The 60,948-nt window shown below is 32.4% G+C and overlaps 5 protein-coding genes, 2 long non-coding RNA genes and 1 other non-coding gene across 8 annotated transcripts in view; 5 read left to right on the top strand and 3 right to left on the bottom strand.

Moving 5' to 3' along the window:
* Nucleotides 1-6,264, bottom strand: part of LOC148612652 (uncharacterized) — a 7,965-nt gene extending 1,701 nt beyond the window's left edge. Inside the window, exons 1-2 of the long non-coding RNA XR_015923942.1 lie at nt 3,656-6,264; nt 3,089-3,164 (exon numbers count right to left, since the gene is read on the bottom strand). This is a non-coding gene — a long non-coding RNA (uncharacterized LOC148612652). The remainder of the gene's footprint in view (nt 1-3,088; nt 3,165-3,655) is intronic.
* An 11,634-nt stretch (nt 6,265-17,898) lies between these two features.
* On the top strand, nt 17,899-21,692 carry LOC148612653 (uncharacterized). Its single transcript, XM_088590539.1, has 3 exons — nt 17,899-18,137; nt 20,077-20,333; nt 21,507-21,692. The coding sequence occupies exons 1-3, from the start codon at nt 17,981-17,983 to the stop codon at nt 21,648-21,650; spliced, it is 558 nt and encodes a 185-aa protein (XP_088446665.1). The 5' UTR covers nt 17,899-17,980; the 3' UTR covers nt 21,651-21,692.
* Nucleotides 21,693-28,423: 6,731 nt separating this feature from the next.
* LOC148612654 (LIM/homeobox protein Lhx3-like) lies at nt 28,424-31,428 on the bottom strand. The gene is made up of 4 exons (XM_088590540.1): nt 31,355-31,428; nt 30,736-30,938; nt 29,942-30,217; nt 28,424-29,359 (listed from the first exon to the last, which is right to left on the bottom strand). Exons 1-4 carry the CDS (start codon nt 31,426-31,428, stop codon nt 29,112-29,114), a joined length of 801 nt encoding a protein of 266 aa, XP_088446666.1. The 3' UTR covers nt 28,424-29,111.
* A 2,140-nt stretch (nt 31,429-33,568) lies between these two features.
* On the top strand, nt 33,569-49,763 carry LOC148612655 (ATP-dependent DNA helicase DDX31-like). Its single transcript, XM_088594300.1, has 17 exons — nt 33,569-33,761; nt 36,459-36,712; nt 37,270-37,345; nt 38,048-38,162; nt 38,868-38,977; nt 39,651-39,692; nt 40,471-40,535; nt 41,698-41,817; nt 42,681-42,787; nt 43,339-43,550; nt 43,946-44,134; nt 44,560-44,619; nt 45,412-45,602; nt 46,482-46,563; nt 47,950-48,052; nt 48,876-49,050; nt 49,631-49,763. The coding sequence occupies exons 1-17, from the start codon at nt 33,684-33,686 to the stop codon at nt 49,755-49,757; spliced, it is 2,106 nt and encodes a 701-aa protein (XP_088450426.1). The 5' UTR covers nt 33,569-33,683; the 3' UTR covers nt 49,758-49,763.
* On the top strand, nt 46,116-46,246 carry LOC148612656 (U4atac minor spliceosomal RNA). Its single transcript, XR_015924640.1, has one exon. It is a non-coding gene; the product is annotated as a U4atac minor spliceosomal RNA (small nuclear RNA).
* Nucleotides 49,764-50,852: 1,089 nt separating the features above from the next.
* LOC148612657 (uncharacterized) lies at nt 50,853-51,972 on the bottom strand. Its single transcript, XM_088594302.1, has one exon. It carries the CDS (start codon nt 51,884-51,886, stop codon nt 51,005-51,007), a length of 882 nt encoding a protein of 293 aa, XP_088450428.1. The 5' UTR covers nt 51,887-51,972; the 3' UTR covers nt 50,853-51,004.
* A 215-nt stretch (nt 51,973-52,187) lies between these two features.
* LOC148612658 (uncharacterized) lies at nt 52,188-54,173 on the top strand. Its single transcript, XM_088594301.1, has one exon. The coding sequence runs from the start codon at nt 52,364-52,366 to the stop codon at nt 53,624-53,626; it is 1,263 nt and encodes a 420-aa protein (XP_088450427.1). The 5' UTR covers nt 52,188-52,363; the 3' UTR covers nt 53,627-54,173.
* Nucleotides 54,174-55,521: 1,348 nt separating this feature from the next.
* LOC148612659 (uncharacterized) lies at nt 55,522-57,267 on the top strand. The gene is made up of 2 exons (XR_015924451.1): nt 55,522-55,656; nt 57,162-57,267. It is a non-coding gene; the product is annotated as an uncharacterized LOC148612659 (long non-coding RNA).
* Nucleotides 57,268-60,948: the final 3,681 nt, after the last annotated feature.

The following is a 60,948-nucleotide window of genomic DNA, read 5'->3' on the forward strand; positions in this document are numbered from 1 at the left end:
GTCAGTGATCTGTTCGTATCATATTCAATTTCACCAAAGCTTATCAAGCTTTCATTTGATACAAAATGGAATCAGTCTAAGTTACTTTGATGCTTACATGACATTGTTGCAAAATGCAGAATACAAACGTTCCAATTAATTTTAAGAGTTGTGTCCATTACCCTAGGTCTACCTCCTTACAATGTATAATAAGTTCCTTATGAGACATCAAAGTTGGGAACCAAGTATTTTAATGTTTTCTTAATTAAATTGCCAAAATGCTATACAACTTATAAACATTGAACAGTAATGAGATTAATTAGCAACACTTATAACTTCCTCAACCATTTTACTCGTTTAATGGGGGTGATCACACATCATTCAATAAGCTTTGGATTCAAACGACTCACTCATAGTTGAAACGGTAGCGTTGAAGTCTCTTAATAATAACCAACATGGTCAAGACATCATTCTTAAAGCCATATATAGATGTCTCCATCATTGATAGTCATGATATCTTATTGATCTACAAGCCAAACCTTGGAATGTCTTGTAAAAATGCTTACATTATATCACTTTACAAGCTGCAGTATCAAAATATTTCTATCATAGTAGAATGGTCACATAGTATCATTCAACAAGCTGGAGAGCTTTTATGATATACAGTCCTGGAACCAATCCGCGCAACGATTTGACGGAACGATGACCGTTGACGGATCGATTACCGATGACCGGTGACCGATCTGGTCGCAGTTTTGTTATGTAAAATGACGTAAGATCTGTTTTCAATCACATAAATGTAAAATAAAAGTATAAATTGATGTTTAAATCTATCACATTATGTAAATGTGTAAAATTGACAAAGAAAACAACAAAACCGGAAAATACATTGACCGGTCACGTGATGCGGTCACCAATAAAACGGATCGGCTTGACGGATCGATGCCTGACCGGAAACAGATCGGTGATAGATGACCCATCGGAATTTTTGTTGCACGGATCGGGTCAGATACTGTATGCCTAACCAAAATGACTATGCTATATTTCTTATGGACATGATCATGCCTTTATTCATAGTTAATAGGGTCACGACATATCATTTGTCATATGCCGAAGCCGAACCGTCGGAATAACTGCAAATTTAATGTATAGATTGTCACATCATTTCATTAAGACTAGACACAGCGTCGGAATGACTCCATTATAGTGAATATGGTGATCATATTAATTTCCAGCCATGCAATGAATGGGATGAACGACTTGACTGGATAGGTTCATAAAATTCGAAGTCAAAGAGCAAATTTAAGACAAAATAATGGATACTGATATAATGTGTGCAAATGGCAAATTTGTAAAAGTTGCAACATGCTCAATTATTTCTGTACATATTGCAACATGTACAACCTTAATCATGAAACTGGTTGTAACTTCTACAAAACTTTTATCTAGACAATATGCCAAATTTGGGAACTTGATTTACTTAACAAATACAAACAAAATATAATTAACTGATGAAAAATAAAATTCACAAAAATCAACAATGGTTGTTCTACTAATTACTACACCTTGAGGTTGCATGGCACTTGGAATTACATAGTACTTTATTCTTACCACATTTACGCACCTCCTCCCTCCCCGTCTTACAACTGCCGCTCTAACAATACGAAATAGAAAAACCCATCTTGTACCCCCTAATCTGTCCTACTCTAGTTCGTACTTTTCTAACGGTAATCAAGGGAACCAAGGTTATAGCGGTAATCAAAAGAATTTAATCCAGGGACAAAGACCAGACATGGAAAACAGACATACATGTACACATGTGGAAATGAGCAGTTGTAACAATTGTGTTAAAAAAGTTCGGAAAAGGTAAGAATTATGGAGCGAAACATACACTTTCAAGATATTATTATACAATTAAAACAAAATATTTTAACAATGTAAAAAGCATGAAAGCTACAATGCAAAATAAAGTTCTTAATTTCTTGAGCAAATATGTGTCAATTATTTAGTCAAAATATTTGTTTTTAATACTTAATTTTGAAAAAAATCGAATAAATTCTTTCAACTAAACATGTCACTTATCTCCTTAGAATTTGATTTCAATTTCGTACGAAATACCTTATCCATCCCTAATTTAACTTCATGAACCCTTAACACGTATACGAATGGACTTGTTAAAACACAACACAAAGTTATAAATATGAACAATGCCCTAACTTGTTGTAAACCGTAATATTCAGCCATCTGGCTAACAATAAATAATGAACAGTAAACAATAACTTGTAGAAGTAAAATCAGCACTGTAATCTGAACTTTCCGTTGCCAACAAACTATATGTGTCTGAAGTTTCCCTAAAATAGTTAAGAAAGTTTATGTGAATCATGTCTTAACAGAACCCTGAATAGTCCGACAATATTTTTATATCAGTACCTTATATCAATTACACAGTGTTTTGAACCTTGATAAACCAGACATCTATCAAATTTAAAATCGGATTCGGTTTAGACAGGTTTCACTTCAGCTTACGTTATAAACTTTGCGATGTATAGCGGTTATTTACTTTATAATACCACACCATTATACGACCAAAACATAAGCAAGTCATCGATTTTCAAATTGTTCTGGTGGAAATAAACATTTCATAACGTGATCAATTACAATAAGGGGATTTTAAGTTTTTTTCTTTCGATTATACTGTTCTTTGACTTATTCAAATGTTGGGGAATGATTTATGCCATTTCTCTGTCGCTACTTCTTGTACAATCAAATTCTAAAAAGCAACACTTATCTTCCCTAATATGCTCCAGGAGTGATCCACCAAATGGGAAAGTAGTCACAAAAAGTTGAGTCTGATAAAATATAAGCCAAAAAAAATTTCTCCAAGACGGCGGAAAGGGGGTGTTCGGCAGGTGATATAACTCTTGAGATATTACGACGTCAAAACGGAACAGGTGATAAGTGAGATCGAACACATCCAAGACTAATTTGAGATATGCGGGAGCATTTTAAGTTTCACTTTACTTTTAGTAATTATCAAGAGCTATTTCCGTATATACTTGACAACGTGCTAGAAGTGATTTTTAAAAATCTTATACTACTAAATACTTACCTCCTTTTCATAAAATCTTCAACGTGGTCTTCTCTTGATGATGTAAATTGAACACTTGCATCACATTTGATCAAATCTACATATTAGTTATACAAGTTAAATTTAATAACATTTAATTTAAGTAAGACGCTTTCTGATGATGTTTTTGTTCATCAACTCGAAGACCTTTTTTTCACTCATTAAAGGTTTGTACTAAAATCAAATTACAATTTTATTATATTTATATTTTTGTCGATCTAATATAATCACGAGGTGCAAGCTGAATATTGTATGCATTTTATTTTCAAGTTTGCACCACGGGCATTGAGGTAATTTCAAATAGACAGAAAAAATACAACACTCATTGCATTTAGGTAATTTCAAATAGACAGAAAAAAATACAACACTCATTTCTGATATTATTCAAATAGACAGCAAAACATGCAACAGTCATTCCTTAAGTTCACAAAGTAACATCACTAACTTTGAAAGAAAACAAGACGGAAAATGTCAGACTTGTGTTAACTTAAGAATTGATTGGGGAACTGCATCACTGTTGCTAGTCTATTAGCAGATTAAACTTATTACCCTTGCGGCTCACTTCACATCACTCGCGGTTTTTGTGGGAGTTTATGTTACTGGTGCTTTAGTTGTCTACTTTGTTTGGTTCGCTACAGTTTGTATGTAGATCGTCTTCTTTTTTCCGACTTTTATACGACTGCAAAAAAAAATGCGTATAATGTTATGGCGCAGTTGTCGGCGGCGTCGTCGTCTGGGGAAACTCCATTCCCGTGCAATAGCTTTAGTTGCGGTTGACCAATTTTTCTGAAATTTTTATATGTATTTACTTACCACTGAAGAAAGGCTTTTTTTTTAATTTGAACTTTGTGGCACCTACCATTTTAGAAAAGGCCAAAAGGGTTAAAAATAGATTTTTATTGAAACCAATGTATAATGTTTAGTTTGTTCCCGATTTTAATAATTATTTCTTATCGTTCTTTATTTTATTCCGGTAAACAAATGTATTAGCAGATTTTACGTGATTTGGACAGTTCAAAATTTAAGGGGTCCAAAGTAGGGCAATCCCAAAAACATTCAACTTTTAATGTTTGGTCTGATTTCGAAAAACCCTGTCTGACTTTTTTATATTTTTGGTCTGATTTTGAAATTTTGTGCAATATAATGTCCAAACCATTTGATGTGTACGCAATAAATTGTTGTTGTAGTTTTTTTGTTGTTGTTTTTTTTTTAAGTCGAGTAACGATGGGTTGTGTGATTATAACTCAATTGTTCATTTTTGTTATTTTCTTTACTATATTTTTAGATAATTTGTGTTAAAGGGGGAAACCAAACCATAGAATAGACTGTTTGGCTGTCACGTGAAGTAATGGAAGGATAGCAAACAAAATCATTAGTAAATATCTGAATTCATAGAATAAAAATTAAATATATTCAGTCCAGATAGTATTTGTTCCAATAAAAACTTGTTTACCGTTTCAAAGTTTCTTTACATTATGCGGTAAAGTTTCTGTCTGATGCACGTTTATTTCCCTTGGCGTGAAAAAAAGTAAAAACCAGTAATGGAAAAAGTATACAAATAATGATGAAATGTTGGCACTACCTACATGTAAAAAGTGCAAGCTGCTCAGTGTGTATTTCGATTTTCGTAGAGAAGACAAATACTTGATACAGATAGCATCTTTCCCTGTCATTCCACATATATAACGGAAAAGCATTTTTGTCAAGAGAAGTAACACTCATTGGTGGAAAGGAAGAACAGTAAATATGTTTCTTGAAACTTAAACTATTTTCACTTCGGTAACTACCTAAATGGCTTAAAATAAGTCATTTAAGTCTCCAAGTACTCACCGCAGCTCTGATAATATATATACTTGTGAATTTGAAGTATAATGCTGCCCATTCTTCCAATGTGATACTAAGCATTCTCTAGATTCAAAAAAGTTACTTTCTTTGCTTAAAATATTAAAAAAAAACGAAGTCACAGTTGGTAATATAAAAAAGGTGCAATGTAAAAAAAATAATAGAGAAATAAATGGGGGTCATTATCAAATACTATGAATTCTTGTAACAACTACATGTGTATTGTCAAAAATTATAAACGTACATCATATTTTGTTCATTTGGTTGATTTTGATGGTAGCCATACTCATTCATGCTTGTTTCTGTGTTTGAAATATGATACTGCTGTAACAGGCCATCATTTCAATTGTGGATACATGCAGTTACATTATCCAACGTTGTAATGTGCTTAGAACTTCCTACTTTTGACACTTTATACATTGAAAGTTTTGTAAGTTTTCTCAATGTTTGCACATAAAGAATTATCATTATTGTTAGTAAACATGGCAGCGGAAGTGACGTAAAACATACGTAAAATAGAAAGTTATCTCCAAAAATTGATAAAGCGTCACATTTGTTAACTTTCGTTCTCTTTACATTTACAAAAAGTGCTACTAGAAAAATAGCAATATATATTCTGCTTGTTGTTATGATAACGTTCTTGTGTTTCTCTATCCAAAGTACATTTTTCTTGAAAAATTACGTACTTTTATGTATCTCTCTATGCATAACCAAAACGTTATCACTATATTGAACAACAAAGACAGAGAAATTTCGTAGACGCTGGTGAGACAAAAGTTGGCGGAAAGATCAAATACATACGTCAGCGTAGCAAGCAATATCGACAAGGCTATAACGGAATTACCGACAATTATAAAAAGGCCATGGACATTTTTGACGCCGTGTTGTAGATACAAAATGAAAAATATCATGTTATTAAGTATGGTTACACTAGGAAATAAAAGCATCATGACAACTGTCAAATATTTAATCCAGTTACGTGTATTTTCATTATCAACAAGATTAAAATCAGTAGAGTTGACGGTAAAGTTAGAGCTGTTCATCTACAACGAGAAATATACTCAAGTACTCAAGGCTACTATATATGGAACACTATCTATTTTCCATGGCCTAATCAACAATTGCAAAAAAGAAGTATATTGCAAGGCCGTAGCCAGAAGGCGCGACGGGTGCAATTGCATCCCCATTTTTTTAATTTTTTTTTAAACTGTGATTTACATCTTAGCCTGTAGTTAAAGATTAATCATAACAGATAACCAAGTGCAATTGCTTAGCAGTGATCAGTTCGCACCCCCTCTCCCATTCAGAAAACCTGGCTACGGCCCTGTATTGCTCTTTAATTTGTCCTCATTATTTCAAAATCAGTAACATAATTATGTTGTGATACTTTAAATTAGCAAATTAGCAAAAAATAGGGGTAATATATTTATTGCATGAATATGTCAGGAAAATCTTTCAAACCCTGGAATAATCTGGAATAATAATTTGTTTTATAATAAATCTAATTCTGTCGATTCAATTAATGAATCAAAACTATATTACTGATATCAAAATAAGGTTCCTATGATTAATTTTTTTGTAAACCTCGATATTATTTTTATCATATCTGAAAGGTTTTAGGATACTTATTTACATAGATCTTTTCTATCTGCAAATTTTCTTTCGTTAATATAGTACTATAGTTGAAATAGACCAGTTCCCATTTCAATACAAATTAAGGAAGGCTAGTAAGTAATTTAAACCGATCTCTAGGTAAAAGACACACCCTAACATACTTAAATTTGTATTGAAGTTGGAACTGGTCTGTTTCAACTTGCTGTAAACATTGTAATACTAGGATGTGAAGTATCGACAAAGTTTTTTTTTTGTTTTTTAACTGTAATAAAAAAAACGCATCAAAAGATAACGACTGGACAAACAAAAAAGACTTGAAACAACGAAAACAAAAAATGTAAAAAACACAGAGGTATATGAGAAGCCGTACTTAACGAAACATTGGGAGCATAGAACAGGTGCACCATTAGTGCAAGGGTCTAATTTTGAACGACGCTGTAAATACGAAAGGTTAAAAGGCGATGCAAAAGTCAAGATATTTCTCACAATTATAAATATTAAACATATCTTCAACTCACACAGAACTAAGTCGTTATTGTAAAGTATCAGATGTATACTTACATTTTCGTGTCCATCCGATACTAATGCACAGAAGAAATTCATGAGAGCGATTTAAAGTGTACACAAGCGAAATTATTGAACATGATTTTTACACGAGTTTCATGTGACTTTCATCAGAATTTACCCCAAAAAATGTTCTCGTAAAATGTATGTGAACTTTTCTTCAACATTTCATGTTAAGTGAATTTCAGGTAAAGTTCACGTGAATTTCATGTCATGTTCGATTCATATAAATTCCACATAAACAATATTTGCCTGTGTACAAAAATTATTGTAGTGACTACATAAGATATATTTATAGAATGACTTTTATATTTATATATAAGAAACAACCTAATTCACGTGGTGCACAATACGCAAGTTATTATCAAGTGTGCACCATGGGCATTGTGATTATTTCAAATAGACCGGAAAAATATAAGTCATTCCTTATATTTTATTGTTAGTATCAAAATTCAACAAGTAAATCATTAAAAAGGTTGATGACGTCATGGTGACATTACAAAATTTGGTCTATAAAATGATAGACTTTTTTCCGACGCAGTCATTATATTTTCGCTTTTACCCTTTGACCTTAAGGACCCTCTTCTATGGAGTCGCAAGTCAACTGATCGCAATTCTGTTTCCCGATTGGCTATATACTGATAACTGGTGGCGTTCGAAAAAATGTATCGAAAATTTGTAATTGCGTGCTATGTGTCACTTTCTTGAAAGAAATGTAGAAACTTGTAGAAATAAAAAGAATAAAACTTTACTGCGTCGGCTATCTTTTTTTTGAAAGATAGTACTAATTATCCAATTAAATGGCTTGTTTCTTCTGAAACTAAATTTTTCAAACTAAAAATATATTATCAAACCCATTTTTTTTTTTTTTTTTTTTTTTTTTTTTTTTTTTTTTTTTAGAATAGTCATGTAATGAGAAATAAGTTGAACATGTTAATTTTAACAAATTATGTATTCTGATAATTCAAAAACAACGCTTTTTTCACTAGTATTAGAGTCAAACAAAACTTTTAAAAAAGGAAACTGAATGTCAATAAAAATAAATGTTGATAGTTTAAATTCTATACTTATTGAAATTACGCTATTTATATATAAAAATTTCTTGAGCTCTGAAATGCTACTTTATATGTATAGCTTGTATTTGTGCACTGTTAACTCGGAAACGCTTTTATAGTGTAGTCTTCTTTTCCGATTGATCTACTTTCGCACAATCTTAATTTAAATTGGTACCAAATTTGATTGTTATCATTATCATTATTACTGTAATAATTATTATTAATATCATTATTTTTATTATTATTATCAACAATTACATGTGTCTACTCACATTTGATCTCCTGTTGAATTCTTACACCTGTGGAACTCAAGTTGTTTTAATTGAATTATGATTGCAACACCATCTGCGTTTATAATGATTCTCTATCCAATGAAATTAGAAGTGTTTTATTAAAATCCTCGTAGGTTACTTTAGATTACAATTCCACAATTTATCAAGGCATAAGCATGTTTACCCGTTATGAATCACGTAACATTTTAGGAACATAATTTTCAATATATGTATCAAGGATGTTATCTCTAATGAGCGTCTTTTCAAACAAACCTTATTACGGAACGCATTCTACTTAAATTGACTTACTTTTATTTAAGCTTGTCTACTTTTGGGAAGAGCATGTCATGCACCAACGATCACTTTCCATCTGATTCTTTTTTGTTTACAATATCATGCCAAGTGTAGTCTGCCTTCATCATCTCCTCTGTAATTGATTTCCTATAGGAGTTTCTGGGTATATCTCTAATTCGTTTCACCTTTGTCCATTTATGGGACGACTTGTGACTAATCCTAGACATTTGCCTTCGTTTCTCTTCCTGATCCATTCAGTGATGTCTTCCAAATATTTTACCATTTCTTGTTTAATTTTATATTGAGTAAAAAATGGTAAGGATCTGTATCTAGTTGCCGATTTTAAAAGGATATTATGTCTATTAAGCAAAACGGTCGAGATGTCAAAGTTTTCACTATTGATAAGTGCAGTTGTTACGTAAGTTTGTTGAACCCAATGAATTAAGTTCAATTAATTATGGAAATATGTATAAAGATCGTACCATACACATATTCATAGTCTTTAACATTTACATCATAAATTTCGTATGAAAGAAATGCAAATAATTAAAGAGTAATCAAGGGAACCAAGGTTATAGCGGTAATCAAAAGAATGTAATCCAGGGACAAATAAACAAGGAAAACAGACATACCCAACAAAGAACATTAAGTAACTATAATAATACATACAAAGTAACAAAAGCAAATGAGCAACTCCACTAAAACCTGGGAGCATGGACCATGTGCACCGGTAGGGTAAGCGTCCTCTGCTTTTCTAGAATCACCCGCCAAGTTGCTCATAAAAAGTAAAGTCCTTATATGGTGCCCTAAATATAGGACGAACAAATTATAAATCCCAAGTTAAGAGAGCTTCGAATATCAACAATATTGTTTATCAAAATGAAATGTATTTCACAGTGTCCTGATTACAGGAAAACTGCTTATTCTTCAATCTTTTAAGAATGAAAATGATCGCGTTTTTTTTTACTCAAGTTTATTAATCTTAATTTTAACTCTGGCCAATAAAAGCGACCGTGACTAATATAACAATGATCGCAAAAGATTGATTGATTGTTGGGGTTTAACGTCCGAGCAGGAATATTTCAGCTATATTCAGACGATGAACATGAAATGGATGATAAAATGAACATTAAATGATGATGATGAAATGAAAAAATGGGATGGGACACAAGGACAATAGGGTCGACAAATTTTGGTTGCCAATAGAAAAAGGGGGGATGGGTATGGGCAGGCAATTTAGCCTCCTGTGGCGAAGCTCAAAGGTTCCTACTCCTATCGAATACCACAGCATGGTTCTTTACCGTGCGAGGAACGTGGCATCTTTCCCAACACGGTGTACCACTATGGTTTGCGGTCAGATTTTCCGTATTATGGCCTAACAAACCCAGCATGTAATACGTAGACATAGATTTTATCAATTAAATTTATACATTCCCCAACGGTCTTTTGTACGTCTTACTTAATCAATGTTCATTTTTATAACGTGATTAATACACTAAAAGTATTTTCCAAAAGAAACAACTCTCTCGAGTACTGTAATCGCCTTCACGAGGATATCAGGAAATGGAATTTAATTCCCGACCTAAAGTACTGTTCAAATGACATTGAACTGCTCAGGAATTAAAAATCGAATTTGAAAGAACAAGAAAAACAAACAAAAAACTATGCAAATATTAAGGACATAAAAAAACATTAATATATGGGAGGTATAAAGAATTTGTAAGATAAACGTCATTTTATAGCTCACCTGGCCATAGGCAAAGATATTGCCATCACTTGGCGTCCGTCGTCGTCGTTAACAATTTTTCAAAACTCTTCTCCTCTGAAACCATTGGAGCAATAAAAAACAAACTTGGTATGAATGTTCCATGGGGTTTTCTGCATAAAATTGATGTGGGGATTTTTTATCCGTCGAAAAAAACATTGCCACCGTTCTTTCAAATATCTTCTCCTCAGATGTTTCTAAGGGTATTGAGCATAGAAATGAAAGTTTTCCGCATATATCTCCTAAAACTTTTATTTAAGCCTAATTTCGTCCTGGTAAAAGTGTTCAGCATGATAAAATCTATCTTGGTTAAAATTTGTTAAGGCACGTTTGAGTTATTGTCGTTTTCGACGTTTTATCCCTATTCTTAATGTTATTTCCTTAAAAAAATCTTCTAATCTAACAATTGTAACCAAACTTGGTATGAATGTTTCTTGGAGTATCTTGCATAGAACTAGTGTGGCGATTTTTGATCCGTCAAATATATGGCTGCCATTATTTAAAATAGAACAAAGGGGTCAGACAGTAGATTTCGCATATATCTCCAAAACCGGTAGGTTTAGCCAAATTCTGATATACATAAAACTGTTCAGCATGATGAGATCTCTCTATGGTCAAATTTTCATTTTAATCAGTTAAACTATGATGGAGTTGTTGCCCTTTTTCAACGTTTTTAACAATTTTTAATGTTATTTCTTTCAAAGAATTTCTCCTCTGACACTACTTAACTTGGTATCTTGCATAGAACTAATGTGGGGATTTTTTTATCTGAGCTAAAAATGACGGGTTTTATTGTACAGTTTTCAGCCAATGACTTGAAAACCATGATAGATAGAATAGAAAGAAACTTTCAAATGCTAAAATGACCCTTATGATAAGTAATACCAAAGTCTTCTTGAGCTAAACATTTTTAGACAACTCCTTGTTAAACTTATTGCCTTGAAAGACAAAATTTAACAAGGTGAGCGATTAAGGCTCCTTAAAGCCTCTTGTTTTTTTGGGTTTTTTTTTTGTTTTTTGTTTTTTTTTTTTAAAGAACAATATTATAAATTCACATACATAATACGAATTATTTTATTTAAATTAAATATATTGCTAAACTAAAATTGGGTATAAAATAACAAGGTTATAAAGTTTAGAAAATTTAGATTATTATTATGAAATTGTCAATTGTTTATTAAGTTGAGTAATTTCACATAATGTTTAACCCTTCACATTCGCTCGTTGTGTAGCTTCAACTTGTAAGTAGTTCTTATACAGGCCAATTTCAGATTCACTTAATTCCCTTTCTTATAAATGAACGTATTTATACCTCACGTACTTTAGCTCTGCTATTGAAGAATGTTGTTTATTCATGATAGTGTACATCATTGTTATATCTAATTCATAAAAAGCTAAAGAAGGCCTCACTAAATAGCAACAAAAGCAACAAATGTTCGATAATGTCCCCGCCATGTTCAGACCTTTGAATTAAATGGATTGGTTGACTTTTCCCAGTGTTACGATATAACTCCGAAAACTCTGCGTTGTTAACTTTCCTCGAGCTCTTTTCTTAAAAGTTGCTATTGAAGTTTGAAGACATTCGTAACATCAAACATAGAGAAAATGTTCATCAAAAAAAGATGTACTTACAGTATATAAGTGGTGTCATTTGAATAATCTTTCAACGGCTTGGTCCGAAATGTCCAACATTCGTGAAGAATCAAACACAACGATGGCTTTTTGGTTATATTAAAATTGGCAAAAAAACTATGATTCGATTTCCATTTATTCATTGAAAGTAGTGCAGATGATTTTTGTTCTGTTTTGACACTTCATGGTGTAGTTCTCAATCGCATTAAACAGTATACGAAAATTGTTCGCCATGATGCCTTTTTATGCAAGTTTTATTATAAAAATAACTTGTTGCTACCTTTCCTGTGTACATGCTGCCAAATAAGTGTGAGGACAAATGGCGTAGTTTAACAAGACAGAGAAGATATTGTCTTTACAAACATTATATGTATTCGGGTAGCATGATTATAATCCGATACCGAGGATTGAAACCCAGATCCCCTTTATCAGCGCAACTACAAACTGACATGGTTCCTTGCAACTTCACGAGTCTACATGAAAAAAGAGATAAAATATTTCAGATAGTTTTGACTTAGAATCATAAGGATAAAACACTGTTTTTTTCCCGAATTTATGGATATGTAAAGTCGGACCATCCATTCACAAACCCGACATATAATGAAAGACTTTATTTTATTTCGTGAGTAAATGGTCCGATTTCAAACAAATATCTACAAATGCTTAATCCCATAATGTAATTGTGCAGGAGTTATCCTTTACACAGATCGAAACATATTACAATAATTGGAAAATACGGATCCGTAGCAACATCTCTAACTTAATAAGGGACAAAGGAAAAAAGTACAAAATCAAAAAAAAAAAACGACTCTAGAAAAAAGAATAAGACACATATTACGCTCATTTATTACATTTTCAGCATGTACACAACATTTGGTGCTTGTATACCTCGTGACGTCCCCTTGTCACCATCATTTGATGTTTACATATCACAATTGCATGGTTCGAATTGCTCTTATTGGTTACAATGTTTAGGAATTTAATGGAAGGAATCTTTACATAACCGAGAAATAACTACATCAAGGTTTTCGATATCACAAGCATAAACATTCACATTTTTAAACCAATACAAGAAACTCATTTCCAAATACAGATGCACTTGTAAAGGATTACATACGTGCGGGTATCTCTTATCCTTCGTTTTACAGCAATATTCTCCACAACGCACGGAAAGCCCGATACTAACCCAATACGTTAACTAAACCTTTGAATTGGCTCATTCGTAAGGAATGTAATTATAATATTATTGTCAAATTGTTAAGGTTAGCATTTTTTGGTATTAACATGGGTTCTCTCACGGGATCTTTACATAGAAATTAAAACACTGTATTTAAAAGCAGTTTTTGACACGACGTGCGTTGTGTCCTTATTTTGATTTATGATTCATGATGTACCTTGGTTCCCGACCAAGCATGGGAAAATTTGGATTGATTTTACATACGATATGGACATAAATTTTGCAGGTTTAAATTGGTCTGGAGCTGGTATGTCAGTTAACTGCTAGTAATCCTTAGTTTGTACATTTCTTTACTTTCGTTGTAACAAGGGACTCAGATTTTTGAACTGATTTTAGGCGTGTTTAATTTTGTAATATTTTATTCCACAGTGGACAGATTTTGAAAGGGGAGGTTGGTGATCACGCCAAAGTACTCTAACCCATCCGCATATTTTCGGTCTGTCTCAAGTCAGGAATTTCTGGCCTCTGTGTGTCTTGTTTCCTTTTTACCTTTAGTTTATTTTTATGTTACTTGAGTATATACGGACAATTCTTTCGCTGTACCTGTGTATAATATACATTTTTTGGGCTAACTGCAGTCTACCCTGTGGTGTGAGGGTTTCCTCGACGTTTATTTAAGACCTATGGGTGACATTTTCATACGGGTGGGGTTGTTGTCTCTTTGACATATTCACCATACATATTCTCGTTATATTCTACTGACAGTTTTATAATACCACAATTAAAATGTCATAATGTGAAGGAAACATTTATATATTGGAAACTGAGATTAAAGGAGCTACCTAAACGATGTTCTTTCTTACGGATCAGACCAGCTATATAGTCAGCCTCATAAGAGTGCAGAAATAGGACAGCCAGTAGAGGAGCATAATTTGTTCCCATTGGAATGCCGACCGTTTGTTGAAAAACCGCGTCCACCACACTGGATAAATATGTTGTCGATCAAAAATTCAAGTATTTTGAAAACATCTTCGAAATATTTGGAAGATGATTTGGAATTATTTTTTTTAAAGTATGAGGAATCGCTACTAAGAACTACATATTTGTATCAAGATGTATTGTCTTTTTTGTAGTAGCAACGATGTATAATGTTTTTGATTCGGGATTTTTTTACTGATAATGGGGAATAGAAGTATTAAGAGTTGAAAAATCATATGTTTTGATGCTATTATATTCTGATAATAATTTCGAATTGGGGGTTTCCTGAAGATCTATCGAATTTTTCAGGATCCACATTGAATTAATACCACTGAGTGAGTAACAAGTGTTGTGGTAGGACTGCAGACCCTCTTTGACAGCTGTGAGTATAAAAGTTAAAAGTTTTGAAAGAGAGGAGGTTTGGTGGTGCATTTTGCATTTGTTTGTATGGATTTTTGTGAAGTTTAGGAATCCAGTACATAGACGGTAAACCACAATCATCGTCTTTGGTAGAGAGACCCAAAGAGGATTGCACACATTTATGGTTTTCCACTATCTCTTCTTTGGAGACTGAGGCAGAATATGTCTTATCACTGCTATTATTTTCTACGTCTACCTCTGATGATAAAAATTGGATGTAATACGTTTTGCAGACAAAAACAATGTTGTTTTGGACTTTGTCTCCCGGTACGACAACATATTTGTCATGTATAGTAGACTATATTTTTGCTGTATCGGGGTCTTTGATAACTGATGTGGTATTGACCTCACGGCCTTTACCCACTCTGACAGAGAATTAATGTTTTCTTGTTCTCGTTTTATCAATTTTCTTGCGTAGTCAAAGAAAAATTGATACCTAAGAAACAATGAATTAAAGTATTGTCATTATTCTTTTTCAAGTTTTGTCTAAGTACGGGATAATCGTTAACTGTTTATTTAATGTGTGTTTTTGCATTTGGTAAATATATCATATATGGGGTTTCATTCTCTTTTTAACTGCTACGGACTTCACTCTACTTTCATCGTGCATTGGTTCTCATAAAGTTCACCACTAAATCGTTCAGACAAGCAAATTAGTAATGAAAAGAGGACTATTTTTTGGAGGGAGGGTTTTTTTTTTGTTTTCGTTTTTGTGATTCTTTTTTTGTAATAGTTTTGTTTGTCTATTTTGGTTTGTATGTTTTTGTATTGTTTATATTGTTGATCCTTTATTCTTTTCCAGGATTTTCTTATTCATAACATTTTATTGAAAATAAAATGATTTATGTGGCCAAATCCCCCCTTCTTGACCCTCACCATGTTACCTAATGTAGCCCCAGCCCCATCTCACCAGCTGGCCCCGTGCAGGTCCGGGTGTCAACAGAATAGGCCTGCAGCAGCGCAAGGCTTGTCGTAAAAGGCGACTTAGTAGTGCTCAGAAATCTAGCCGGGGGCCAGGCGCTCTGCCGGCAGAGCAACTGTGTTGTGTGCCCCAGGTGGTGGAATGGGGTACCCCTGGTGTGTTACATGCTATAATACGGAAAACCTGACCGCAAGCCATAGTGGTGCACTGTGTTGGGAAAAATGCCACGTTCTTCGCATGTTAAAGAATCCTGCTGTAGTATTCGATAGAAGTAGGAACCTTTGCGCTCCGCCACAGGAGGCTAAATTGCCCGACCCTACCCATCCCTTCCTTTTTTCTAGTGGCAATCTAAATTTTATTGACCCTGTTGCCCTTGTGTCCCATCCCTTTTTCATTTCATCATCACCATCATCATTTCATGTTCATTTTATCATCAATTTCATGTGCATCGCCTGAATATAGCTGAAATATTGTTGCTCGGGCGTTAAACCCCATCAATCAATTAATCGATCTCACCAGCTGCTGCATTTAATTTATGCATACTAATGTGGGAGTCGGTATTTCGGGTATCCCGAGCCCAAGCGCGAGCTCAACTTCCCCGAACTGAAAATGAATATTGTCGATTTCTTCTTTAAAATGAGGTGAACTTCTTAGATTTTTTTTAAAGAAATGTCAATGAGTATAATATAAATGTATTGAAGTATTCAATTTAATGAGAAATAAATTTTGCTTTCAAGTATCGAAGAAAATGTGTTTCAAAATGGGTATTTTAGATAGCCCGCCTCAGGAAAGGGAGGTAACTCGATAAAAAAACTACCTAAATTACAGAGTGCAATATCCGACCAGCGAGTTTCGTTGAATACTAAATCAAAAAGGAGGTCGCTAAAATTTTCCAGGAAATAACCGTATAATAGTATTTTAATTTCATGTTGATTTTGTTATAGTCTTTAAGTTGTAATTTCCTGCAATTAACAACTGAACAAAGGCTCCACACCTGGTTGGAGAGAGTAATCAAGGGAACCAATGTTATAGAGGTAATCAAAAGAATGTAATCCAGGGACAAAGACCAGACATGGAGAACAGACATACACAACAAAGAACATAAAGTAACTAAAATCATACATACAAAGTAACAAAAGTAAATGAGCAACTCGGACTCCACTGAAAAATGGGAGCACCAGGTGGACCGGTAGGGTAAGCTATACAACACCCAGACGGTATCTTTCGTCATTCCCATTAATTAATAGACGACAATTTGACAAGTCTGTTTGTTGGACTACTCTCAGTGTCTTGTCTCATCTCTGACAGTGACACTCCAATTTGATGTACATAAATTATGTGACTTATTTTCACTGTTTGATTTTCGTCATTTAATAAATGACATTTATGGGATATTTTGTTTTATTTATGTCCTTACCAAAAAACTTAGTGGAGTAGCTCGCACAGTTGATGTCCTCTTTTCTCTAAAGGAATAACTTGGAAATTGGTGCAATATAAATAATATTATGACGTTTTAAACAATTGTTATTTCTGTTAAATATTATCAACACTTGTTCTAAGCTGAAACATCATTTAGGCAGGCTTGGTGATATTCATTCATCCTGGATATCCCTCATGACGGATAGTGCGTGGTTAAAACTTAAAGATCAATACGTTATAAATCAAATAACTAACAGAAACCGATAAAATTGAGATTTACTTTGTTTTGTTTTTGTTCGTTTGTTTTGTTTGTTTGTTTTTGTTATGTTTTTGTGTGTTGGGGTGGGGTGGGTGGTGTGGGGGCAGGGGGTGGAGTTTTTTACATCATGTAACACAAAACTAAACCAAGCTAGTGGGTGCCTAGGATAAATTATCTAACAGTCATAATTTTCGAACATACGGGATTAGCTAATTCTTTTTGAAATGCAACGTACTAATTTTTCCAAAAAAAAAAAAACAAACAAACAAAGGTAAAATTCATATTTCGATTATGACTTTCTCAAATGAGTTTATGGTGTCATCTGTTAAACTCTTTTTACCCAGTTGAAGGAAATGTCTCCGAAAATATGCATGAATTGTTTACCGCTTACACAGGAAACCAAGAAAACATTTCTATAAATGTATTTTTTTTCACTTTTTTATATCACACTTCATCTTCGCAAAAGGAACAGACATGCAACTTTAAGATTTACTGCATTTGTTTTGTTTTGTTTTTTTTTTGTTTTTGTTTTTGTTTTTGTTGTTTTTTGTTTTTTTTTTGTTTTTTTGAATATTTATAAGCAGAAAATCAGTCGGCCAGGCTTTCTCAGATAACTGTAATAGTCATAACAAGATACAAGTAGTAATTAGTTGAAGCAAAAATGAGACCGTTGAGAGAGCTGCTGTTATTAGGCGTTTTCTTGTTTGTGTTTAACGTGCAAGGAAAACATTTGGGTGGAATCAAGATAGATCAACTGACAGATAAGCAATTAAATGGGTTAGTTGATGAACCAGACAAAGACCTCGAGGGAGAATTAGGTAATTGACTTTTTTTTTTATTTTTCATACGAATTATATCTATGTAGAAAGATTTAAAAAGAGTACAAAATAAAAGTAATGGTTTGAAGTGTTTAAAATTTGAAGAAAAAATAAAAGCAAGCAGTGCATTCATTCAACTACGTCCGAGTGACCACTAGTTATTTAAAGAAATTGGTCGATACAAAAAAATCCCCAGTGCACAAGCATTGTGTAATCTCTGCTATGTACTAGAAAATGTGCAACACTGCGTTGACCTACCCTTTTAATTAGGGTAAAAGATAAATATAATAATATTTTTTTATCTTTGTCTCCTTGGAAAAATTAGCTTTCCAACTCGAACCTGATAATTAAGTAGCTGTCTTCGTAAGAATCATGCAAAATTTGATACACCCCAAAAAAGGCTACATATTTTTATTTTTGTAATGAAATTGTTTTATAGTCTATACTATGAATTGTGTAATTACTCATTCAGATCTCTCTGCTCTTAGGAGATAATCAACATTGAAAATCCAGTAGATTCTATTGTATCTGAGTGTCATTTACAGAGTTATCTCCCTTAATTTTGAAATCTACAGTACATTCTATAAATTTTTTATCTCCTAAGAGCATGGGTTATATGGAAAACTGAAAGTTAATTTCTGTTTACTATGGTAATTCAAACAAAATATAAAAAATAAAAATATGTAGGCGTTTTACCCATGAATCACATTTTGCATGATTCTTAGCTGGAATGCTACTTAAGGACTTTGTGCCTTATATTGTTTCCTTCTGACAAAAATGATAGAAACTTGGAAGATGCTGTTTATGTTAGTTAAGGCTAATATACATTTATATCATATATTTAGATTAGAATTTAACTTTTATGTTTATGCATTATACTTTTTTGCTTAAATCCTATATCGCATTCCCTATATTACACCCCTAGACCTTTATCGCCTACCCTATATCACACCCCTAGACCTTTATCGCATATCATATATCACACCCCTAGACCTATATCGCATACCCTATATCACACCTCTAAACCTATTTCGCATACCCTATATTACAGCTCTAGACCTATATCGCATACCCTATATTACACCTCTAGACCTACATCACATACCTTATATCACACCCCTTCACAGACCATACTTGAAGTATGGTTATGATATATGATATAATGAACATGACATGTTTAAATCTGTATCACATGCTGTATCAACCTTTGACCGGTAGCCCTTGTGACATGTAATATTCAGTATGTATAAGTATACTGTTTATCGATATTATTCAAGTATTTTCTTAATTAATACGTGCGTTTAATAAAGTATATATATTTTTTTATTTTGTATTTATCTAAATTTTTATGACTAGACCACAATTGCCAGCTTGCATATACATGTAACAAGTTTCGTACTGAAGAAGTCGATAACTAACAAATATGTATATATAAATATTGATTGTTTTCTACACAAGCAAAGTACAAATCTATCGTGTTTCATCACATATTTCTTATTTTTACTACAGCTGGTACTTGTCTAAAACACATCGCAAAAAAAACGGGGATAAATCGAATTATTATATAAACAGCAGTGATTTACCGAATGTTCCCAGTGTAAAAATTTTCAATAATTCACACTGTGAAATGAATTCGGTAATTTCACTCTCGCACTTTCTCCCGCCAAAACGTCACAACACGAATATCAATCCGCCGTTCACAAAATTTAAATTTATGTTGAAAATAGCCACGAATAATGGAGAAAATCTATAATAAATAGGACAATCAAATGGTTATGGTGAATAACCAAAATATGCACACTCGTGCCAAGAACGCATTAAGATTTAACTCAAGCGCGGAACAAGTTCTGCACACTTGTTAAATCTAGGCATTCTTGGGCACTCGTGATCATATTTTTGTTATCCAAAATCGATTATCTTTCAAACATTTCATTAACAGATATCAATACTGGACAACAAATGCTTACTAGTAGTGAAGGCCAGAAGTTTGGTAGGAGAAAAAGAGCACTTCCTGTTGTTGCCCCATTTCTATGGGCTGCAGGCCGATTCCTTTTCAGTAATATTTTGCGGAAAAAGGTATCACAATCTGGCACTCGGTTGACGGTGCAATACCTGAAAAGGGGTAGCAACTTCACCAATTTGAGACAATTTGCAAGATTGAAACCAACCAAAGTCAGACGTATTCAGACACCTAAGGTTTGTTACTATATAGATCTTCATGTTTACCATAAGCCATCAATGATTGATTGATTGATTTTACATCCTATGGCAGATATTCCCTGCATTCCATGACGAGAACGACTTTGTCGACCAGAGGACGCTTTGTATTAGTTCGACACGGGTATTTAGTGTGATAGCTTATAGAAGCAACAGCCAAGATTCTCTCTTCGAGCTAACAAGTCGTCACTTTTCCATTAAATACGGTGTATTGGGCGGAGACGCAGTGACTTCCAATTTTAGTGTTTTGTAAGACTCGGCTGAAAATCAAACTCTCTTGGAGATCAAAACCACTCCAGACGAGCACGATTCCCAAAAACCACCGCGGCGGTACCATCAGTGAACGAGTAACTCAAATATGACATTGCATTAAGTGTATAAAACGAATTCATTTCGTGTACATTTTAATGCTTAACTTCAAGTGCGTTTAAAACACCAAATATCAGTTTTTAATCCGGGTATTTGGGTTGCAAATCAGTAACTTGTACACTGTAACTTGTAATACGTAATCCTACCGGTGCACCAGGTCCATGCTCCCAGTTTTTAGTGGAGTCCGAGTTGCTCATTTACTTTTGTGACTTTGTATGTATTATCTTGGTTATTTTGTTCTTTGATTTGTTGTGTTTGTCTATTTTCCATGTCTGGTCTTTGTCCCTGGATTATTTTATTTTGATATTCCGTTAGAATCTTGGTTCCCTTGATTACACTTAAAACTCGTAAAACAGAAAATAAATCACTTCCAAAATTGTTACAATCTAATTTGCTAATTCACTATTATATGGTCACCCGACTTCGTAAAATTTTCGATAGTTGTCAGGGGCGGATCAAGGATGTTAGATTGGGGGGCGCACAGTTAAAATTTCGCATAAATATTTTTAGGTTAATTTTTTAAATGTTCTTGAGTGGGTGAAATGTAGATATCTTTTGTGGTAAAATTAGCGAGAAATTAAAGTTTCAACCTAATACTACCTAAATCTATCCTGACAACGCATGCTTTGCAAATTTTAGGGGAAGCGCACGCCCGCCACGCCCCCACCTGAATCCCCCCGTTGTGTAAAAAATAGAAGAAAATTGTCGTGCGGCAAATTTATGTATAATTATGTTTAGTTTCTTGTTCCCCATTATGACGCCTTTATGGCATTTTTACAACAGGGACCAGTTTACACGGGTCAATTGGGAAGGTACACAATTACGTCACGAAGTTGGAGTTCCTTGAAGATTGGAAATGGGAAGACTGCACCTACCTTAGAAATAATAGGAGGGAGAGTCCTCAGAAAGTTCAGATTCATCCCTTGAATTGTCAGAGAAATATAAATAAAAACATATTTTTGTTGCTGATTCAGAAGATACAATATAAACATTTATTTGTTTTAATCGGTTTTTAAGGAGCTTGGAAATAATGGTCGTATATCATTCAAACAGGAACCAAAATAAAAGCTTCGTGGAGCACATCATAATACTATCGCACCCAGTTGAAAAGTGTCTTCATTTTGCAAGTGTGGACACACGTCAATAATAGTTTTTGACACATTTAAACAAAGGGACTTACAGCTGATTACGGACACAACAACAAGTTTGGGTGAAATATTACACTATTATGAAATTCATTTTAAAAAGTTCTGCTTTCAGAATACTTTCATGAATCCCTTTGTATCCCATTATTTCGAATACTGGATACGCAGACTAGGTACTGCAATACCTTACGGGTACAATGACAACATCAAAAATATAAGAAAATTTTCAAGCCAATATAAAAATAACATAAATGTGATGAATTTATTTGACAAAAATCCAAGACGGGTAGGGAGTCATGGCCATCGCCACTATACATCACCTAAGATGCATGATGTCTCCATGGATGGTCTTCTTCCTTTCATAAAAAGTCTCTTGGACTTCATCACATTCGAACTAAACTCTATTCTATACCTCTCACTCTACTACACTCGCTTTACAAAACAAGTCTTGACACTCCTCTTTCTGAACCATCCTCATCATTAGACAGACTTCTTGTCATCATTTTGGATATTGGTTTCCACAGACTCTTTAAACCAGTTTGTGTAAGAGGTCAAGATGAAGAAAAACGATCATTTCTTCCACTACCGTTTGTCAACAAAAGTATAGATGCAGTTAATTTGGCTAACATCCTCCATCATAAAAAGGTAACCTACAAAATTCCCCCATATTACAAGGACAAATAAATACCGATTATTTCATATTCCTATATTTCACCTATTGCATCTACGGGAGTAACAAGTGTTGTGGTAGGACTGGAGACACTCTCTGACAGCTGTGATTATAGAAGTTAAAAAACTGAAAGAGGTTTGGTGGTACATTTTGCAGATCCAGCTATGATTCATGTTATTTGTATGGATTCTTGTAATGTTTAGGAATCCAGTACATAGACAAAATCACAATCATCGTCTTTTGTATAGAGACTTGTCTGTTCTCTGTGTCTGGTCTTTGTCCCTGGATTACATTCTTTTGTTTTCCGCTAGAATCTTGGTTCCTTTGATTAATCTTTTGACACAGATAATGATAGAGAAATTGGCTAACATACTTCTTAAATCCCTTGTAAAAGAAACAATTTACATAAAAATCATTAAAATCAGATGAAAAAGTTTAAAAATACTGTCTTCCAAAAATTGATGTTTCTACCCCCTTGTTACTCAAATATACGGTGAGAAATTTTCCAAAACTGATTGAAAAATGCAGGTATGTACTTCAAGATGAAGTGCAAGAAAAAAAATCGAAATCGAACACAGAACTAAGTTCGATTTACATGCATATTTTGCGATCGTTTAAATACTTGTTTAAAATCAAAATTCTTGTTACACGTTCCGTCACATGTTTTTCGGTCAAAAAATTCAAAAACCAATATCCAGAAGAAAAAAAATCCTCATTTGAAGACGACGAGCTTGCAAAAAATCACCATAAACTTGTTAAAACTCAAGATGTTTTATTTCTACACGACTGCATATTTGGTATCAGTCTTGTATTACATATTCAAAAAATGGAGGCTAAAAAATATAGTGCGCTTCGTTTTTGCCTTTTCCTGTTTTTGTTTCTTGGCGAATGACTATCATTTTTCATAAAAAGTACAGGGTAAATATCAAGCTATGACACAAAAAACTTGTTTTTGAGGGAAAACAGTGTTTTCATGAAAAATAATGCCTCAGAAAAGGGGTATATTTTATGAACTTAAAAAAAAAGTGAAAGTAGAAAAAGTCTATTTTTAGTTTGACCTGTCCTGGTGTACCAAAGTTCGTGCCTTTTTTCTAAAATGGACCTTAAAATTATTTTTGACATTTCCTTAATTGAAAAACATTGTCAAAAGTTAGATTGAAACTCCTTGTCTATTTTTTTTTTAAATCATGAAAATTTAAGGTATACTATAGAAGCCTATGGGGCAAAGAATACAAGACTGAGTCCATTTGTCTGTTGTCTACCTATGCACTACAGCATGTAAATTATACGGTCATTTCGTCACCTTTGATGATATATCATCACATGGTTAAGCTTCTCCCAAATTTTACAATAGAAATTTATTTTTAACTGTTTCAAATAGACATGTGTTTTATGGGATGTTCGTCACTGTGGCATATCTTTTAAATTATTCTAATAATCAATTGAGGAGGATAAGACTTAATTTGGTCCATTATTCATAAATAGTTCCCGTAAATACCCCCAAAATCAATCCCTACCTTACATAGTATTGTACCTTGTGGTACAATTTAAAAGGAATTTATTAACTTATTTAAGTCAAGTAATGCTCGGCAATCATAAAAATTATGCTTGTTTCTGGCAATTCTATAGCCCTTACATTCTGAAAAATTCAAGTGACAGACCCAAACTTCAAACCCAGCTTCCGTTTTGTAATATGGTACGTTGTGGTACAACTTCATAGAAATATCAAGTGGGGTGGTGTGCTTTTAAAATAATGGAAGACGAAGGTTATGACGTTGCGTACGTTGTTGGTGTCACATTCGACTGCACCGGGCTGGTTACGAAAAATTAAATGTTGCTATTAGAATCAAAGGCAATATAGATATTAAAATGTTCGAAAATGGTTGTCGTTTTAGGATTATAATGATAAAACTTTGAAAGACGCCATTAATTGTGGAAGGAAAGCACTATTCGATCACAAAAACGTCCATTTTCATATGTGGACGGGTAACATTAAGAAATGCTTGCTTCCCATTTCACCAATATATCTAAGTTGTTTCTTGGCGTAATTTGATAAAACAAACTTTTTTGGAAAGAGCAGTTTGTGTTGCAGACGATGTCATATTTTTCATGACGTAAAGATAAGATCAAAGCGTATTACAATATCACAAATATATCCCCTTTGATGTGGGCATTGTAAAAATGGAAAGAAATCGATTTGAAGATAAAATGTTAGACATTTTTTAAAGTTATGCGAACAGCTTCGTTTTTAATTGGGACTTTTATTAACTATATTGACAATTTATTACATAACCCCACTGAAAATATATATAAAATGTTCAATTTGTCTTTTGTTAAAAGCCTTTTTGTCTGTATTTCAATTATGTAACAAATCTTATTTTTTTCGACATTGGCCATTTGCTACTTTCTTGCTTACGGTTGCAAAATATAACAAAGAATAGTATTTTACCAAAGTATATTCACGCTAAAGGCCTGTATAAATATTCAGAATATCATATTTATTCTAAAAATTAATGAGTTTTATTGTCTAATAGTAGATAAATACGCACGTATGTTGTGATATCACGTTGTCTTTTTGTCGACGTTTTCTACACGTTGCGTGCTACCCGGTCTTTATCAAAAGCTTTTTTCGTTAACTTTCGGTGAACTAATAACTATGAAATTTTAAGTTTTACATGTATATATGCTGCAGACAGTATATTCTAAAAATAATGGTACTTGGTTGAATATGTATCTTCGCGCAACATTTTGTCTGTGTCTAACTAAAATGTCACAACATCTAAAATTTGTATATTTTATTTATTCACGCGTACACCATGTGAAATTCGAATGAATTGTTCAAAAGGGCAAATGGTGTTGAGTCGATTTCTTCATATACTTAAAAATGTATTCATCCTCCTCTATGGTTTTATCATTTCATTTTTTCTTTGGCTTTACAAATGGTGTCTAACAAAAATGTCACAAAGCGCACTTTTGACGTTTCCAAAGTAACGTTCTTTTTTGCGACGTAAAAACTCTTTTAACGTCAATTTTAAAATCCAAATAAAAAGTATTGAAAAGTTACGATACTATATTTAATTAATACGACTGTGGATGTAATGAATAAAAAAAAATACGATTTTAGCGAATCTGATAAAATAATGAAAGAAATGTTGAAAAAAGAAAACAGGAAAAAGAATTCCCCCCGCCTTGCGCGCATTCCTGTCTGTTCATATGCAATGATGTCCTGGTGAAATCGGGATCATCCTGTCGGCATCAAAGTATTTTGAAATGTGTAGACATGCGCTTGCACATTCGCTAGTGATATATTGTAAAATCAACGTATTTCATGATCGCCTTAATTACCTCATGACAATTATTTTAGCTATTTAATATAATAAGTGTATAAATATTGCGGAAATATTTTTTTTGAATTTTTTTCAAATCGGGCCAAAAAAAATATTTATTCTGGTGTGGCCATTTTGACCCCTTATAACTCGAAAACCGTAAGAGATATTCGAAATCTGATTGAAAAATGCAGGCAGATTTATTAATGAGCAATCCAATCAAGAGTCCAAATGAAATAAAAAATTTCGAAAAAAAGTTATGAAAATGTTTGAAGTGTTAACTTTGACCACCTACAACTTTCCAAAAAACGGTCCAAAACATATAAAATCTGTTTTACGTTTGTCAACCGGAATTAAATAAAGAACACATTAACAATAGAATAATTAAAATCGAGAAAAAAAAAACAATCTACATGGTTTTAATAAAACACGTACTTTTACCCTTTTTGGCCTCTTTTTCTAAAGGGGCAACAAAGTCCAAATTAAATAGGAATCTTCTTAGTTGTTAGTAAAATCAAATCAACATTTCAGAACAATTCGTCAACCACAACTAAAGTAATCGCACGGAAACGAAGTTTCCCCAGACCACGACGACGACGACGCGGACGACGACTGTGCCATAACATTATACGACCGCAAGTTTTTTTGTCGTATAATAAAAACGGGAGATTTCGCTCTCAAAATTTCTCAAAGAGGGAGCTTTGCCAATGTTTTGTTTTCTCGAAATGTTTAGAAATGTTTTATGTTTAGCAACAGACCTTAGAATTCCGAAATCCGTTTTCATAATTCCTAACTTTTTTCTCAGGATAAAATTTCCTTCAAATCGTTTTTAAATGGTTGATACCAAACTATTTACCATATCAGGATGTAATCTGATCATTTCGATTGACCAAAACGTACGAAAAATTAATATCGAATCGGATAATTAAATAATAAAACATGTCGTGTGTGTTATTTTATGTAAAAAAAATTAAATAAGCACACTTATTTGTACATGTAACAATTATAGAACGATGTACGTCGCAATACAAAAAGACGTCGAAATTTTGCCGATTTCGACGTTAACAAGTATGTCACCAACACCGTACGCTACGTCATATACATTTTCCATTAAATTTGACGCTTGGAGTGGTTGAGCGGAATGTAGTTTGATACAAAAGGGACCGGTTTCATACAAAATCTCAAACTGAAATTTTCCTCAAATCCGTCCTCAACTCAAATTTCAACCAATCAGATCGCTTGATATCTAAGATATGAGGAAAATCTCAATTTGAGATTTTTTTTTAAGAAACCGGACCTAGCTAAACAGCAAATAGTTAATTGGGATTGGACAACTGATTTATGATGTGTTGATCACTTAGAAAATATATAACTGACGGTACGAATGGAAATTCTTATAATATGCCCCAAAATTGTGGCATGTACAGCTGAGTTACTTTTCTAGTATTTAATTTTTAGCAATGAAATGTATTTGTTTACTTGATACTTGAATGTTGTACAAGGGAAGGGTAATAATAAAAATACGAAACTGATAAACTCGATCTAGGCAATAGTTAAAAGGGATAGTTTAAAATGATAAGATTTAGGCAAAAAAACGGAAAGTTGAAAACAACCGTTAATGGTCTTGACTTGGCACGGGCATTTCCGATGTAAATGATGTGCTAAGTCAGGTTTTGTGTCGCGCTAAACCTCCTGCTTTCCTTACGGTTATCTGTATTGAAATACAAACAGGCAACACAAAATTGCCACCGGGCAAAGTGAATATGCATTAATGATATTTAAAATTTCCATCGTCTACAATCTTTTTGACAGAAAGAGAACATTCCTCAACAAGATCTGAATATCGGAAATAAAACTTTTTTTCAGGAAGCGTATATAGAACGTCTTTTCTATAGCCTTGGTAAAAAAACATGTTACGCCAGACGGATTGATAGCGTATTGAGAAGACAAAATAGTGTCTACTTGCTTTGGCATACCCTACAAATTGAGAAAAATAGGAAAATAAATACACTATGCTGGGGAGGCTTATATTTTATATTACTGCACATGAAAAGAAAATTTAAAATTTTAAAATCAAAATCGTCTCGTTTATCATATTTGTTTGATTTGATACGACTCGATTTTAAAGGTCTAAAAATGACCTCTCTTTTAGTTCTGTTTTGCTTTTATTTATTTTTTTTTTATCACATTAAAAACATGCCTTACTACAAACTACAGGTTTACATATTCATTTATCATTTAGGTATATGTTGATGTAATGTCATTTTAATTGGAACATATATTTTTTAAACGTAAATTAAGGTTCAGCTAAAGTCAATATCTAAGACATTCCCTCTTGAAATGTTTTCATTCATAGTTTCGATAATTAAGTGACGTAAACGCTGAAACATTGCTAAATGCATTTTTATATTATTTAATACACAAGCACATGTCAATTTAGGAAACAAATGTTTTATAACTTCTACATAATATTAACAACAAAAGTGTAAACAACATATTTTAGAATAAATTTACAGCTGTCAAAAACAAGATTTGAAGTCTGAAATTCATATAGTCCTGTTCATAAGTGTACATGTATTTTGCAGTGCTAGCTAGCATTAATTTCCTTGGAAAAAAAATCTTCTTTTTTAAAATTTAGATGAATTGGGAAATTATGCCATGATCAAACTTAAAATGTTATATAATATACAATCTATTGTAGAATTTGATCAAACTTAAAATGTTATATAATATACAATCTATTGTAGAATTCAAAATTCAGAAAACTAACTCTATAAATGTAAACTATTGTATTTTCAATGTGAATTATCTCCTAAGGCTAGAAACATTGGATTGAATAGTTATAAATTCCATCATATAAACACATAAAGCAACTTAATAACAAAAATGAAATAGTGTAGCCTTTTTGGGGGCACAACACATATTACAGAGTTTGTAGTACTCTTACAAAGACTGTTACTTAAAAAGTTAGTTTTTTTTTTAACTGGGGGAAGAAATACGACACTCAGTAGACTAGCAGTTCTGAAAAGGGTTGCATCTTTTTTTTTTGCTTGTTAACTGTAATCATATTCTCAATCTGATCAACAGAAACTTTGAATCTACGATAGACCAAAATTAAAAGAAAATCGCTATTATTTTTGTTGTTCGTTTCGTTTAGTTATTACTTGAACGGAGATTTTTTTTTCATCTTCTACTTTTACTTAAATTTATAAAATACACGTATAGTAAAAAAGTGTATGTTGACAATTTAGGTCTGCATTTGAAACTTGCAACTAGTTCTTATCACTGAGTTCACATTCCGATTGTCTGTTATCAATCGAGACCTTTGCAAAACTTCGCCATTACGGATATCAACAGGAGAAAATTCCATATTTGGAGGTACACTATCCGGTGCCAAAACCGTCGTCAACCAATCAGTGATATTGTTTCTTCTGGGCGGCGTTTTATAAAGGTTATCATGAAAAACTACATTGTGTTCTTCGTCATGGTCTCTCTCTGTAAAAATATAAAGTAATTAAAAGCAAATTATTTAAACGATGATGTATACCCAATGTAACCATGACAACAAACAGCTGCACTGAAACACAAGGCACACCCTTTCCCCTTTTCGCTGTTCAAATGATTGTTCATAACTAAAACAAACAAAAAAATCCGAAAAGGGGATATCCCTTCTTAAAGAGTAATCAAGGGAATCAAGGTTATAGCGGTAATCAAAAGAATGTATTCCAGGGACAAAGACCAGACATGGAAAACAGATGTACACAACAAAGAACATAAAGTAACTAAAATCATACATACAAAGTAACAAAAATAAACGAGCAACTCGGACTCCACTAAAAACTAGGAGCATGGACTTAATCTATACATTATTGTAACAAAAATCGTTAAAGTCCGTAATTAAAACGTACTTTTTAGGTATTCGTAAGACATGCAGACGGATGGACAGTGGTATACCATGATATGTCTGTAATAGAACAGGTGAAACAAATCAAACCATATGCAAATTTACGTATCTTGTTAGTTTACATATCTCCCTTGGTATACGAATACAATGTACACATGAATACAAATACGTACGGTGGAGATCAACGTCATTCTGTTGTGTCCTGCTATGTCTTTCATCTCGTGGTGATCGCTTCTTGGATTTAGCTCTTCTGTTTTGGAACCATACTTGAATGACTCTGTAATCAAGTCCAAGTTCCCGACTCAAACGTTTCCGTGTTTCCCTTGAAGGTTTGGGTGCTTTATTGTACTCTACCAGCAACCTTTGTAGTTGTTGCTGTGTAATGGTCGTGCGGAACCGCTTGCCACTTCCAGTTGAACATTCCGAATCGCTGTCGTCTTCCTCGAAGTCTAACATTAAAAAAAGGATTGATTACCAGTAATTATGGCTTTGTCGTCTGGCTGACTACGTTGCTAAAACGCTTTAAATTACAAGTTATTCGATATCTATTGTATATTAAAAGATGTACGGTCGCATTATTATACTCGTAAAGTTTTGTTATTTCTGAACATGAACTAGTAATATAATTTCATTTCTGTTATAAACATTTTTCATATATTTTCATTTCCACCTTTCCAATTTTACTTATAACCTAACATGATCAGTTTATTGTGTGCTTAGGAAAAAATGCAGATCGTAGATCTATGTTTACCTTCTATTTATTTACATATTTGTGTGCTTGTTTTTGTTTTGTTGTTTTTTTTTTCATTTTCGTGTAATTTTTTCCGTTTTGTTTGAGTATAATACTATTGCATATTTTATGTGTCTAACCTGTAGGTTCTACAAATCGCGGCGCCCTCGTAAACTAAACATGCACCTTTTGTGATATACACATGTTGCAAAATGTGGTGTAAAAGTTTCAACTTACCTTTTGTCCTTATGGAATCGTAGTCGTTATCGCAAACTAATTTATCATCGTCTCTCAGGTAGAATTTGCCGCCTGTCTGGATTGGTTGGTCGCAGCAGACACAGCGGAAGCAGGTCTGATGGTAAATGTTTCTGTGCACGCGCTGGACCATGTCATCACTAGAAAGCACCACCTTACAACCGGAACACTGAATCTGATTTACTCTGCAAAAAGATTATTAATTAAAAACACGTCTGAAATGTTCTCCTACTTAATTTGGTTGTATTTTAGTACATTTCCCTGATTTAGTGTTTAATTTAAGTTCCGTACGTGGTTTTAGATTAATAAGCTTTCATAGACTCAACATTTCACAAGAATAAAAAATGCGAAATAATCAAGGAAAGTCCGCCAAAAAAAAAAAAGGTAATTGATCAAAGTTGAAACGAAGAATACGGGAAAAATACTATTCAAGAAGCGGCAGTGTTGAAAGTTCAAACAAAACAAATCAGTGTCAGTGTTTTATATGTGTACAATTGGTTTACATTCAATATTACTTTCAAATAAAGATGTATTTTATTTTAAATTTGATTTAAATAATTTTCAAACAGCAGACAGCATTGTTAGGGAAATGTTTACTTACTTCATGTAGTCTTCATAACACAGAAGATTTCGACCATCACTGTAACATGTTCCATCCAGAGGTTTGTTACACATTGAACATTGTAAGCACGAGTGGTGCCACATTCTGTCCAGGATACACAGTAGAGTTTTATCGTATATGGCATTCCCACATCTTACACAGCATGGAACTCCTGTGGGCAAAATGTGTTTTTATGGGCAAAACTAGATATATGTATATGTTAAAAAAAGTCATTAAATTCATTCACCGACGGATGTATACGTCATATTATTCTTAATTATTACCTGATTGATTGCATAAGTTGTTAGGTTTCATTAACCAAAAAAAAAAAAAAACTAAATAAATAATAATAAAGACATATAACAAAAAACATTTTGGTTTTTTTTTTAATCACGCATGAATTAAAAAGTTCACACTCAAAAGGTTGACAGCACTAAATGATACTGCTGCGATGTTGGGGGTAGATGTATTTTCTGACATAGTACCATGCATATGGTAGGACGGAAAATAATTATAATCCAACATTGTAGGATTAACCTACACAAATAGGTGGAATCGTATCTATCAAAACTTACCAGTTTTCCACATTTCTACAGGTTTTAATTCCAAATGTTGTCTATTTGAATCTTTTGAAGAAGAGTCCATTTATATTGATAAACAATGAATCATCGATTTAGTATGTGAATGTATTTCTTTTGAAGTTAGTCCATAGCAACATTTCCTTCGACTATTATGGGCTTTGTCAGTATCATTGAATTGATTCAAAGTATATATTACAAAATGTTGAAATGGGATTCTTTGAGTCATAAATGGCAGAGGTAGAGTTATGAAACATTTATGAGATGTCTAGGTTGGGATGACCCTATTTATAAAAAGCTGTAAATAGTTTCACTTGGGCTTATCACCAAATCCGACGCTAAAATTACAAATTAACTGTCTGGAAGATAACAGCATACAGTTCATACCCAGACATATACAACACAGGACCTTCCGGTGTTTACAATAAAATAGAGATTGATAATTAGCCTAATTGTTAGTACTCGGCCCGGGGAAGCGTGTTCGTCAGGTAGCTCTTTGTTTGTTATTGTTTATGATACCTGAACTATTGATCTTCTTTGACGGTTTGATTACAGGTGAATAAGATAAATAAACAAACCGATTGGATTTAGCTTCTGAACTTATCAGACTGTCTGGCGGATTTTAGTGTATGGTATTTGTTTTCCGAAAATGGTGATGGAACTAATACTGACGTAACTAGAATTTGTATAAGAAAAAAAGTTTATATAATGCAGTAGCTTCTCCGTATTTCCTTTGAGCCTTTGAGCTTGTTTTTCGTTTCGTATCCTCTTTTCACTAGTTCTTGTATGATTTATGAATAATTATCACCTTATAAGATGGTATCATATTCCATCTCAATGGAGAATCTTTTATATGTATAAGGAAAATTGAAATTAAAACGTTATAAAAAGATTTCCAAATTTTAACGCATGGGATAGGAATCAAATCATGTCAGTCCAGCGACCTCGTCAAATACAAGATCAACTTTAAGGTTAATATTTAGGTAGTCCAATTCCTGTCAAAAGAACTATATATACTTGGTCCAACTAGTGAAATTGAAATAAAATTTAGTAGTAATGCATAATAAACGGTAAATGGGTAGAAAGTCACCGGAAGCAAAAAGATTGTAGGAAAAAAGCGCACAAGTATTTGATATTAATTCTTTTCAATAAAATATATGTCACAAATATTTAGTTTCATTTTTGTTCATTGTTTTTGTTTGTTTGTTTGCTTTTTTTGTCACGAGATTTTCTATTAAAAAATTTTTCTGACAGTCATAAACATGACTTGTTTTTTTTTGTTTTTGTTTTCATAAATAAATAAATTGATTAATAAATCAATAAGTTTTATCAGAGACCTATTTAATTACATGTCTATGGTTTTATATAGAGTCGGCGCGAAATACTTAGTAATAAATATAAGCTCTATATTGAGCTTTTGACCGACATTTTTTGATGGGTTATGATCCGATATTTTGGGAGATATGCAACAAGATAATAGTATCCAACATTTTCTTATTTTAATAAAAAAAAAAGAAGTTCTCAGTCCAAAGAATTGTTCGGTGTGATCCATCATAAATCGTTTCTATTATTGAAAATCGTAAGTAATCAAACTCCGGAAATGAAATCTCAGTTTTCCCCGTAATTGAATATTTTTAGATGTACACCGGAAGTAAACAAACTTCACGTGTGGAATAAAAAGATAAAACCAAAACTTTCATTTGTTTATTGAAAAAGCTGTTTCATTAAAGGAGTAAACATGAAAACTTGATATGTCTGATATACAACTAAATTTGGTACTAGGACCAGAAATTTCTGGTACATCGAGAATAAAACCTCGTGGAAATAGGGTAAGGAACACCAGTGCCAGTATTGTTTCATGTGCTCATTGGATTTTCATTTTACATGTATATATCTCATGCTTTTACCGGAGAACTACACGGGTATTTATTAACACTGGCATTATATATGTATATTATATATGTACATGTACATATGAATGTAGTCTGTAGAACGTCATGTACATTTGTATACATTGTACTTGTACATTTGGTATGTGTGGTATACAAATGTGCATACTCTAGAATGAAAGGTGCATAGCAATATATGGAAAAACAGGGATATGTTTCTGCTGTTTACACATGTTACTGGGACAAGAAATTTGTGCAGATTCAAAAATCCAAGTCAAAAGTTTTGTCATACGTGTACATGTACATGTAACTTTCTAATCAACCTTATATTTTTTTTGTCATATATGTACTTTTATCTTACTAATCACCTTTAAAACTCTCATACTGTTATATATGGTACAAGGATATTTAATACCATGAGGACATAACTTTTTGTAGGTTTAAACTGGTTTTGAGATGGCATGTCAGTTACACGTACAAAAATGTAACTGTTGATAGTCCTTACATGTACATTGTACATGTAGTTTGTAGATTTTTGTAATTTATATTCAGTTATTTCTGTTGTAACAAGGGACTTAGACCTTTTTTGAACTTTTAGGTGTGTTTAATTAAGGATTTATATATTCTGTAGCATTTAACTCCTTGGTTTAATTGTGTGATATTTTTCCATTATGATTAAAAGTATTCTGTTGTGTGTGTGTGTGTATGTGTGTGTGTTTGCATAAAAATTATTGTCCATGTAAGGTTTTTGGTAAGAAAGGTCATTTTAGACTTTTGTTTTGATAATATCTTTTGGGATTCAGTGTCCAGAGCTAATTTCTGATTTGGCTGGTCCGGACTCTGAATCCCAAAAGGGATGAATGTTTTGACAATGACATCAACTTTCCAAGCCAGTATGTTTAATCAATCTTCAGCCAACCAGCTATCAATTGCTCTTAAATGTATCATATTTAGCATGATATTTATTCATTTGTTAGCCTTAAAGTAAGCCGAATTACATGCACCAGGTTCGTAGCATAAAGTAAGCCGAATTACATGCACCTGGTTTGTAAGCATAAAGTAAGCCGAATTACATGCACCTGGTTTGTAGCATAATGTATGCCAAATTACATGCACCTGGGTTGTGTAATGTCAATGTGAATATCAATTGTCACCTAATTTTTTTTTACTGTTTATATTTTATTTGGAGTTTGATCTCCTGAGGAGGAGTACAGGAGCTACAAGACTTCTGAATGAGAAATTCAACCCTGACCTGGCAGGAGATTCAGATGTATTGTCTTTACATTGAAAGTATATCCTGCCAGTCTTCTCCACAACAGATTACTTTACATATAACCAATAATTGTTTCTTCACTTTCTTAATCTCTTCCATTACTTTTAGTTAATCTCAAACTACTAATGGAACTAACAAGATTAAAAAATAAATTAAAAAGTACCAATTATACATGTATAAGTAAAGCAAATTTGACAAGATATAACATAGATGTTCATTCCCCAACTTTTGATGGGAACTTCCCAATATTTAATGAAAAATTCAACAATCTCTTGCCTACATGCCCATGTCAGTATGATGTAGCAGCATTTGGAAAATTCTCCTGTCTTATTTGAATTTTTAGCCTAAAATTGTAAAGACAATTACTTTAATTCCTGTCAAAACCAGTGATGAAGATGATTAATTTACTAACATTCTTATACAGGGAAATTATTTGTGTGTCATCTTTAAAGGTAGGGCATGTCACAAACAATTGCTGCAGTGAAATTGGACTTAAGTTTAGATAAGATCTGTTACTAAACAAAAACATGTCAAGAAAACAAAACATCTTCAAATCTCCCACTTTCAGAAATTTTTGAGAGGGCGACCAACATTTTTGAAGGTTAACACTTATGAGAAAAATTGATATATCAACAACTAAGTGATTCTTAAGTGATCCTGGACTTAAGTATGGGTCTGTCTAAAAATCAGGTAGGCATGATTCATCATTTTTTACCCTACCGGTGCACCTGGTCCATGCTCCCAGTTTTTATTGGAGTCCGAGTTGCTCATTTGCATCTGATACTTTGTATGTATGATTTTAGTAACTTTGTGTTCTTTGTTGTGTATGTCTGTTTTCCATGTCTAGTCTTTGTCCCTGAATTACATTCTTTTGATTACCATTATAACCTTGGTTCCCTTGATTGCTCTTTTTTAAGATAATAAAATAAAACTGTTCATACACATTTGTTATGTCCTAAAAACAACTCTTCCTGCATTCATTTCCTTTGATCAGCTACATAACTTTAAACAATTTTTGACCCCTTATAGTGTAAAATGTCTGGCAGGAAATTTTCCTGCACTTTTCTATTGTAGAACGTAACCAAACTTTAAATGTTATAATCTCCAGTGACCAATTTTCATTTGCACTTTCATTGTAGAATACAATTTCTATGAGGCCTGCTTAATGAATTGTTGGGATTAAGATCTGCATGAATCGCTAAATAATAAGCTTTTTGCCTGGTTTTAAGACAGAGCTGTACTTCAATGAATAGGTAGATTTTTTCATATGCATACATTAAAGAAATAAGTGAAATAAATTTAAAAAAGTTGTAGTTAGACCTTAATCACATTATAATTTTCTTCTTCTCTTTATTGTTTGACAGGGACAAAGAATTAAAGCTAGAAGAGCTGATAAAACAAAACACCAGAAAGAAGTAAAAGAAACAATACAAGAAAAGACCAAGTTTACCAAATCAGTTGATGAGCAACTTCCAGAAAATAATAAAAAAACAGCTGGTGAAAGCAGAAAAAGAAAATATGGAGAGTTATCCCCCTTCATCAGTGAGGGAAATAAACCTTCTGGACAAGTTATCTCCTCCTTGTTTAGATTCAACCCTGAGATTCCACAAGTCAAAAGGTTATATGCAAACTTCTAGCTATCAGCAAAAATGTATTATATTATATTATTGTACATGTTATCTTTTTCAAATTGAACACTGTTGAAAATGGAATTACATATTGGCTCTGCTTATATCACTTGCAACATTCAAAAGTACTTGTTCACTTGTTTTCAAAGAAAACAGTAATCAGCAGCCAAAGAATATAACAGTGACGTATCCAGGGGGAGGTGCAGGGTGTTGGCACCCGTCCTTTTTAATGGATAATTTGTCATTTTCAAAGTATCTGGATCCGTCCCTGCATACCCATAAAAATAGTGCACTAACACTACATTGTACTTTCCTTTAATCTTTGAATATTGCAGATCTTTTTTGGAGTTTCATTTACAGTTCTTCCACAGTAACTCTCTTAAATGAGTCTTAAATTGTCAAATGGGTAATTTTGTTCATCAGATAAAGAATAACATGGCCCCGATTTAAACATACTTTAAAGGAATTTGGACTGGTTTCTATCATAACTTATGATGTAAGAGTCACATATTTTATATAAGTAGATTATTCTGTTTCTTTTGTATAGTGCAAAGATTGAATCCATAAAGGAAGATGTTTTTTCCTCAGAACACTTTAGAGACTTGCCTCTACACCCTTACATGGTAGGTTAACTACACTCGTTTCCACTTAAACATTTATATTGTCATTTCATACATGTATGTAATATATCTCAGCAAATATTTTGCTTATTTTGGTATAGTTCAAGGTTTCTGAAATTTATTATACCCCAGCACTGAGGAGAAGGGGGTAGGTATACTGTTTTACCTGTGTCCCTCAGTCATTCTGTCATTCCATAAATATTTGTTTTGTAACAAACTTCCAGCTTCTGTACACCACAGGTTGCTGATATTTTATTTAACACTGTATTATGGGCATTTTTGTACTTAAATGACATCTTCTATCTACTTTCTAATTGCTGGAAAAAAACAAGATTTTATCTTATATTGTGATAGAAAGCAGGGGTAAACTGTAGCTCACATATTTCTTGCTTTCACCATAGTAATGGCATTGTGATATAGATCACCGAATCCATTAAAGATTCATAGCGATTTATTTTCACCAAATTTCGACTTGAAAAAAAAGCCTCTTTGTTAAGACAAATAGATTTGTCTTTTAGTGAATCTTCATGTTTAGCAACGAGTCTTCAAGTTTTTTTTTAGGCCAGTAAATTCATAATCTGGCTAAATCTTCCTTAGACTTTGGAGAAAACATCAGTACAAAAAGTTAAAAGGCACTGAAGTTCAAACGTACTTACTGATTTTACATGTCATTCTTGTAATTTTTGTTTTGCTGTCTTTTTTTAGGTGTCAAATCTGGAAGAGAAGCTTGGTTTGAAATCCATGACTTCAGTTCAACAGAAGTCTATACCTTATATACTGCAGGGGAGGGATGTGTTAGTTAAATCACAAACTGGATCAGGTTAGGACTAGATTACCTCTAGATTCATAAAAAAAAAATCTGAAGTATACTCAAATCTTCAATTTCAAATGATCTGATTGGTCAAAATTTGAGTTGAGTAAAGATTGGAGGAAATATCAATTGAGATTTTATAACAGTGGAGACAGGGCCTAGTTTTTCAGGCAGATTTGTTCCTCAAATCCTTCTTCAACTAATTAATTCAATATGATGTACAAACACAAGAAGTTATGCAGAAAATACAAATTTTATTAAATGTAGTTGAGTTGTGAGGCATAATAAACATAAAACTGCAAATACTCATTTATTTCATCACTTTATGAGCAAACACAACAACAACAAATATGACATATAGGTCGACTTTTACAATACACAAGTACAGGGCCGATCTGACTGTTCAAGGTAGGTGTCATTTTCGTGTCAATACCTTGTTTCCCACTTTCTCCGACTAGAGGTTTTAACCCAAGGCCAAGATCTCGCTTATAAGTCAGAACCCCTCTTAGCAACTCAAAATTTACTCCCAAAAATCTGACTTATGCACGAGTATATACGGTACCATTTTGCTCAATAATGAAATAAACAATAAATTTCAAGTGTTTCAAGATTGAGGAAACAAATCTCAAAAACTTTTATTGAAACATAAAATAAAGTATCTGTGAAATAAGTTGGTTACCAGTACAAGTATTAAAACTGGATGCATATTTACAGGGAAGACTTTAACATTTGCTGTACCCATCGTCCAAGCCTTACAGGATATAACACCAAAGATACAGAGGTTACATGGTGCATTTGCAGTGGTAGTCGTCCCAACAAGGGAGGTAATTATTTTATACAGGTGACTTCTACTGTACTTGTACTTTTAAAAAGTAAATCACTTCAGGAGGTAGAACTAGGTTAAGGGACACAACTCTTGCAAATCATTGGAACGTTTGTTTTTCTCATTTTACATCAACCTCATGTAAACATCCAAGTAACTTGGACTGATTTCATTCTGCTTCAAATAAAAGCTTGACAGGCTTTGGTGATATTGAATATGATACAAACATATCACTGATTTCAAGAGTTATATCCCTTAATTTAAGTCTACCTCCTTAACTGGTGAAAATAATGAATGACTGGAATGTGGATGATCATGTGACACTGGGATAATTAGTTTTTGTTCTGTTGAAAAGACCACTATTGAAAAAAATTAAAAACATTTAAAACAAAACATAGCACCTGTATTAGTGAACTTATAGGCTTTAAAGTTGTGTCATAACAAAAAAATAGAATTGTTAGTACAGTACACAAAAAATGAAGAGCTGTACATTCAATAAGTACATGTATTAAAATAATACTTTTTTGAAATAGTAATTTGATACACACTCTTCACATTTATTTTTTTTAAATGGAAGGTATGTTTGGGAAAGATGTGTATATAAAGTGTATGTTGATCTTCAAGTATCAGTATTTTCAAGTGATTCCTTGGAATATTTATTTTTTATATTCCAGTTAGCCACCCAATGTTTCAACAACTTTCAAAAGCTTGTGAATGTAAGTACAAAATGTATCATTGAATTTTAAATAAGTGTTTATTATTATCTAATTTACCTAATCCTCCATGTTATGTCCAGTAAAATGTTAATTTTTACTTTTTGCAATCAACAGGATTTTGGGGTTTGTTTTTATAAATGAATTCTTTTTTACTCCTAACGAACTCACTTTTAAGTAGTTCTCCCATCTAAGAATCGGGCAAAATGTATAGAATGTGTGGCACATGAATAAAAAAAAACGCAGAGATTTTATTGCATTAACCAATTAATAATACTCGATAACCACCAGAAATAGCCATCAAAGTGTTAGAAAAAATTGCCTTTTTAAGATATTGATAGGTCAAATTTAGTTGAAATGCACTACGGAAAAATGGCAGGAAAATTTTCCCAAACTTTTTCCTTATATAAGCAGTCAAAAATTATCTATGTCACAGATGCTTCAGGATAAACTTAAATAGTTTTTTGGTTGTTTTCTAGATGTACTGAATATATAATAGGCAAAAATGACTGAATTAGGGAAAATGATGTGCCACCCACATACCAAGTCCTAGTTTTTTCATTTTGTTGTTGCACTTTTGAGATAAAAATTTTATAGATTGTACATGAAATTGGAAAATTTGCAAGAGTAATTGTTCTTTATTAGGTCTAATTTGGATGAATTTAGAAAAGGTTTACTACACTTTGTGTTCAAATGATTCAGTGTAAAGTTAAAGTTTGCTAAACACTGATCCTTACACAGTTTATACTTACACTTTACAATAACCCTTTGTATATTATAGCCATTCACATGGATAGTTCCAGGGTGTCTTATGGGTGGTGAAAAGAGGAAAGCAGAAAAGGCTAGGTTTGTCTGTTTAAGTCAAAAATATGATACTTTAAATTGTTTATTTATTGGTTGAAAATATCTCTATCTATTTTTTTGCACGATAATACAATTTAGATTTTAATGAGGATTTTTACAAATTTTGTGATAGTGTTAATGCAATGTCAGATCTATAGGTGGTTCAGGAGGTTGGAAATCACCTTTTTGTTGGAGCTCTCCCTTTCAAAATCTATGGATATGCCACTGTTTATGCATTGAAAAACATGTAAACCAAACCACAATTTCAAGAAGCTGTTTTAATCATCTACTTTGAGGTTAATTCCATTGATATATAAGTACTGTAGACGAATTTGTATTTGCGGATAATTTTTTCCCATTTTAGGATGTAAGTTGAATTTAACAGCTATTTATTTTTAGCTCATCTGGCCAAAAGGCCATGTGAACTATTGCCATCACTTGGCGTCTGTTGTCATCGTCTTCGTAAACAATTTTTCAAAACTCTTCTCCTCTGACACTACTTGACCAATTTGAACCAAAACTTGGTATGAATGTTCCTAGGGGTATCCTGCATAGAACTGATGTGGAAAATATTTGATCTGCTGAAAAACATGGCAGCTGTTACTAAAAATAAAACAATGGGTCAAACAATATTTTTTTGCATATAATATCTCCAAAACCAAAAATTCTTTCAATAGCTGAAATGGTCCATATTATTAGGACTACAAAAGTCTTCAGGAAAAAAAGTTGTCAGACAATTCCTTGTAAGAATTATTGCCCTTGAAAAATGACAGTTTTTTTTTCAGCTAATATCTTGAAAACTATGATAGATAGAAATTCTTCTTAAATTTACTGCCCTTGAAATACAAAATTCAACCAGATGAGCAATTCAGGCTCCTAGAGCCTCTTTCCTAAACTTACTCTTTTTATTTACACCTGTATTTCTACAATGAAAGGTCTTAATTTATGCAATTTTTTAAAAATTTTTACATATTTGTTTCTTTCTTGCTAAACTTTCGAATATAAATTGCTTTGTATACTAGTTAGTTAAAGTAATTGATCTCAAAGGAACTTATAAAACTATGATGAATTACACATTCGGATGTATTGTTTATAATTATTTCATATTTTAACCTAATGAATATCAGCTGTACATTAAGATTTATTTGAAACATTTTTTCTTCAGGTTACGTAAGGGAATAAACATTTTAGTGACAACTCCAGGTAGATTACTGGACCATTTACAGCACACACAAAACTTAACTTTAGCAAGAGTCAAGTGGCTGGTTTTAGATGAAGCTGACAGGTAAGAAAAACAATGGCTGCAGATTGGTCCAGATGTACTCTTTACTGTACCCCTCAGTTTAAGGTAGTTTAATCACCAGGGATTGGGAAGGCAAGAATGCATGGGCCATTTGCCCCTTTTACCTGAAAATGGCCCCTTTACATAATAGAAAATGATATGGTTTGTTAAAAAATGATCCCTTCAGATTTGGAATATCTTTGAAACAAATCTGAAAATATCCTTCCCAAACACTGTATAGGATGACACAAATTCATAAGCAAATGTTGTTCAGGAATGACTGTTATACTTTTTCGGTCTATTTGAAATAACCTCAATCACGTGGTGCACACTATAAAGTAACCTGCCAAGCAAGTTACTTTGAAGTGTGCATCGCAGACATTGAAGTTATTTCAAATAGACCAAAAAAATATAACAGTCATTCCTTATTATTTGATTTTAGTATCAAAGTTCAATGAGTAAATCATTGAATGATGTTGATTATGTCACAGTCAAAATTTGGTCTGTAAGATGATGGACAAAATTTTTTATCCAATCAGAAAGCGTGTTACTTCTGAAATTATATTATTAGTACATTGTTTATGTTCATCAAAACATTCAAGCTGTATTGATATGTATAATTCATGATATGTTAGTTTGAGATATCCTTTAGCATTACTATGGCATACTCACATTTTCTATATTAATTCTTTGAAAAGACAAATATATATTTTATTAGATCCTACATGCAGTAACTGAATGAAACAAATGATAGGTTTTATTCTAATTAGATTGATATCAAATGACCTAGGCTAAATAGGACCTTACATCATATATTTATATTTGAGATTGTTCAAATTTATATTGGGCCCAATCTTGTGCTTCAGATTGCTAGATATGGGCTATGAGAAAGATGTTGCTGAAATTATAAATTTTCTAAACAAAGAGACAAAACAACGACAGACTATCATGTTATCTGCTACTTTGACTGATGGTAAGTATACTAGTTATTTGTCACTGTGTTTATTGTTGACAATTCATTGATTTGGTGGACAGTTAAGGGGGTTCACAAAACCTAAGGGAAATAAATCATTCTGTACAAATCAGCAAAATGTTATATTTGTGACATTCTGATATCAAACTCAAAGCATCTTATTGATCAAAAGTTTTATTGATGAAGCTTCTATATGTTCATTGAAATTATTCCCATGAAACATATGGTTAAAATTTCTGGAAATTGGTATATTATGCTTTTTTATCATATTAAAACACTGAAGTTTTAAGAAATTTAAATGAGTCAAATCAATTTTAGATATGTTGGGTACCCCCTTGAACACTTTCATGAGTTAAACTGTGTGTATAAAAGCATACTTTAGCAGATATATGTATTTTGATATGACATCTGCAAGTTATTCACACATATATCCCACTATAACTCATGTCTAGTTATTTAATGTTGTTTTTCCAACACCCAAAAATGAGGCGAATTTAGAAAGATCTTTGATGATTTATTAGCATATTAATTAACATGTACTTTCTTTGCAGGTGTTGAAAGATTAGCTGGTATAACTCTTGATAACCCAGTCCACATTGACACATCACAAGCAGACACACAGACAGAAACTGATGTGACAGGCTCATCCGTAGATGCAAGAGCAAACTTCACGGTCCCACAGAACCTAAGACAACATTTTGTTATAACCCCTCCAAAGTTACGTCTAGTCACGTTAGCAGCATTTATTACATGGCATTGTAAGGTAAGATTTTATAACACTGACAATCTTAAGCTATGAAAGACAAAAAGGAATTGCTTTTATTCATATCATTCAGGGTAAAACTTTATAATTCAATAAGAAAGAATTATGTCTAAAATATTAGCCTCATTTCTTTAAGAGCAGGTGGAAAAATGGGTTGCGTTGACCTTTTTAATGAAAACTTAAAGAAATTTGATTTATGTGATTATTTTTGAAACTTAGCAAACATCAACACATCATTTCTGACAGTCCTCCATTTAGCATGTACTGTAGGTAGGACCTTATAATGAAAATTAAAACAATTGATGTAGGAAAGATTTTTCATAGATATATGCAAGTTTGTTTTTTTTTTGGATGTATGCAGGTTTTTTTAAGTAAGCTGTTTTTTGTTGTTCTAGGCACAGAAGAAAAAGTGTAAAATGATAGTATTTATGTCTACACAAGACCTAGTAGAGTTCCACTATAGTCTGTTTCAACATTTCTTTGGGATATCAGATATGAAAATGGATCCTGAAGATGAACTGAAAGGCATGACAGATGAAGGAGATATTCTCTTCTTTAAACTACATGGAGAAATGCTTCAAAAGGTTATCTTACAGTATGATACGCACTTTTCTTTTACTTTCACTATGAACTTTATGTTTTTATGACTGCTTTTTTTTTAATTTGGGGGGGGGCTTAAATTGCAAATGTTTTTATGACTGCATTTTTTTTATTTGGGGGTGGGGGGGCTTAAATTGCAATAGTTGAGAAAAAATTTGATTATGGTATTTTCAGTATGAGTAATGTCTGCCAAAAAATTTAAATAATCACAATTTGGTCTAACAAGACAAAATTACAATAATTATTCCAATTTAATTTGTAATATTTTAATATTTTGGTCTGATTTTGATAAAAAGTGACTTACCAGTACTCCTTTACAGTACCCTGGTTAAACTTCCTTTACAGTAAATTGTTTAAAATTTGACTGAACTAAAAGATTATTCATTTCATGATTTTTTATCTTTTTTAGGATAGATCTCGAGTTTTCCAAGAATTCACAGAGACTGACACAGGAGTTCTGTTCTGTACAGTATGTCATTCACTCACTGTATACATAACAATTTTCACAGAGTCTGTCAAGTGAACATATTCGCTGGTATCAATTTTGGTTGTTTCAAAAATAAATTGTTTAGCATTATATAGTGTTAAAATAAATTTTGCAGGTATTATTTTTCGCGGCTTTCGGTACCCCACAAAAATTAGAACACCACCAATATTAGTATGTTTACAGTAGTTATTATGCAGGAAACACACAGAACAAGTCGTTGATGAAGATATTCAACTATTATCTACGGACATGATTTTTTTTTAACGCTTTTTAGTGGAATTCCGCTATTTCAAATCAGGATTTTACCGTTATGATTCTTTTTTTACTGTATTTTTACTTCCGTTTTTGCCAATTTTTGCTTTGTTTGTAGATCTCATAAACTCATGTCTGTATCTAGTCATTCTTTGTTTTTATCTTTTGTTTTATACTTTGCACTTACTAACATTGAAAACTTGAAATCTTTCACGACCATAATGTTCCTGTATTCATATGGCAAAATGTGTAAAGCAGTTCATTTATTTAGAGTTATCTCCCTTGTTCAGTATGATGGTATGGAATGCTTTTTTGGATAGTCCGTTTAGTAAAATGAAGTTTTACTCTCCAGATGCAAAAAATACCTTTTGTCCCTTTACTTAATAACATAATTAAATGCATTTTGTTTTCAATTATCTAGTTAATGATGTATATTGTAGAAAAATGATGCATATGGTTATAGTTTAATGAAATAACATATGTTTTATAAGAAATAAGAACATCTTAATCCATATTTTATAGGATGTAGCAGCAAGAGGATTAGATCTACCATACATCCAGTGGATTTTGCAATATACTTCACCAGGGGCTGCTACAGATTATGTTCACCGTGTAGGGAGGACTGCTAGGGCTGGAAAACAAGGGCAGTCACTTTTGTTTCTAATGCCATCAGAAGCAGATTATATTCAAACTCTGAATGAAGAAAATATACAGTAAGGAAATTTAAAAAAAAAAAAAACATGTTAAGATATTTTGATGAAGCTCTCAGAATACTTTGTTTAATTTTAAAAGCTGTACATGTATTAAATGTCATGGTTTTAATTTTGAAGAATTTTGACAGGTGAAACTGAAATTTAGTTCTCTTCCTTAAAGATCCTATACAAATTGAAATCCATGCTTTTTAGATGAAATAAAAAATAAAATAGAGTTATCTTTCTTTATCTACTTAGTAAGAAAAACGTATACCATACGTAGGGTGATTGGATTTGTCTCCCTTGGTAAATTTTCATTCTAATAAATTTTCAGTTTTTACCTTAATCTTGTTTTATTTAAATGTATTTTAAATTGGATAAAACTGGACAATGTATATTTAATCTATTAATTTGAAAACATTTTGGCTTATTTCAAAGTTTATAACACATTTGCATGCATCTCTTATTTTGGTAACCTACTGAATTTCATAGAGCAAACAGTTTATTGCCATAATTTACCCTTACTATAACTTGACAGTCCTTATCTGGGGTTGCGTGCTTGCTCAATGAACGTTTAGTGAGAGCAAGACTGCTAACAACAGTATATTTTATTCATTCCCGCACCACCTGGATGAACTTCTGGGTCTGGTGCAATTTTTGGAACCTTCCAAAAGGAAGATTACACAATTATGCTAAAATATGGTGAAAAATTGTATTTATCCAATACTGTTCTTGTCAAACTCTAGTCTTGTTTCAGATGCAAAATGTATTTGTGCACATGAAAAAAATATAAAAAATATGTCAACTGTAAAATCTGCTATAAAAATACTGGGTATTAATATTATTAGACTTGTGGGTTTCATTACCAATATCTAGTAATTCAACAAATTTAAATTTTAGATTGAATGAACTACAAATGAATGACATTCTGAAAAATTTGAAAAGCACTGTGTATGAAATGACAATGGATAAGAATACTAAGGTATGTAAAATGAATGATAAAAAAAGTTCACTTGTGCAACATTATTAAAGGATGTCACTTGCCTAGGGCTTTCACCAATCAGAATTACTCGGCCATTTCCGCTACACTAAAAACTAACCTCGGATGCAGAAAGGAGAATTTCTTCAGGTGAATCTGCCAGAATTGTAGTCTTACGTGAATCAAAGTAGTTCTATCCACCAGGTGCTAAAATTTTTAGTTGGATAGCACTAGAAATAAAGAACAACAACTCTTCAAAGAATTTTGGTGCAAAGGGATGAGCTAGAAAAAGTAATGGTAAAAAATTCAACCAGTTTAATTATAAATTTAGAATCAGATTGGTCAAATTTCAGACAGGTCCATCCTCCTATTGCCTCTGAGGTTTTTTTTGTGTAAACTAGATAGGCTGAGGTGTTCTGATTTGGGCTTTCACATTAGCCGAGATGGTGACAAGGCATGGAGCATGAAGTCACGTGACTACATGCATCTACTTACCTTAACTTTTTATTTTCATTAAGGTTTCAGTTTCATGTGACTTATAATTTTCAAATGACCGAAGAAAAAAAATAAAAATTGACAAAATATAATGTTGATTTTTTTATATTCTCTTATTTTGTATTTTAAATTTTTGGTGGAAGTGTAAAACTATTTAGATGTAAACTGTCACATACATGTACTAGTACAACATAGATTTATGCACATATTTATCTTATTCTGATGTTGTTTACTAGAGAAAATGCAATTTATTTTTAGCTTAAACTCATGCCATATAAAATTGATGCCTTAATTGGTTTTGAGGCTATTTTCCTGGATATCCAGTAGAAACAGCTCGAGATAACTTATTTATACTTCGTTGCTGCCAAAAAGTTTCTTTATTCATAGTAAATAATGATGAAAGATGGGTATTATACCCCACTCATCATGTGGATGGTGTATTGGAATTACCTTGTCTGTCCATCATTTCATCCATCAGTCCAAATTTTGTCATGATTATCCCAGCTCCCGATGGATGGAGTGATTTCAAATTTGGTATATGGTTTCATATAGATGGAGCATATAGTGTAAGTATGTATTTTGATTGTCATCCGATATCAAATTCCTGTTTTGTGGGATTTTGCCGTTTATCACTATATGGAATAATAGAGAACATTTTTGTCACAAAAATCTACGCTGTAAACACATATTTTGGTTGCTGTTCTCTATCAACTTCCTGTATGCATCGGGTTAATCCTAGCAAGACAATGTGTAGAAAGTCATGTTGATTTAGAAATAAAATGAGGGGAACATTATTACATGTATATTTGATAATGTTGATTTTTTCATGATAAATACTATTGGTGCTTAGACTATTGTTGATCTAAATTATATTGTTAAATATTTATATTATAGAGATCTATCCCACACACTGTAGAGGAAACTGCTACTTATTTACAGATGTGTTTTGAGAATCGCATTATACAGAATAAATCTGCTGGGGAACTTTCCAAGAAAGGTTGGTTTAATTGTTATTTTAGAAATGAACCCAAACCATTTAATACATGTAGCAGGTACACAACTAGACCAGTTCTAAATTTGAGCTGAGGCATTTAGGTAAGTTTGCCTCCTCTTGATAAAATATTAGGCACTGATCCATGGCGTAAGCCACCTAAAAATGGGATAAAAAATTGTTTTGCATGAAATCTTGAATTTTTTACAAATTTCTACCCCCCCCCCCCAAAAAAAAAAAAATATGTTTGCCTTCAATCGTTTCACTTTTTATTCTATTTATGCCCTCTCCTAATAATGTATCTATCACTAAATGTGTTTATTTGTGCTACCTTTATTGCTTGCCAAGTACCTGGTGAGATAAAAATAGGCAACACAATTAATTTTAATTCTGTTTTACCCAGTAAAGATTTTTTTAGATATTCAAACCCATATTAATTGCATTTAGATGCTGTAAATGTCATAATCAATAAAAATACTGTAGATAAAGTTTTATTCATTATGTTACAAAATTCATGGGTATTGTGGTTCCAATTAACAACCATGACAGTGATGTAGCTTGCATCAAGCATCCACGATATTTTATCAAAAACCAAGAAGCTTATTGTTATCGATTTTAAAAACTTCCACTTTGATAAGTACCTAGCTATGCCCTTGTCCCATGAATTCAAATTGACAATAACATACATGGTTAAATTTTATTTGAAAACTGTTATGGCCTTATAAAATATGTGAACTCAAGAATTCGTGATATAATAGTGATGTTTGACAAACCATGAGTTGTACCATCACAGCATGATAACATTTTCTATTTGTCTTATATATTACAGCCTTCCAGTCATTCATACGAGCCTACAGCACATACCCATCTAGTTTAAAGCACATATTCCACATCAAGAAAGTACACTTGGGACATCTTGCCAAAAGTTTTGCTCTGAGAGAAGCTCCTTCAAATGTGAAGATAAACCATCATCAGGATCAGATAAATAAATGGAAGGATAAGAAGTAAGAATTGTCACATAATTGTAGTGGCTACCATTAACCAATGAAAACATGCCTTTAGGATATGTAGGTCACATGACTGTAATGGCTATCTTTAACCAATGAAAACTTGTTCTGTGTGCATGTAGATTGTTATATAGTACACTTGGACATTTACCTACCAATACATAGGATGCTATTTGTGTGAGTTGCTAGGTATTTTTTTTCTCTAATTCTCTTAAATGAAGAAAAGTTTATGCTGGTTTTAAGAAAAATGGTTTGGAGATCAAAATTCACTTCAACAGGTTTGAGGTATTAGATTCCTAATTAGACAATAAGTCTGCTACATTTTATGACCTTAGAAAATCTTTCAATGTTTTGCAGTAACCCATTTGCATTTTTTGTTGGCAAATTTCAGGTAGTCCTAAGGACTATTTCTTACTGAGTTTTAGGTAGTTCTTAAATTCTAGTGGGTTAAGGACTATTGTACAACAGTAAGTATCAATTTCTGTTTACAGAAAAAAAATAAGTAGTTTTCTTCTCCTTTTTATTATAGTCAACTTGATGTATTCTTTCTAATGCATGTTTTACTTAAATTTTGCAGGAAGAAAAAGGCAATGAGAAAAACTGGAAATCTGGATGTGTCTGAATTTGGCAGTGGACTTAGTGGGGGAACTCTTCATAAAGTGAAAAAATCTGGGAAAATAAAGAAGGAAAATAAAGTTAAATAGAAAAAATATGGGTTGTTATACCTACAATTAAGAAGTGGTTTTGAAAGGAGTTTGGAAAAAAATCTAGCATCAGAATTCTTTCAAGGAATCAAAATGTCACACAGCCTTTCCTTCAAAATCCTAATAACAATATTTAATTTTCAATTTCAAAAGTTTAGAAAAGCAAATGACCAATTGACATGATATCAGAATGATAACTTATTTATTTAGTGAATGGGTCTCTTGAAATTGTGCCACAAGCTGCCATACCACCAACAAAATGCTGGGATTAAATTTTGGGGTTGTGATTGCAACCATGCAGAAATTACATGTAAGGGCCAAAAAGGAAAGACTTCCATTCAGGTCCAATTCTAATCCTGTGTCAAATATTGAGTTACAATCCAAAGTGAGACAAACATTTACTGTTCAGGGTTTGACTTCTGCAGTTGTATCCAACTGTATCCTTCAAAGTATTTTATTTTACTTGGCTTAGATCGTTTTAATATCAAATTAAAAAAATTGAAATTTGAAGTCATAGGTCAAAAGTCATGATCACCAATCAGTGAGATTTTTTTTTACATATATCAAGCTGATGTCACACTTAACAATGTCACTGATTGCTCTATTGTCACATGACCATAAGTCACGTGTAAAAAGCATTTTGCAAATGAATTGTTGTTTTTTTTTGTTTTTTTTTCCTAACATGCTAAATCAAAACACAACATGACTGTGAAATCTATTTGAATATTGTTGACATGAACTGGAGGGAAAAATAATCATACTTAAAGCTTACAAAACATTTTTATTCACAGACACAGTTCTTAATCTAAATTGAAGGAGATGACTAACCTCACATACAATGTAATTTGTATAAAAGCAATGAGAATACAAATGGTTTACTCAATATAAAAATCATATAAGGCAAATGTACAGTGAATCGAGTGTCGGAAACTATTAGTCACATGGTTTCTCTTTGAATGCAGTTATATCATGTATATACATTTTTACAGGACATCAAGGAATATTCATAGCAGTACCAAGAGTTGAAATAAGCACTTGCCTGCTGGCCCATGGCAAGAAATTTTCATTTTTGGCAAGTCAATGTCAAACAGAGTTTGCTGATTGGTCCACCTAATTTAAGATGTTTTTATACTGTTCAACATATCATCAGGGCAGGTTAACTTCACTTGGAGTCAATTTTGGCTCTTTGATTAGTTTGAACATTTTTTTCATGCTCCAATTTCTAAAATTTCAAACAGATTGCATCATTACACAAATATCCTGTGGTATTCTCGAATTTGCCCGTTACATACAGGGCATTTAACATTAGCCTTTGACCTGAACAAGTTTTCTACACAGACCCTACAAAAATGTAAATGTCCACATGGTAACACAGCATAGTTTCTAACATTTTCTATGCATATAATACATAGTTGCTGATTGCCAAAAAGTCTTCTTCCATCCAAATTTTCGTCTTGTTGTGGAGAAGGGACATGATTGATTTGTCTAATTTCATGTTCATCTCCACTTTCGTGTTCTGTATCTGTCTGGTTATGTTGATTATGTAAGTTTATAAATCTTTGACGAATCTGTACTTGTCCATTTTCTAGGTTCTCATTTTCTTCGTCATTTGGATTGGCATGGTGGTTTTGATTATTATTTGGCACCCTTCGAATTCTATTTCTATTGATATTGTTTACGTTAACATCTCGTTGAAAAGTCACTATAATCAAACAAAGCAAGAATGTACACAAAACAATTATCCAGCTAACTAAAGTTAAAAATGGATTCCCCCTGCTAAAAATACCTCTCCAAATTTCACGGAATGTCCATTTCATGAAGTAAAATCCAGATCGAAGAGGTCTTGTGAAGCATGGAAAGCAAACTGATAAAACTGTCATTAACAAAGACAGACATTGGCACATGATGAATATGCTGCTGTGAATTAAGTTCCACATAAACTGCACCCATGCTGATACGAAATTTATCACAAAATTCAAAACTGGAAGTACATGTGAGTACATGTAAACGCAAAGTGGTATAAAATCGTAGAACAGGAATATAAGGTCATGAAATCCAAGCGAAATAAATAAAAATCCACATAAGGACGCCAGAGAAATTAAGCCATAAAACAGGCAAATTGTTATCATGGCCCTTTCCTACGAATTAAATTGAATAAAGTGAACTGACAGATCAACAGTGTTTGTTGAAAACGAAAGTGAAAGTTCATGTACAAATTTATTACGCGGTACCGGAGTCATGCAAATTATGCACATGCACATGTATTTCCCACCATGCTATTCAAATCCCCTTAAAACTGTGTTAAGGGAAGATAATTTAAGCAACTTGACATCAGATATAATTGGTGACAAATATATATGGCTGAAATTGTCTACTATTAAAAAATGATTGTTCGGGACGAAGTCTCCCTTGTAGTATTCTCACAACGCCAATATTAATTTCCGGTTAATATGTGAAAAAAATTCATCAGTATCCAAATAAGTCAAAATGCTGTTCAAACAGCTAGTTATCCCTTCGTCTGGTGGTCTTGCGATTGAAATCATTTGATACCCATTTTGCAACCATAATGCATTAAGTCAGCGTCAGCGGACACAAAAAGTGCAAACATGACCGTCTTACAGTATTTTCAAATAGCTTACAACTCTGTTACCAACTTTTTGTCTCACATTTATACATTTATTGTTGCTTTGGTTGATATTAACTTTAAGGCAGTAACAGTTGCTGTTGAAACTTGCCAAGACATAGCTGCAGTAGTTACTAATTTTGTGAAAGTCACACACAATCTCACTGCTAACATCATTTCATCAGCTTTCGATTTTATTGTTGAAATATTCAGCTTATTTTACGCCTTCATTCTTGTGTTGTGGAAGTTTGTAGTCTTCCTTGGATCAGTTGTATACTCCACATTACAATTGATAGAGATTGTTCTTTACTTTATCGTTGCAAATGTCCTTGCAATTGGTCGGTTCATGACAAGCAGTGTATTCACTTGTAGAGAATTTATTACCAATGCGTTTAATTGGATCAGATATTACTTTTCCCAGACATGTAACCAAGTTTTATTCGGTCTAAGTACTATTGGATCTACTGCTTCAGATGGAACTATATCTTTCTTCAACTGCATGAAGTGGACTTTTGTAAGTTTTTGGAGAAATCTTGATAGTGGTATGATGGGCTTTGCGGATGCTGTAAGAAATATAACTGATTTTGTGTACTATGGTGTGGTTGATTTGATGTATTTAAAACAAGAGACATATCTTGGATTGCTCATCTGCCTAATCCTGTTCTTGCTAGTAGCCAATGTGTTCAAATCATTAAAACAACGAGGTTTGACTTTTCCTGGTATAAGAGAAAACTTTGATGTTCCTTATGCCAGAGTGAGACCAAATTTTGGATTTGATTTTTCTGACAATGATGAGGAAGACTCCGATGAAAATGTGAATGACGATGAAAGTGATATCAGTGTGGCATCATCGGATGATGATGATGATGATGATGATGTGGAGGAATATGAAGTTGAAGATCTCACAACTGATGATGAGATTTCAGACAGTGATTCAAATGCATCTATTGATATTCAACTTCCACCTATCTGCAGTGGAAGCTATAACCTTCGTAGATCAGAAACCCCTAATAGGGTAAATATTCATTCATCAGAAGACTTTCAAAAGGAAATGGAAAAAGAAAAAGAAAAGATCATGTGTGTTGTTTGCCAGGATCAAGAGAAATCTGTGTTAATTTTGCCATGTAGACATTTGTGTTTGTGTATAAAGTGTGGAAACACTATTGCTAGGGCTAGAAATGTAGATAGACGAGTTTGCCCTCTTTGCCGAAATAAAATTGAAACAATCATGAATGTTTACACATAGTTAACACATATTCATATAATCTGTACATTTGTACATGTAAATGAAAATAATCACCCTCTCGCCCATTTCATATGTACATGTCCATTTTACTTATATGTAGTAGACCTATGCTTACATTCAGAAAAACAAGTATATGTTGTGTACATACATGTTACTTGTAAAATATACACACACATATAGTAGTACATGAACATACATGTATATATTTTTAGTGATGGTTGAAATTTGTAAAAAGTAGCAAGCAAATTTTGAAAATGACGTACATGCCTTTTTTAATTTGTTGAAAATGTATCAAAATATGATTGAAACTTGAATATTGTATATGAATAATGTATTTTTGAATATTCAAATAGAGCAGGGCTAACTGGGAATAGGCTGGTAAAACATCTCTTCAGTCCTTTTTCTTTTCTTCTATTTTTTACTTGTACTTCAAAGTACATATAAATATAGGGATACATGTATTAAACCTGAATCACCTACATGCACTTAGTTACTTGTAAAGATGCATGCATTTATGTGTTGTAGATGAATATTTTGTAAAAAAAAAAAAAAAGACTTGCACATGTACCAAAAACATTGAACCAAATTTCAACAGATAAGAATTGTTCAATCATAGAAACTTTGCCTAATGTACTGTGGAAGTACATGACTCTACATCTGTTATACATGTAGATATAGCTATATAATGTAATTTATTGAGTGAGTTACACATTTTTTTAAATGGCTTTAAACTTTTAGTAAATTTTCTTATTAAGGGATTGTTACTGCTATTTACTTGGGTTTGGTGGGTTTTAGATTGCATGTACAAAAACAGTACAGAAGGACATACTGTGACTGATCACTTACACGGAAGTGTACTTGTACCTTTTTTTTCAGAGTGGCAGTAAATATAGTTTTTGTCTATGAAAATATTTTGGTATATTTTCTGCATTTCAAGTGGTAGAGCATACCACTCATAATATAAAAGAAAATAACAAAAAAAATTTTATGGGATTAAAATTATTGAGAACAACTCTAAAAGTGGTACACCACTATGTCAGTGCTCAGCCCCAGTATGTCACTCTGTACTGTACTACTATGTACTGGTATACACATTTTACATGTATAGTGTTTATCCATTATGAGTATAATAAATACATGTTATGTATTTATATATATTAGTGTTTATTTTGTGCAATTATGTTTTGTTATCGTATACTTAAGGTCATGATAAAAAAAATCCTAGATTCTCGTCCAACATATTTTCAAAATTTGGGGTGGATGAGCGAATTTTATTTTTTATCAATGAAAGTAAAAAAAAAAAGCTGTCAATTTGAAATTAAAGGGGGAAAAAAATCAAAATAAAATTTTTCGAGAAGTATGAAAAAATTGGGTTGGGAGAAGATGAAAATCTTAAGATATTATTTGTTTTGGCCTGAAGGTATGTGGTTTAGAAATTTTGAATATTGGGGTAATATTTTGCACCTACTTTAAGCTTTAAATTCATATAAAAAAAGAAAGCAGTACTTGAATTTAGGTATTCTGATGATATTCAGTGGTGTATCCAGGAAATGCTCTTTGGGGATTGACGTATTCCCTTTCTGTCTGAAAGTTTTGTTTGTTTTTTAGTGCAAAATTTGGGAAAATATTACCTGTTTTAATGTTTTTGAATCAAAACCCCTTCATTTTATGAATTTCTGGATCCTCCTCTGATATATACATGTATATGTATTGCTAGTGTGCATGTAGTTGGCTCTATACATGTTTGAAAATGTACATGTACATTGTAATCCTAGTTGAATTATGATCTCAATATACAACATCAAGACATTAAGTTTTGAACAGTGTGTAAATTTACTTTAATTATTCCCTAGTTCTGAAAGAGGAGTTGTTACTGTTTTATCCTGTCTGTCCGTTTGTTACATCTTTTCAACTACTTGTCCCAGCCACTTGATATTTTGACATAGGTTTTATATAATTTTGTTGTATCATGGGATTTGATTTCAGGCTTGAGTGATTGAGGGACATGGATGAATTAATGTTGGGATGAGGTGGGTATTACTAGTGGGCATTTGAAATGTTATATGTTAGGCATTCAGTAACCTAAAATTGCACATGTGTATGCACTAAAGAAAAAAAAAACAGTTACACATGTACAGTGGCTTCCATTTGCGAGAGTTGTAATTTAAAATAGCAAGCATCATACATGTACATGTACATGTGTATATTGATTTATATTTAATTAATGTTTAACACAAAAGTTGTATTTTAAAAGTATTATATTTACTGGTATAACTGATAAATAACACAATCAAATTATGCATGTTTCAACTTAAAAATGAATAGTTCTATATAAGTAGTAATCGTAAAAAATTAAAAAGAAGGTGATTCACACATGTCAAAAACCCTTCAAACTCAGTTTTATTTCTTTTTTAGAAACCGCTATAGATCACTTAAGGAGGTAGACCTTGGGTAAGGGACATTACTCCTGAAATCAGTGATATGTTTGTATCATATTCAATTTCAAAAAAGCCTATCAAGCTTTCATTTGAAACAGAATGAAATTAGTCCAAGTTACTTTGATGCTTACGTGAGATCGATGTAAAATGCTGAATACAAACATTCCAATGATTTATAACAATTGTGTCACTTACCCTAGGTCTACTACATTAACCAGTCTTAGTTCTTCATTTTGGGGCTGCCATTTTGAAATAAAATGTAGATAGATTGTATGTGAAATTGGCACTTTGCAAAAGTTATCGTTCTTGATTCGGTTTGATTTGGTTGATTTTGGTAGGAAATGAAAGTGAAGTTTTCTTATAAGTACAGATCAAAATACAGAAAGGACTATTGTTACTAAAAAAATATAGCATCAGGATAGGAAACTCACTCAAATTCTAGCCAGTCCTGAATACAATTTTTCACTATACTAACTATATGACTATATAGATTTTTGCTGAAATTAGCCAGCACTGCCAAAAAGTAGCCAGTCTCGGGCTTGTGGGCAGGCTACTTTTCCAACTCTGATAGCATATGTACACCAAAAAGGCATGGTCTGGCCCCTGAGTTTTCCTACACCATGAATCACCTTACCATAGGCAGTATCTGGATTTTATTTGGACTGGTAGTTAAGCAAATAATACATGCGCAAGAAAAAATGTACATAGATCAACCATACTGTTATCTTTGTGAGGGAAATGATATATTAAACCACTGCTCATTCAAAATATACCAGATAAACCATTTACATGCACATATAGTCAAAAATCGAATTCATATTACAATTCAATCAAAATTGCCCTATCTTTTCAACATTGTTGGATGAGTTTACTAATTAATACATTTCTCTGATAAGAAGGATGAGTGAACAATTTATTGTTCAAATAACCAAAAAATATTTATATATTATGTGTATTGCATTAAGAGTATTTATTTTACATCTATGTACATGTATGGAGGGATGGTTCTGTGAGCTAGAATTGTACCACCAATATACCTAAGGAGCATAATTTGATTTTGAAGTTGTTTTTTTTAAAGTATGTTTATTTATTTACAGAATACAGAATAACAGAAACAGAATAATGTTCTAGAGATTTTTTTGTGGAAGTCCCTTGCTAAATGAGGAAAACAAATAAAAGGTCTCATCATTTGATGTACTAGTATTTAGTTCTTTTGTTCTTTTCAAGTTTTCATGGATTATTAAGTTGGTAGGATCAATTATTCATACCCTTAGGCTACGGACTTTATAAAACACTCCCTGCCTAGGCTTGTAATGATGAAAATGTCAACAACTTATTAAGTAGCTGTCTTGAAGAATCATGCAAAATCTGAAAAATATGATACACCCCAAAAAAGGCTACAAATTTTTATTTTTGTAATTAAGTTGTTTTATGGATCTATATTATAAAATGTGTAATTATTCATTCAAATCTGTCTGCTCTTAGGAGCTAATCAACATTGAAAATCCAATAGATTCTATTGTATTTGAGTGTCATTTACAGTTATCTCCCTTAAGTTTGAAATCTACAGTGCATTCTATATAATTTTTATCTCCTAAGAACATGGGTTATTTGAAGAACTGAATGTTAGTTTCTGTTTACTATGGCAATTAAAACAAAATATCAAAAATAAAAATATTTAAGCTTTTTATCCATGAATCACATTTTGCATGATTCTTAGCTTGAGTGCTACTTAAAAAAAAACACATTGTTTTTGCTTAAAAGACATTTTAGCAGCAAGATGTAACTTCAAACCTTCTCAGGCAAAAAGAAAAAGAAAATATATTTGAGTTTTGAATGGTCACTTATCGAAGAACTATATTTTAATTGATTTAGACTTATAGTGCAACATGTTGTGTGCAGAAGTTGTATAATAAAGAAAAAATGGACTATTGAATTATGAGTGTTCTTGCAATGAATGTACCCAATAGTATTCATTTTATTTATTTCATATGATCACTCATAAAAACTTTTTTCTGCCAATAGAGTGCTCTGAGTTGTTCAAGTTAAAACGATTGTGAAAGCTTCATGCAGGAAATAAATCATATTATCTAAATATTTTGGGTTATCCTTCTAGCATAGTGTCATTAACATACTCTAATCATGCAATCACCTCCACAAACCTGTAACAACTTCCTGATTTTCTTAGTTCATACACACCACTTGGGGAAAGCCAATGTCATCTTCACTAGGCAAGCTCAGGTTACGATCCTGGGTGAGCGAAGATGAGTACATGTATCACTCTGCTAGTTTATTAACTCTGCTATACAGGATAGGGAAAAGTACAGGGTGTCAGCACTACTCATAACCAAATTGTGAAACTGTTATTGTATACTATTCCAATTTGCATAAAGAGGTAGGGTTTAGTACTGAAGATGTCAGAGCTGTAAAAGTATTGAAATACATGTAGTAGATATACATGTACCTTTGTCATACTTGTGCCAAATTCCGTGCCAAAAACTAGATCTAGGTGTACATATTTTTTAATTTAATCATTTGTATGCAGACAAAAATCATTTTTCATAAGAAAATGCTAGTATGAAAAAAAAAAAAAACTTTTATGCTGGATATGATTCTTTTCATCTTGAGTTATCCCCCTTGCATTGATATTTAAAATTTTGTCCTTGCAAGATTGCAATTGGGATAAATTGTTCTTTCAGGTAATATAGCATTGCTTTGACATACATACATGTAGCATGTAAAATGCATATTGGTCGATACAATAAGTTGTGTTGGTCCAGCCTCACTTTGGAAACTTGTGTTTTTTTTAATATTTTGACCTGAAAAAGAACACTCAGAAAGGAATATTATTCAATGGAAAATCATTGGATTTTTTTAAGTTTATTATTGATTCAAGTGAATATGAATTTTATTTTGTTAACTTTTTTTTATACAACCACCAAAAAATTGCTGATGTATAATGGTATCCTGCTAATGTCTTTGCCTGGCATCTGTTTATCTTTTGTTTAGGTTACAGACCACCAATTCAACCAGTGAGCATTTGGAATGTACCCAAAAATAGTTCTGTGCAGAAATTACCCCCTGTTCCTCATAGTGCTGTGAAAAAGTTCTCATTTTATTTAAAAAATTTAAACTGTTTATGAAAGGAAAAACATTTATGTACATTTTGTGAGTGCATTTTGCTTCTTGTGATGTGAAGCCTAATCTCCATAATGATTTCTATAGATACCTCTATCTTGTGAAAACACTGGGAAGCCATGGCAAAATCAAAAGTTTCTTGGAATAGCTTTTAACCACTTGAAGATCTTGTAAACTTTGCTATGAGAAGATTACACTACAAAAATCCTTTAAAATATGCATTTTTTTTTAAGTTATAGGTCCAAATTATGGAAAATAAGTCTTTTTGGCTGATTTTTATTTTCTATCTTGTAAAAAGTGTAGAAAATTTAGTAATAACATCAAATACTGAACTTCGGCTATATTTACCTAAATTTTGTGGTAATCAGCACTTGAATTCAAATTTTGTGTAGATTTTAGCAAAAAAATTGTCAGAATTGAGGGAAAACTCACTTTCAATATTGCAGTTAAGGACATATAAGCATTTCCCTATGGCAACATGGAAATTCAAATTTTGAGTAGTTCTTTTGCTTTAAGTGCTCTTTACTGGTCATGTTTTAATGCGAAAACACTGTATTTTCAAATTTGAAGCCAAAGACATCACCTTTTGAGAAAATCCAAAGATTCAGGGTTTTGACATAATCAAGCAAAAGGGGGAGGCATGTCAGAAATAAATTTAGAAAAATAGACCAATTTTTCAGAAAATGATTACTTTTAAAGGCTATCTCTTTATTAATATTGTTAAATAACAAGTAGTGATTGATTTTTTTATTTGAAAAGTCAGAAAAAGTTCTTTTCAAATACTTAAGGCATTTAAGTATGGTAGAATATTGTCACTTTTTTGCTTGCACAACTTGGTTAACCTATATTTGAAAATCAAATATTTAAAAAGTACTTGACATATTTCACTGAAACTTTGCAAATTCATTCACTATGTGTATAGGAAGGTACTTGTTTATTTATTTTTTCAAAGCCACAAAAAGGAATCTTTATTACAGGTAACTTGAATAAAACTGTTCTTCCTAAAATTTTAACTCATTGTTTCTAAAGACAGGCCAGAGAGCATTATTGCTCAGCCCTCTTTGAAATAGGAGAAAATAGTTGTTTTTAAGAATAATTGAAAATAGTTTATTGTATATGTGTATATTTGTTTTTAATGATTCTTTGAGGTAATATAGTGAGCAGGAATTCCCTTAACTTGACCTTAATTTCAAATTTTGTGCAATATTGTTTCCATAATGAAATGTAAGTCCCAGTGTTTAAGTGTGTCAGTGCTTCCCCAGTTACGTGAACAGTTCAATATATTGTGTTTGTATCATGCTGCACATAGTGAAGTTCTGTTTTCCACAGGGAAAACTTTGCTTCTATTTGTAAACTTTCTTCCCCTGCCACTGATTTGTCCATATTTTGTTTGTATGGCCAGAATATCTGTTGTAAAACATAAATTTTGCCATTCTATCATATGCAATAGATAAAAAAATAACTTAGCAATTCTAAACTGGCATCATTGACTATTGTAACTTTTTGAAACTTTGTATGATTTTTCTGGTTAACATTTTGAAATACAGTCAAACCTGTCCTACTGACCACCTATATTCCACAATAACCTGTGTTAAGAGAAAATGGTTTGAATATCCCTATGTAGTGCATTTAATGTAGAATTAAACTTGTACATGAAGACCGCTTGTCTTATGTGACCACGATTGACAGGTTTCTCTGTACATGTAATGTATTATAAGTTTTTTTTCCTAAGCAAAGCTACGTTAC

Source organism: Perna viridis, chromosome 7 (assembly GCF_037379345.1).
Source record: "Perna viridis isolate PV_CMFRI_1.1 ecotype Kerala chromosome 7, ASM3737934v1, whole genome shotgun sequence".
NCBI lineage: Eukaryota > Metazoa > Mollusca > Bivalvia > Mytilida > Mytilidae > Perna > Perna viridis.

What these genes read in the sequence shown, in the direction of transcription:
- LOC148612653 (XM_088590539.1), top strand. Translation starts at nt 17,981, where the DNA reads ATGAGACCGTTGAGAGAGCTGCTGTTATTAGGCGTTTTCTTGTTTGTG. An exon ending in AGACCTCGAGGGAGAATTAG is followed by an intron (nt 18,138 to 20,076) that starts GTAATTGACTTT and finishes TTTCATTAACAG; the next exon opens with ATATCAATACTGGACAACAA. An exon ending in GACGTATTCAGACACCTAAG is followed by an intron (nt 20,334 to 21,506) that starts GTTTGTTACTAT and finishes TTTTTACAACAG; the next exon opens with GGACCAGTTTACACGGGTCA.
- LOC148612654 (XM_088590540.1), bottom strand. Translation starts at nt 31,428, where the DNA reads ATGTGTAACAAACCTCTGGATGGAACATGTTACAGTGATGGTCGAAAT. An exon ending in CGATTCCATAAGGACAAAAG is followed by an intron (nt 30,218 to 30,735) that starts GTAAGTTGAAAC and finishes TTTTAATGTTAG; the next exon opens with ACTTCGAGGAAGACGACAGC. An exon ending in GAATGACGTTGATCTCCACC is followed by an intron (nt 29,360 to 29,941) that starts GTACGTATTTGT and finishes ATATTTTTACAG; the next exon opens with AGAGAGACCATGACGAAGAA.
- LOC148612655 (XM_088594300.1), top strand. Translation starts at nt 33,684, where the DNA reads ATGTCTGATATACAACTAAATTTGGTACTAGGACCAGAAATTTCTGGT. An exon ending in TAGTCGTCCCAACAAGGGAG is followed by an intron (nt 38,978 to 39,650) that starts GTAATTATTTTA and finishes TTTATATTCCAG; the next exon opens with TTAGCCACCCAATGTTTCAA. An exon ending in AATAAATGGAAGGATAAGAA is followed by an intron (nt 49,051 to 49,630) that starts GTAAGAATTGTC and finishes TAAATTTTGCAG; the next exon opens with GAAGAAAAAGGCAATGAGAA.
- LOC148612657 (XM_088594302.1), bottom strand. Translation starts at nt 51,886, where the DNA reads ATGATAACAATTTGCCTGTTTTATGGCTTAATTTCTCTGGCGTCCTTA.
- LOC148612658 (XM_088594301.1), top strand. Translation starts at nt 52,364, where the DNA reads ATGACCGTCTTACAGTATTTTCAAATAGCTTACAACTCTGTTACCAAC.